Raw genomic sequence first — 72089 nt, 5'->3', positions numbered from 1 at the left:
TATGATTGAATACGAAAACTGCAGCTGTCTTGCCGCTTGCGTCGAATGTAGGCATCGCCTCGGCCCACTTAGTAAAATAATCAACCGCGAGGATGATATACGCATGCCCCCCGGCCGAGTGAGGGTTACAAGTAATAAAGTCAATACCCCATTTGGCGAATGGACCAGCGGCAATTATAGGGTGGAGAGGAGCAGGTGGAGCGCGCATCTTTCGATCAAACACTTGACAGTTGTGGCATTTTCTGACGGCAAGGATACAATCTTTAAACATAGACGGCCAGAAATAGCCAGCGCGCAACACCTTCTGAGCTGTGGCATACCCAGACATATGACCGCCACATGCTCCAGAGTGACAATCATTCAAAACTCTCTCAGCCTCGTCGTGAGTTAAACAACGTCGAAAAACTAAGTCTGCCCCCAGGCGATAAAGTGTATCTCCAATAATTCTGTATTGCTGGGATTGAAACCGAATTTTTCGACGGTCTTCCTTGGAAGCTTCAGGCCGAAAGGTTTGGGTTTGGAGATAGATGATTATATCCCCATACCACGGATCTACAGTGCTAATAAGAAACAAAGATTCGTCCGCAATGGACTCCTCTGCCACAGTCTCTGTGTCAGCACTCGGGAAATCACACATCAATTCCGCAAAGACTAAAGATTTCTTAGACTTGGACTTCTCAAACTCCAAGTCGAACTCTTGCAGGATGACGATCCATTTAGAGTACTTGCCCCCTAGCAGTTGTTTTGTCAAGATATAAATCATAGGGTTGCAATCCGAAATAACCGTAGTTTTGCGGAGAAGAATGTAGTGACGAAAACGCTGGACAGCTTGAACGGCTGCCAGGGCCAATTTCTCCACATGCGAATATTTTAACTCAGTGGGATTTAAGGTTCTGCTAAGATAATATATCACATGCTCTGCCTTGAATTCATCTTCTTGAACTAACACCATTCCAATGGTGGAATGCGAAGCTGCGAGGTATAAGAAGTAGTCCTGGTTGTAGTTGGGAGGATGCAATAACGGTGCATGGGTCAACGCGTGTTTTAATGCATCAAAAGATTGTTGGGCAATCTCGTCCCAAAAGAATTGTACGTTCTGTTTCAACAACCGTGTAAAACCTTTAGTGACCTCGGCGTAGTTTGGGATGAATCGGCGTAAAAAGTTCGCTTTCCCTTGCAAACTTTGGAGTTGGCGCAAACTCGAAGGAGGAGGCAATTGGATGATAGCCTCGACTTTCGAGGGATCGACGCGAATGCCGGCTTTGGAAACAACAAATCCCAGCAATCGACCTGTTTCTATACAGAAAACACACTTGTGGGGATTCAACCGAATTCGATAATGCCTACACCTCATAAAGATTGCTCGTAAATGGACAAGGTGATCAGCTCGGTGTAAAGAATGAGCAGGCAAATCATCGAGATAGGGTTGCACAATGTGCTTGATGTCATGAAATGCATAAGACATGGCCCGTTGAAAAGTAGCGCCGGCATTCTTAAGCCCAAAAGGTAATTTGCAATAAGCAAATGTCCCCCATGGACAAATGAATGCCGTTTTTGGTTGGTCGGCAGGTAGAATATTGATTTGATTATAGCCTGAGAAACCATCCATGAAGGAAAACATCTCACTTCCGGCACAATCATCAATTATTTGATCGATATAAGGCGTAGGATAGTTGTCTTTTGGACAAGCTCGATTGATATCCCTATAGTCGATACAGATTCTTATTGTTCCTTGTTTTTTATTGACGGGAACAATATTCGATACCCAATCCGTTAACGGGATCGGATAAATGAAACCTGCTTTCAACAGCTTTTCGACTTCTGCTTTAATTGCAGCTGCTTTTCGAGGGTGAATCTGACGCAACCGTTGCCGAATGGGTTTAGCATCCGGGTAGGTTTTGATTTCATGAACAACAATGGCAGGATCGATTCCTGGCATTTCCTCGTAAGACCAGGCAAACACGTCGCGGAATTCTTGGAATAGGGCCTTGTAAGTTTGGATTTCTTCTTCAGTACATGCGGCACCTATATGAATGTTCTCCTCAATTCCGGGCTTCACTGATATATCAATGGGAATAGTACGAGAAATATTCCCTAAATTCAACTCTGAATCAGAATGTTTCGTTGGATCCTGAGCGTCTTTGACATATTCAGCGGTAAAGATAGATGAAAAATCATTTTCAAATGCATCGCCCTTAGGTAAAAACGAAGATCTGTGATGGAGATCTTCCCATGGTAGATCATCTACACTTAGGATTTCGCGAAGTTGTTCGTCAGATGACACGTCTTCGGGAAACGTTATCCGTTCTAAAGGTGAGGTGAAAAGTGACTCTTCACTGACCACATTCATTTGGTCGGTTTCGGTTGAATGAAAATCGGTAAAAGACATAAGAGCTTCATAAGCAATTTCATACGGACTCAACGGCATAACATCACCGAGTGAATCTAGCTCAGAGTCAGAGGGAACATACCAAGGATCATCATGAATAATGTTTTCTGACGTGATCATATGAATTGTTGCAAACGAAGGGTCTACATTGAGTGGAGGGAGAGGAAAAGTTCCCAGTAAACCGGAATCCTTAACTAAACCTACACCAATGTCCCTATAAGGGATTGTCGTTTTACCAACATGTTGGATAGTTTCTGAAGAGGATGGGTCGGATGAAAAGTATGTCAGCTGATCAATAGTCACGATCTTACCGTTATGTGGAAACTTAATGACTCTGAAGACCGATGAAACGACCGCTGTCATAGCATATGACCAACTTCGACCCAAAAGAAGGTTGTAGTCTAGAGGGGCATCAACCACTTCCACATCCAGACTAACGGTTTTACCTTCGACCCCTATAGGCAATTCTTGTAGAATACCAAACGGACGGAACCCACGGCCATCAAAGGCCTTAAGGATGGTGGGGGATTGGTTCAACGAAGGAGAACCAAGCGATCTCCAACATTGAATCGACATAATACACGTAGAAGCTCCCTCATCAATCACAGTCCGATGAATAGGCCTGTTTTTGACTATCACTGGATTTGGAAAGCCATTTGATGGGGGAGACGTGGTGTACTATTTTCTAGATCAAAGATCATTAGGTTCGGGTCCTGAACATCGACAGCTCCAATAGCCGACAAAAGCAATTTTCGTTGCGCTGGACATGATTGCAGCACTTCGAGTGCCGACATTGCTGAAGGTGAAACAGCTAAGTCTTCAACAATGTTGTAATTCTGGGCTGCTCTCGCATGTGGATTGAAAGCAGACCTTCGAAGTACACCCTTGGCGGGCGGCTTAATCACTAAGTCTGGGTTAGGTTTTTCGATCTGTAGTGGATCGGAACCAGGAGCTGAGGTTGATGGGTTAGAGTGAGAAGATTCTGCTTCTTTACCATCAACAGGAGCCTTACTACCATAATCTTGCGATCGAGTCGCAATCCTGACATGAGACATCATCAAAATGGGTTCTTCACTGGCATTCGAAGAAGAACCTATCATCTTATTCTCCTGCTCTGGAAATGGATTCTTTAACACAGCAGGAGTGGGAGAACCTTTGACTATTTTCACTACCTCGGCCCGATGAGGGCAGTCTCTCGTAAAATGATCTTCTTCACAAATGAGACAAGGATATCGAGGTTTGCGCTTTTCGTCATTGGTTTCCGATTTTTCTGTTTTCTCCTTTGGAGCCTTGTCTGCTTTGGCCTTCTTCTTTCCTTTCTTCTTTCCACCGTTTTTTGGTTTGGCCGTAGATGACTCTACGGCGTGAATGTCGGCGGTGAGTTCAGGAGAAGACTCTCCTGTCGGAGAATCAGGCAAAGTGATAATTGGAGTAGTTGAAGCCTTGGAAGACTTCTTCTTGCTCTTCGTAGTCACGATACCAATCATACCATCAGCGGCATGAGATCCCGAAGGAGCAGCAGCGATTTGGTTTGACTTGGGAAGATCCGGAATTTTCTCGTGTAACGTACCCGACTGAGTGTAAACTAAGTCAAGGTATTGTGCTTGAGCAATGACTTGCTCCTCAGTAACTACTCCGGCCTTAGCTACATCTTCAGTAATTCTTGGTAATAATGATTTGACAAACCATTCAGCTAAGATTTGGTCCGGGATAAAAACTTTCACTAATCTCCTTCGACGTCTCCACTCATGGATGTGATCAGAAATGTACGTGGATGTCGATTGTTTTAGCGAAGTTAATAATTCTGTACCATTATCGTATCTGACTGGTAACTGAAAATGAGTTAAGAACGAGGTAGCTAACTGGCTAAAGTTGTAAAAAGAGGCCCGTGGCAACTCAATGTACCACTTGGCCGCGAGACCAATGAGTGTACGCTGGAAAAGACGTAAGCGGATGGAATCATCTGAGATGGAATTTGATGCACACCAGAGGTGGTAAGTCATCACGTGATTGGACGGATCCTCTCCAGACTTACCTTCGAACTTGGGTATATCGCTGGGCAACTTATTTGGCATTGGCGGCCAGAACTGAAGATATTGAATTGGATCGTTCGTTAGGCGCGTCAAGTCGGGTAAATCTAAAGTCGCAATAAACGGTAACTGCCGGTTAGGATCTCTAAAATTCTGAGTCACAATACCAGCCCCAGGAGGAGGATATCCAGGATAACTAGGAACAGGAATCGCATTGGGGATATTATATCCTCCTGGAAAACCAGGATTAACCGGACCGTACTGGGGTTGCTGAGGTTGTTGATAAGTGTACCCAGGATACGGTTGATACTGGTAAACCGGTTGTTGGGCAGCTTGCCCAGGTTGATACTGTCCCTGGTACGGAGGTTGAACAAATTGAGGTTGAGTAGTAACAACCGTACTTGTACCAGGTGGGCCTACAGGCATCTGGACTGTGGTTTGGACCGTAGATCCAGACAACGGTACAGATGTCTGAGGAGTGGTTACAGGGACAGTAGAAACCGGAGCTGCCGATACTCCAGAAGTAAGCATGGTAGATGTAGCGGTAGTTGCTGCAGCCGTGTGAGGTGGAGTACTAGGTGCAATTGGCGGCTGAGTAACTACCGAAGTTACAGGGGTCTGAACACTTGACTGGACAGGTTGCGGTTGCTGGGGTGGACCAGGAACTACAGGTTGTCCTGCTTGAGGTACCGACTGTATACTTGGTTGCAACATCTGTTGACCCTGTGACGGATCCCATGTTAACATTCCAGGGTATTGACTCGTAACAGGTTGAGGATACTGAGATCCATAGCCGTATTGAGGATAGGGTTGATAACTGTAAGGTGCAGTCCCATATGATTGCCCTTGAGGTGGTTGATAACTTTGACCAGGGTATTGACCCGTAGGTTGATAACCTTGAGGTAAATACGAGTACTGGGGTTGACCTTGACCTTGAGGTTGGTATCCTTGAGGTTGATACTCTTGGGGTTGATACCCTTGGGGTTGATACCCTTGGGGTTGATACCCTTGAGGTTGCCATCCTTGAGGTTGCCATCCTTGAGGTTGCCATCCTTGAGGTTGATATTGATACTGAGGTTGACTTTGGGGTACATATTGAGGCTGGGGTTGATACCCTTGGGGTTGATACCCTTGAGGTTGCCCCCCAGACACGAATGAAGTACCTTGAGGTTGCCCCCCAGGCATTAACGAAGGTTGCCCCCCAGGCGGTAATTGGCCACCTTGAGGTTGGTTAATGGGAGTTGAACCTGACATCATATAAACATCACCTATACTCAATGGTACATTACCACTGTTTCCAACTAATAACCCATGATCAATGGGTTGAGGAGATGCTCCCGCAAAGGTACCAGAAAGTGATTGATACCCAGTAGGAACAGAAGGACCACCATGTAAAAATGATTCAGGACTTTGCGTAAACACAGATGACTGACCAGACATATTTACAGGAGTATGAATTCCTCCAGGTGGAAAAGGAGTACGAGGTGTAGAAAAACCTACTGAGTTGTCTAAAAAATTGGTTAAAGCAAGGTACCAAGGTTCACTTCTAGGAGGACTGTAAAAGATGGATTCACGCTCCCTTAGATCAAGGGTAATTATATCTTCAGAATCAGAAACGCCTATTTCTTCCTCTGGAACAAGTTCTTCTATAGCAATTAATCCAACAGGAAGATTTTCGGTGATAATTCTTTCTATTCTTGGTGAATCAGGAACACTAGGAGTTGGAGTAACAGGTTCGGAAATTTCAGGTTCTTCGCCTGTTTCACTGGCAGATGAAAAACTACCAGTAAGCTCGGAAACTGTAACAGCTTCGGGATTGTAACCTGTTTCTAAACTTTGGTAATCTGGATGGACTACCAAGGCAGACTCTCCTTCTTCAGGTGAACCTACACTACTGTCCCTAGAAGGAGTTACAAGGACCTTTAAACCTTCTAAAGTACTGGGGTCGTCTCGAGGAGGTGAACCCCTAAGTTCACGGGATCTTCTCAACAATTCGGCCACAGAAACAACTTCAGGAGACTGGCCCGCAATGCGACGGGACCGTCTCGGTAATTCCGCCACAATTAATGATTTTTAACTACAACACACGAAAACAAAGTAAAAAATTTCAAATCAAACCACCTAAGTCTTCTAAAGAACCAAACAAATTTGAAGCACACGCCTAAATAATCTAGAGTGTCAAAGCACACACAAACAGTATCTTCCGGACCAAAAGCGCTAGTTGGTGATTAGGTCCAACCTCGCAGGATTCAGTACAGAAATGGCGGGTGGAACAGTTACGCCGACAACCTGCTTAATGAATAGACTGGACCAAGTTCCTCCACTTTAACCGTCTCGAAGTGAAGCGAACCCCCCAGAAAATCCAAGTGAGTATAGCCGACGTCTGCTCCAGGTACAGTGGGACCTTCCCTCCACCGTCACCTTGGGTAGAATCCTAGATATTATGGCCACTAAGGTTACCAATCACAACAATTACACCTGGGGGAACAGTCTAAACTCCGACAGCACGCAAGGGCAGAGTAACAAGCTCAATCCCCTTACCGGCTCCTTGACAGTAATCCAAGGTTTACCGATAAGTGACCCCTGGCTCCTCGACAATGGTTAATCCGAGGTTTACCGTTTGTAATACGTACTGTCTGGCGTCGTTCCCAACGAGGGAGGAATGATCCCCTCACTGGTTCGGACACGAGCTCGTGCTTCTCCTTTAAGAGGAGCTTTCCCAGAATGTAACTGAAACAATTGGATTTGTTCTACTCAAGATAGACTATCTGTTTGGTTTTGTAGTCTTGGAGAGTTAAGTACTCACCTACTCCAAGACCCTAGCCTAAGCTATGTTGGTGCTTCAGAGCCCTAGAAAATAAAAGTTACTAGTTCAATTTTAATTTAAGCGTTACTTTTAAGGTTGTTTCTTAAGTCAAAAGGTGATGGAAGTGAAACTAGTGGTGTGTTGACTCGACTCAAAACCACTACAAAATGCACCTAGGATGATATATCCACTACTTTTGCTTTTTCGATGAATTGTTTTAACTAAAAAGTTGAGAGAATGCAATCTTTATAAAAGCAACTTCTTAATTGAAGACAATCAAAGAAACAATTCGATTTTCTTTTCCAAGCATAAAAACATAACTTCTCTTTACATGCACGAAAAAACTCTTTTCTTCTTTGAAAAAACAAAAAGCTACTTGAAACAAGACTTTTTAAGAAGATGTTTTTGTATTTTTCTTAAAGCAAATAAAACTAATATAACCAAAAATCAATCTTTAACAACTATTAAAATCTATGAAAACCCACTCATAAGCAAACTAAAAGCAAATTTATTCTAAGCAATTTTAATGAGGCCAAAACTAACAATGATTATTCTAAGGTGTTTTACTTGATCACAATCAAATCAAGGACTAGCTTATTGCAGAACCAAAAACTAGCCAAAACAAAACTCTAATCTTTTTGTTCTTTTTGTAAAATGGAAATCAACACTTTATAAACAAGCAATTCGAAATTTGACCCAAAACAACTTAAATGGCAAGTTGCTCAAACAAGGAGACTTTACGACAGGCCCGACTTCTAAGAAGGTTGACTAACCAGAGAGATCTAAGGCTGGACAACTTTCTACTATCAAAGTCACTACAGAACCTATCCAAAAATCAAACCCTAGGTCTAAACTTCGTTGAAATCCACTAAAACACTCAAAGCTCACAAAACAAGTTCAGGTGAGAATTTCTGACAGGGTACTAAAGGATCTGGGCAGAAAACACTAAGGAAAATCAAAATCTAAAAGCAATTTAAAGCAAAAATGGGATTTTCTTAAAGTTTACAGGAAGACGCAGGCCACCCGTTGTCACAGGTGCGGGCCCGCTCTGTGCAAACGGCAACAGCGCGTCTGAGGACGCACTGTGCAGTACTCAGAGGGTGCGTCCTTCTGGAAAAAGGAAGAAAAACCAAATCTAACTAAATCTAAAGCTAAGCCACCCAAATACTAATTCTCACAGTCAAAAACCAAAAAATAAAAATGATTTTCTCAAAGCAAAGTTCATATCAAGGAAAAGACTCTCTCATTAATGGATTCCCCAGCGGAGTCGCCAATTTGTCGTGGCGGAAAAAGTCATTTGTGCGGACACAACGGACCTCCCTAGGAGTCTAAACTCTCTAGCGACAAACAAGACAAAATTGAGTGATCTTTCTCTAAATATACCTTTTACAACATGAAAACTACAAGTGTTTAGGCTTACCTTATTCCAAAACGCTATTGTTGTAGTCCGTCCTTGCCGATCCGGATGAGCTCCTCCTTCACATCAATTCCTGCAACCACAAACAATCAAACAATTACCAAGCACTTGCATTTCATATAATAAAACATATATTCAACATGCAGACCAAGGAACACATGAAATAACTCATTAACACAAGCTATTGAGAAAAATAAACCAGTTTGTATTAATAACGAAACAAAGAAACTCTTACAACCTGGCCTTGGTGTTGTGCAAGTTCCTCCCAGGGTCCATCAAGTGTTTTCCTCTACTTTGACAAAGCTCACCCTCTTCCAAGTAGAATCAAGCAAAGACAATCTCTCCTCACAAGGTTCTAAATGGGAGACCTAAATCCTGCAGCATTTACCCAAAGAAAATGTATAGCTCCAACCTCTTCTCCTTCTGGCTCAATGTCTTTATTTATAGTGCTGTAAAGAGGTTATTCAGGTCCACTATCAATGGGATCATCCCCCTCTATGGGTGGGATAGCTCCCTTATTGATGGGATAAGTTCCCTCTTAATAGAGATACATGAACCAACTGGAGGCGCATCCATTTCATCAAACCAACCTCTAGAATGTTCTAGAAGTAACCACAAGTAACTTTTTCAAGATAAAACTCGCGCATTTTGCCTTTTACAGAAGGACGCACCTGTCCTTTAACATACAGAGCGTCCATGGACGCAGCTTTTGTGAACATGATCAGCGTCCCCGCAGGTAAGGCTAGAGAGAACCTGCGACCCCAGAGATAAACATAGTTTTTACAAGACTTTCTCTCTTCTTTGAGTTTGAGATGGATAACAGAGGCATAAGACTTGCCTAAGAGGGTAGCATGACTGTTGATTTGAGCCATACTAACTGTAAGTAGTCAAGGTGACATTTTTTAGTGTAACAAGCACAAGTCCGTGTTAGTGCCACCGACTCTCAGGAGGAATCACCCACCTTCGTAGAGATCGACAGTCACTATGTTTAACGACGCCGGAACACGTCTCTACCTAGACCTCTAGATGTTTGCGTTATGTTACAAAGCGTTGTTATGTAAATTGAGTTTATTTTAATGTTGATCTTTCTTAACAGTTTGCCTTTAAGGATCGCCACGAGATGTATATATACAACTTCCTAAATGCAATCTAAGATGAGAAGGAAAACTTTTCAATCTTTCAACTTTGAAAACCTTAATCTACTGAGGGAAAAGAAAGACACAACTTTTCTCACAGATCATAGAACACACACTAAAATGCACATTTTCCTAAATCGTCAAGCACACGGTCAAATGAAAAATGCACAATGCATGTATTTCTTTTCGTTATCCTTAATGTTGATGTAAGACAGAAAGGAAACTGTTGTATAATTTTGAATCTAATTTCAAGCAGAAATAAACAAGCTTGTCCAAAAATCAAAAGACACCTTATGATCGACTTGTTTAGACACTGGAAATGTATAGATTCAAACCATAAAATGAAAAACAAACAAACTCAAACAGCCATGAACAGTAATAAAACTAGCTCTTAAGATCACACAAACACTTTTACAGTTCAGGATCTAAGAGGCCACAGCTATACTGGTTCGCTTTTCACAATGGGAAACTGTAACTGAAACAAGAAATACTGAAAGAACATTCACAGTTTCATCACACAACTGAGGCGGAATAATGTCAAGGAAAGTGGTTTACAGCAAGTACAATGACCAGCAAGCAACAGCAAAAAATCAGTGAAAACAGGGCTAAGACACAATGGGAAACCTCAGCAAGACACTGGCTAACTGGACCAGCGCAGGCTCTGGTCTGTCAGTTTGACTCTCAGCGCAGTTCCCGAAGGGAGAACCTGCGCTGCAATGCAGACTGCCTGTGGACAGCCTGCACTGAGACACGAGAGTTGCGTTTACAAGGAATTCCGGGTCATAAAAAGCTCAAAAATGCACTGTTTTTGCTGAAATAAAAAGCTATAGGTCAAGTACAGGCTAAGGGATGATCAAGAGGATGAAAAGCTATCACAAAGAGTAAAGAGTCTTTTGTAGATCAGCTCTTCAAATCTTGAATCTGCTCAGTAAATGAGCAAGAGTAACAGCCCCTCTACTTCGCTTTTGATATAGTCAAAAGCTTTTCGATTTGGTACTCTTTTCTTCAAGAAATGAATAGAAAAAATACTACAAACACCAACAAGATACTAGGCTCCCCAGCGGAGTCGCCAGTTTGTTGTGGGGAAAAGTATCCGACTCGGATGACCCTATCCCTACTCTAAAGGTGACAGTCTTTAGCAACAACTAAAAGCAAAGCTTTGATATTTTCCTTTATGAAAGTACAGAGAGAAGGAAGAAAAGATTAACCAACCGGTGTCTTTCGCTTTTGTCGATCCTTATCCTCTCTCTTTGTCTCTTGTTCCCAGCTCCTTGCTCCCTTTGCCGATCCAGCTACACACAGATCCTGCACAAAACAAGAGAGGAAACTACAAGAAACATGTACTCATAACTGATGCATGGATTAGAGTGAATCAAATATACAAGTAAATACAATACATCAATGCAATACAAGTATATAGGAGAACATTCAAAGCTTTATTGATAAAAGTAACAGGGTTCTGAGAAGGTTACAACCATCAATGGCTCCAATCCAGCAGCACCTCCCCAGCAGCAAGAAGTCTCCTCTTCACCTCTATATAAGCAATCACCCAATAGCTCTAACTGTAAACCAACAGCACCTCCTTGCTTTACACAAAATTCCAGCCTCCCTAGACCTCATAGAAGAGCTCTATATATAGGATAGAAGAAGAGAGGATGAGTCAGCTTGAGACTGACATAAAGTTGCCTTGTGTCCTCTCCCTCTTCAGTTAAACTTCAGTTCTTGAGTCCACTTGGAGATCCTTGCTTACACATGGAGATCAAGCACCTCTTACTCATCACAGGGCGAATCTCATGAACCAAGTGTCAGTTTGGAAGCTTCCTGGGCAGTTGACACCTTGCAGAATGACTGTGCCACTTGGCCAATCTCGCCCAGCGCAGGTAGCCTTCATTAGATTTGACTCTCAGCACAGGTACAAGGAGGAGCAGTTGCATTCCAGCGCAGATACTCAGTGGAGCAGCTGACATGATCCAAAAATGGCCTGTTTTTGAGTGTTTTCAGGTGGAGAACTGATTGGAAGTGCTGTGGTTTGATGACCTTGTTCTTTTAGGGGTAAGAACAACATGTTTAGGGACTGAGGATCCCTGTAATTATTGACATTTCATGCTCCATGTCGCGAGGCACAAAAATGTCTATAACAATACCCATAGACACCTCCATTCTGTATCAAGCGTCCAAGGGGACAAGAAAAAGTAGGGCCGCGGAAGAAGTCCAAGGCCAGCAAGACGTCCATGGACCTGATCACCCTAACAGAGGGGGATCTGAATGACATTGGGGATACAGTGCGGGATGCCACCGCGGAACTGTTGCAACAATTTGAGCAGCAGTAGAAGTAGGCATTGGGGGCCATTCAGGTGAATTTGCAAGAGCTGCAGATTCGGGCAACACAGACCGGCGCGACATCCACCAGTTTGGCCATTGGTACTTCAGAAGCCGTCGGGATGCTGCGTGCGAAGGACTCCCAAGCCATAGTGCTACTAGATGGAGCACTGACGACAGAGACAAAAGTGGCCATGCCCGTTGTCAGTGCACTCAAGGGAGTAGGGTTGAACTTGGTAGTGCTTCCTAGTGAGGCACTCCACCTGCTACAGGATGGGGTGATCACGGAACTTAGGGCCCGCAAACAGCGTGCTTTGCAAGTGATTAGTGAGCAGATCATTAACAATGCTCAAATGGTCATACAACGAGACTCTCCCATCACCACTCCAAATGACGTGACCGATAAGAACAAGTGAATAGTCTAGGTCATCAAGGAAGCATGCCAAATGGCCTTGGACTTGGCCATTCCTAGGGATGAGCCAGTAGATGTGCGCGTTCACAAACTCGCTATGGGGGTGTGTGACGCCGGCACAGAATTGGAAAAGGTTCAGTTGGAGCTGAACCTCCAAATTGCAGAATTGTAGTTGAGGGCCCAGCCTTCGACCCCACCGAAAGTCAAGGAGCATCACACAACTGCTATAATAGAGGAAATAGTGGCAGTAGAGAGTGCAGTGGTGGACTGCACAATTCTTTTTGAATAGTTTTTCAAAGTACTAACCAACCTACAAGAAGACCCTACTGTGCAGAGGATTGAAATAGAGGCGCAAGAGCTGCAATAGTGCTACGATGAGGTAAAAGGGACAACACGTACTATTGCCCTCACACAAAGACTCGCGAAGCTGCAAGAGGCCAAGGCATTGAAGGAGCAGGTAGATGCATCTTAGCACAAAGAGGCAGTGTTGAAGGTGCGCTTGAAGCTTTAGTTGGACGAGGCCTACTTGATCACGGCCTCCATTGAAAGCAAGCTGGCTAGTCTGCAGGAAACTCAACAGAAGCTTCATGCTGACAGTGCGGGGCTATCAATAGAGCAGTTGGTCGAGGAAATAAAGCAGGCAGCCGCGCAATGCACCGCCGAGGTAGTAGTCGTATAGGTCGAGCTGGGGCATCTTTGCGCCAAGATCTCAGCACCTGCAGAGTGACTCGAGGGCGAGTCACCATGTTTGTGTTGGGAGCCTGTTGGGAACAGGTTCCCCTAGAGCCAGTTTTGGGGCTAAAAGCCCATGTTTTGGGGAAGAGGGCCCAAATTTTGTAATAAAGATGTAAAGTCTCTGCAGTTTTTGGTCGCAGAGCGTAATGAGGTCAAAGGGTTGTCCACCCTTGTTTTGTGAAGTATCATGTCGGCTGTAAAGATCTATGCATGGTCTGTGAACCATGGGATTGTACAAAAAGGAAGTCTTAGAAGAGTCTAAGGGGAGAGTAGTAATGGAAAGAAGGATTTTGGGTAGGAAGTTGTAAGTGTTCTCGAGTCTTAGCATAGGTAGAGGCTCTGCAGCTGAGTGCGCAGAGGCCTAGGGTGGAAGTCCGCAACTGAGTGCGCGGACCCCTGCAGCTATGTGTGCAGGGCAGATAGAGTCTATACTAAACTTGAGATATCAATAAAGAGAATTATTTTGCAATCACTGTGTATTTTATCTTTGTTTAATGCATCTGATTATGTTATGTTACGATCTAGGTTTACACTATAATGCTTATTTGATGTGCAAATGTATTTGATTATATCTGTTAATTGAACACAAGCAAGAGTAAGGGATTACGCGAAGGTAACTGTAAATGCATGGTAGATTAGGTAACACTTAAGATAACTTGGGAACTTATACAGTAACGCAGTCACAGAGGCGCGTAAGTGCCTGGACCTCGGGTTAGGGCTGCGCGAAGATCAGTCAAGTACCTTCACGGAGGTACTGAAGGATGGAAGAGTAGGAACATCATAAGCCCTAAAGGCTTATCGATCTACATGAAGGCAGGATTAGGAAGTATACACCGACATCACAACCATCTCAAGGTGCAGAAACTTGGTTCCTACATCCCCCCATATTACTTCGAGTGAAACTTTGGTCCATGCTTTGCGGGCTGATGCCAAAAGGGCCAGTAGTGTAAGGATTTTCTTGGTTGACTAACGCTCAACCTAGGTCAGGGCCCATCAAGCCAGCGCTATTTGACACAAGATATAACCTAGGAAACCCTTTCGTGAGAAAAACCCAGCTGGAAGATAAGGACACTATGCTATCTTTTTCTAAATAGAAAATGAATACAAGTACAAGGTGAGGTTTGTGGCCCATGGGATATTATAATGCACAAATCATCTATGTGTGCTCTCTCCCTGTCCCTCTCGATTAATATACTCATCTATAGAACAAGATACACTCAAAAAGAATGGCACTACTTTTCCTCGTAGTGGCCTGGTTATAACACAACCCAATAGTGTACTAACTTAGTTAGGTTTAACTTCTTCAACTCTTATCTAGATTTGGGACATGGACTCTTCTAGAGTCTCCTTCATCGTGATCACGTGGCTAGTCCATTTTCCATGAGTAATGGGGCTGATGTTGCATCTTTTCAAATTATGGTGGGCAAAATAGGAAGGTCAACTTATGAGTGGTATAATTTTTGCGTACATATTCCAATTTGGGTGATTCTTGTGTTGTTGGAAAGGTATCTGTGTGAAAAATAGCATAAAAATGTGATATCCTAAAGCAACAAATCCCCCGCCCCCCCAAAAAAAAAATGTCATTTAATGCCTCAAAATGCTTCCAAAAGGTTTCAAACCCCAATTTTCCCAATTGGGTCATGCCAGTAAAAAATGTCCTATGAGTTGATTCCTCCACTTTTTCCACTCTAAAAGCATCAAGATTGATGAAAAACAATATAATGATCCAATCCAGATCACATATTCATCATTTTTCATCACCTCTTCATTTCTTTTAGATTTAATAAGGTCAATGCTTGTGTTAAACTCTTTTAAAATTACAGATATTCACTTTTATGGAAAAAGAGAGGGTGACTTTCCCCTCAAAGTCACATACAATATGTTTCTGAATTGTGTCATGATAGCTTGAGCCTTTGAATTCATAGACAATTTTTTTGCAACATACTCTTTCAAGTCATGAGTCTTGATCTTGTATACGCTCATGTTAAGTCTTGCAACTAGTTAAGGTAAAATATTACATTTAGATTAAAGGAAATGCATCATATCCTATCCTCCTTATCGAAGAAAGTCTTTCCCCTATCAAAGGCATGACTATGGCTAGGTATCTTATGTATAATAAAATGATAAAGAACATGGAATACAAAATGTTTTCTAAAATTAATTTTAACTCCCTCCAAAATCACCACCCTTAGCTCAAGTGGGGATGACATAAGAATACAAAGCCTTCGTGGGACCAATGGGAGATAAAGGAGATCATTTTGCGAAATAAGGATACTATTAAAAATGTGATGACATCAAAATTTAAGGAGAAATTTTGAGGTGATAAAGAGTTAGAGGAAAGAAATAAGTTAAGATATCATAAGGAGGTGATCAACCCAAATATTGAAAGTCTAAATTATCCCTTTGTCTTGGCTAGTGTAAAGAAGAAAATAAACATTCCCAAAATAAAAACAAATTCTGATTAGCTACATAGCCAAACTCGAAGTTGTTCAATTCCCAAAACACCTTGGGTTGAAAGAGTTTGTCACCTACATGACACTAGGTGGGTTGAAGATGAAAATAACTTTCTCTTAGATTGTCCAACTTATACTCACATTAAATCTAAATTTAAAAAAAATTGTCACTCAACCAACCTTCTTAACGTCTTAACTCAAGAAAACTATGGTGATCTTGGAACACTTCATTTAATGCTCTTTGAAAACAAAAATAAAACCCTAAGTATTTTCAAGTTGAAATAATTGGTTACCTTCTAGGTTTGATAGACCATTCGAATCTTAGTGTATATTAATCATCATCATAAATAAATAACTGAAGTGCACATTTTGGAGTTTTTGTCCAGAATTTGGGAGAAATTATTTTTGGTCAAATCTTGATTTGTGTTGTTTAAACTAGGTTTTGACTACATATATGGATTCAACATCTTAAAAAACTCCTTGGGGAGCTTGGATTGTGAAGATTCCACAAATCAAACTTGTGATTCCAACAAATCCATGCTAAATTTTGGGAAATAAGCTTTAAAATCCTCCCAAAAGTCTAACAAATAAACTATGGCTACTCCCATGAAGCCATTGTGGAAAAGTTGTTTAGGAGGATTGAAAAGCCATGCAAAGTTTAAATGTTGTGTTGACTGGGGAATAAAAAAGTGAAGACAGTTGATAAAGGTGAAGAATTTGGCTGGGTGCCACTTTAGTGTAGTGTAGTGCATGCTTGATGTTACATGTAGTCAAGAGCATGCACATGAAGCTTAAACTACCAAATTGACATGGGTGAAAACAAAGTTTGAATTACAAGATTGACTTGGGTGAAAACAATGTTTAAATCCCCATAATCATTGGGGGCATATTGAGGTGAAAATCGCAAAGAGTTAACCAAGTTTTCTAAATTTATTTAGTAAATACAATGTAGGAAAATTTGCATGTGGTAATGTTTAAAATTAATTAATTACCTATTTTGCTTGAGTTTCCAGTACATTGGTACTTCAAATACATGGAAACAAGTATTTGACATAGATGAAAAAAATTATCCAAATTTACAAAAAAATTCAAGTTAAAAACGACAATAATATAATATATTAAAAATAAAACTAAAATATATATTTTTTACATATATTAAAAATAAAACTTATATATATATAAGTTACGTACCAAATTAAAACAAACCATTAACATATGTACTTAATATCTCTAATATTGAATGTTGAAAATGAAGATCATATGACATAAATCCATGAGTCCAGGGAGGGAGGTGTATATTAAATTAAACCTTTTGGCAAAGTTTGAAATGTTTGAATCCCAAGATTTCAATGGAAAGTGTGAGCTCACTTAATATATTATGCAATCTTCCCTAAATTGTGTGATGCATGCTTCTCGGTTCAATTACGCGTTTTAATCTATGGTGTATACATATAAACCTGTGGTGTATACACAGGAATATCAATTTTGCAACATTAAAATAGAAGATGATGATGATTATTGTGGGCATATTCAGTCACCTCGTGAGATCTCTATGACTGTGTATTAATAGTTTTGCTCAACATGTATATTTTATGATTCTTTTAGTTTACTGGAATAATATATTATGTATTTCTTATGTATTTCATTTTTTTTAATCTAGGCTAATTATTTATATTTATGATAAAGATAATTAATATTTTTATATTTTTTTTTTACAAATAAGATTAAATATTTTGTTTTTTTGTTTTTTTTTATCATCCTAATAAGGTTTGGTTTTTTCGTTGAAATCATAATTTTTAATATAAAATAAATTTACGATTTAAATTTTTTTAATTATATATATATATATATAATTTAATTTTTAGGTTATTTTTGAATGACAGTAATTATGATGATTAATATCCACTAGGATTAAATATGTGCTCATAAGGTAAGATATTATTTGGAATTCTTTAAAAACATATCTTTATGTTCAAAAAGTAATGAGAGACATTTTAAAAACATAATAGTTTTGTAAAGTTAAAAGGTCTAAAATGTTAGTAGTGATAAATATTTTGAGTTTTGTAAAGTTAAAAGGTCTAAAATGTTAGTAGTGATAAATATTTTGAAATTTAGATTTACTTTGAGTATAAGTTGGACAATTTAAGAGAAAACACTGTTCACCTTCGACCTTTTTAGTGTCGCATAAGTGACAAACTCTTGACTAGTTTTATAATAAAGCTTAAGAGGAATTTTTGTTATTTTAACAATTTTTCTTCTTTACACTAGTTAAAATAGAAAGATACTTTTATTTTTAAAATATAGAAAGATAGTTTTTTTTTTTTACTACTTTTTATCACCCTACAATTTCTTCTTAAATTTTAATACAATAATATCTTGAATATTATCACAATTTTTCCTTAAATTTTGATATACTTATATTTTTAGTATTATCTTTGGTAATAATCTGTTTTTAATCTTTTAATAAATTAATTAAAACTAACTGTGTGATTAATAAATTAGTTAAAACTAACAACCTTATCATACAATTTCAATCGGGAAAAAATAAATTCATATAATTTATTTATTTTCCATAAATACACCACATTTTGTTTGTCACCATCTAAATAATGTACATGAAATTGTTTAATGCCATTTTGTCACCATCTAAATAATGTAGATGAAATTGTTTAATGCCATTCACTTGAAATTATAAAATGCAATAACAAATTAAGATATAAATCAGATTTAACATGCAAGTATAAAGAATACGTTTTAAATTTTATTTAGGTAATGATATGAAAATAAAATTAGCTATTTAAAAAATGGTAATATATTTTCGTAATAATCATTGCAACAAAATTATTGTCAAAAAAATCTTATTGTTTTCCATGGCATTATGCGGTTTGTTAATCCATCACTCAAACACACCATTTACAATTCTTCAATATATGGGATAATCTCTACTTCATACGTGGAAGAGTAAATTCAAGTATATCAATGATTTTTTTTCACTTTGTTTAATTTGTTATTTCAATAATTGTCATTGCCCATCTTATTAGTTCCTGCCATCTGGCAATGGTTAGGGACTATAGTAATCGGAAACTATGATGTTAACATTAGTTGACTTGTTTGTGACCTACTTCTTAGTGTTGGTTGAGGGAGTCTACCGAAAGTTTTTGGGTACATAATAATTTATTGTGTTATTTGGCCTCTTCCCTAGGCGGAAGGCAAAAACATAGGTTATATAAACTTATTTTTTTCCAATCAGTGTTAGAGTAGTTTAAAACATCCCGTTATTTGGCCTCTTCCCGAGGCGGAAGGCAAAAACATAGGTTATATATAATTATTTTTTTCCAATCAGTGTTAGAGCAGTTTAAAACATCCTTTAATGCTAGCATTAATCCTAGGCGTTTAATGCTTGGGATAATGCTTGGCACATTGTACTTTCAGACGTACAGGTTGCTGCATGAAGATGGGAAGACATGTGCCTGTTGCAATGTGTCTATCGTGTCTACTCTGCATGTTGCTCTGGCACAAGTCCACCTGGTCATTCAGGCTCAAGCTGTCAAGCTGTCATTCACGCTGAAGCTGTCAAGCTGTCATTCACGCTGAAGCTGTCATTCAAGCTGTGTTTTAGGCCTGCTGTCATTCAAGTTGTGTTTCAGGCAGGCCTAATACAAAACCAGAAGAAGCTAAGCTAACGAACATTGGTAAAATCGATACATACCTGAGCAGAGCCATCCCTTCGCAGACCCTTCTTTTTTGTTTCTCTGTGTTAGGGGGAAATCATTCTGTAACGCTGCAATTCTCTGAATCAGCGGTGGGCTGAGATTCATCCATATCTGTAGAATCACCTAGAGCGGAAGCGTGACTGCAATAATCATGGATCCCATCTCCGCGTTGCTTACAAGGGAGTCTCGGGGGCTTACAGCGAGGCAACCGCCACGAAAGCTTACCCTTCCTGCGAGCCCATACCTTGTGACCAGTTCTGGTGGCGTTCGTTCCTGCTGTGTCCTTCCAAGGCCACGATGTTGGTAATCTCTCGGCCGAACCAGACCTGCTCAACGCTCCTCGCTCTTCGGGGGCAGTGTGGCTTCTAGGGAATCGAAGAGGATGAAGTAATGGTTCAGAGCTTCGATGAAACGGTCTGTGAAAGTGGGGTGGTTGTGGTCTGCTTCACGTTCTGCCAGAGCAACGACCTTCGGCTCCAGTGACCGGATTCGGACGAGAAATTTCTTGAGCCTCTCGTTGTGGACTTCGTCGAGGAGTTCATGGAGGTGGAGAACGCAACTGATGGCGAGAGACTCACCCGGGCGGGTGGAGATTGCGAGGGAGCTGATGTCATCCTCGACGATCCAGGGGTTGAATTCGAATCGCAGGCCGAGAGTGTGCGCGAATCGTTCGAGCCGTCGCCCGGTCTTGCACAACGCTTCGGCGTCGGCTCCGGCACCGGTGAGCCGGATGTGACTCGGCGGACCGCTCGGGCGCTCGGCCAGGGCTTGCATGAAGGGAGGCCACTGCACGCCCTGCATTATATTGATGTCGATGACGTGAATCGAAGGCAAGTTGGTGTCCAACGCCTCGAGTATTGCCTGGTTCGCCGTCAGATGCACGAAGTGGATGAAGGGCGTCACCTGGTTCAAACAAAGATACGCCGACTCGAGCTCCCGTCAAGGGCGCCTCTGGTCCTGCTACTGACTGCGGCCAGGTAAAAAGTGCCTCGAGTCCTCATTTTTCCGGAATCTCACGACTCTTTCCTTCCAAATGAAAATGCAGCTCAAAGAACACACAACTGTGCTCGAAGGACACACAAATTTCCCCTCCTCAGGCTGTGCATGCGTTCCCTTGAAGTTCGTCGATACAAAACCCCAAGGCCGGAGCTAAATTCCTCAGAATAAAATGCAAGCGCGGAGAAGACTAAATGTTGAAGCTCGGATGGTCGTTTAACCACCCCTCCCTACCATATGACCGCCAGCTTTAAAATTTCTTTCGTTGTCTCTGCATTTTTTCCACCTCCGAGAATTCTTTGTGCCTGGAGGAAAGCGAATGAGCCCATCCAGGTGTCAGGGCATCCAGCAGGCCGTCTGATTGGACAATCCAATGGTGGCCTTCGGTCGTGGTGCATACAAATAGAGATCACAGCCATCGGTTGCGGATTCTGATATGAAAACTGTATTGAATTGAACGCAGTGAATTTCTTTTACTATTTACCTTCAATGCTATGATGACTAATGCTTTTTTAACTGTGCATTGTTGCCATCTGTTTCATTGTTAGCTTGTTTGCAAACTTCAACCGTCAGATAAATATTCAAAGAATGGTTCAGATCGATCCCCACACTGTTGCATGTTTGGTGCACACAAGACTATGCACTGAATTAATTCATTGCACATTTAATTAAATTTTTTAATTTATTGCCACATTTAATTAATTTTTTTACTTATGCAAAATTAAGCAATCACTTTATTTAAACGTCAACTATTTTTTCAAAACATTATTATGGATAGTTGGGTGTTGGTAATGTGAGCAATCTATTGTTGACTTGAATTTTGTGCTGTCACTCCATTTGGAAATTGTGTGGTGTAATCTCCAGATGTCAAGCAATATTCCACCATCTTGGTGTGATGGTTAAGTAATATTGCATGTACTTGGTGGCCTGATGTGTATAAAAGCGTAAAGGGAAAGTGGCAATTTAGTTTTAAATTTTATAAAAATTTATCTGAATCATTAAAATTGTAAACATCAAATATTAATATTATATATTCCCAATCCAGTTCTTTTGTGTTAAGCAATAAGCAATATTTATATATTTATGTTTTTATACATATAAGGGAATTACCAAATCCATTCTATTATTTTAAACATTCTGAATATCTCTAAAATGCATAAAATACATGAAATAATGCAGAAAATTCACTTCATTCTAGCAATATTGCGGTCAAATTAGTTTATCGAGGTCTAAATTCACTTCATTGTAGCAATATTGCGGTCGAATTAGTAGGGAGGTCAAAATATTAGCGAGATTTGCTTTTGAAATGATAACACTGCGTTTTTTTTACGACAAAGGCTTTCATTTCAACTTTTCAGAGCTTTAAAAGCCGTCGATATGTCAAAATGCAGCAAATCATTTGTGCATCACGTGGTCTGATAACAGAGCATGTTTCCGCAATGAAGTGATCATGGGGAATTGGAGCTGATCGCTTTGTAAATGTTTCAATTGCAGCTTAAAGAACGAATTCCTGTTGTTCGATTAAGCGCAAACGGGTGTGGATATTTGAGGGATGGGTTGCATATCTTCCAAGAGGTTTTTAAGAACAACCAGGATCCAAGAGAATCTGAAGCGGCCATTTCCTTCTGTCACAGCGATACCAATACTAGACGACTTGGTCCTGGCAAACAGCCATGAATTTGTTGCTCTGGTTTGCAAGGCCAATAAGTTTGCCAAGAAACTCCCAACTCCATCAGAGCCAGAAAATGTACTTTGTTTTATCAGCAAAGATTCTGAAGGTGAGTCCTTTTCTTGCTTTGCTTGTTGGAATTCATTTCTCTTTGTTTTTCTTCTAAAGAACATTTATTTGTCTATCGACATCTGATCTTAGATTCTTAGTGATCCAAATACAGTATCAAAACTTTAAAGCATTAAAATTACCTTTCCAATTTTGTTTTTCCTTCTTTGAAAATGCTTTCTGTGAACTCTATATGCATTACACTTGGCCAAATACATTATGCGCCAATAATGAACCCTTTTCACTGGGAAATGGCCTTTTAAAGGTGAACCACTAATTACAGGGATTTTCCTTCTGCAATCCTTACAAAGATTCTTTAACTGTTTGCGATTTAACAAGTCCTTTTCTCTCATGTTTCACCTTTTCAATCTTATTTTTCTTGGATAGATTGGTTTGTTGATCTTAAGAAAATTGTTCTCTTTCCTGCAAAAGACTCTGTGAAAGATAATCATGTCTTTCATTTGCTCTTCAGTGCTGGGCAGCAGCTGAATCTCTGAAATACAACATTGATCTGGAAAAATCTCTTGAACTTGCCAATGTACATCTGAATTTTGAGTGCAAGAGGGTGGAGGTTGATTCAGTGTACTTAAAATTAAGAGAACAGTGCTTGAATTTAAGCAGAGATATTCCACACAGTACAGAACAGTCTGGTAGTGGAATTAACATAATGCCTGGATACTCAGCCAGCCAGCAGCATGATGATGAGATGTTTTTACAAGATGACAGGGTTTCTACATCAAGAAGTAATGACAATATCAAAAGTTCAATGCAAACCACATCAATCCAGGAACCAATCAGCACGCATAATTCATCTCGATTAGATGATGACCAACAAGTGAGATTGGATACTACTCGGAACACAGAAAGGCGAGAGATGGACAGTCAATATCAAGCTGGATTGGTTATGTCTGAACAGGAAAATTCAGAGGCAATTGGAACTGGCAATACACAGGATGTGGAAAAGAATCTGAACCCTCACCCTAAACAATATCTTGTAGATCAGGCTACAAACCAGGCCAATGTAATTCTTCTTGATGAAGTTGGTGTTTCTAATTCACCATCCGGTCCTGGAGTTGACATACTGTCTGAATGTCTGAACCCCAGCCTTGGGCAGACCTACCATGTCTACCCGGGCGCCTATCCCTTGGTTCATCCTCCACCCTCCGCTCAATTTTCATTCAATTCAAAGGTGGCATAGGTCAAACTAGTCGAGCTATGGGGAGCCGTTAGAACCTTGTCAGGTCAGTCAGGTTCCTCGTTCAGCCAGCAAGATGATCAGGGAGCTTAGAAGGGGGAATGTAAGGGATCAGAGTTCCAAATCTCACCGATCGAGTTGTAATAAGCAAAGACTGAGGGACAATGCCACCATCTAAAGAAAAGCAAATAAAACAACAAGTAGATCTGGCATGTCCCGAAGCCGGGAGGTCATCCGATGTCCGGACGGTGACCGGATGGACGCGTACTAGAAAAGAAATAAATCAATACCAAGAAAAGACAAATTATGAATCAGGAAATCAAGAATCAAGAAATTTAACTCACATCAATCAATCATGAAATAAATAACAGTTTCAATCAAGAAAATGTTGGATTTAGAGACGTCTAATTGCAATAATTAAGTTGGACATATAGTGCATCATGATTATAATGTCAATTACTGTCAATAAGATTACATTCATATGCCAAATAATGTGATTAATTAAGTCATGGCATTAAACGTATTTAAAAATAAGGATTTGGATTCAAATACATGTAGATTAATGTTAATCAATTATGATTGTTAATGGACCGATTATAGTTGATTAAAATAAATAGCAATATTAAATTTGAGCTGAATAAGGAAATTAAAATCTGATTGATTGATTTCAATCAATCTGAAATTTCAGACAGACTTGTTTCAGCTAAATTTTAGGCTGCCCTAGGATTGGGGTTTTGCAGTGCTATAAAAGGGCTGAGTCTCCAAGGCTTGCAATCAACTCATAAAGATTGTCTGCTCCATTGAAGACTGGAAGGATTGCAAGCTCTTGGAAGGATTCAAGAGCCAACAACTCAAGGAAAGCCCAGGAGCCCTTTGAAGATGGAAAGTAAGTTCCGCTGTGCATTGATTTTGATTTCTTACAAAGCAGTAGATCTTGGTTAAGGGGTTTAAAGTAATTAGGAAAACCTATAATGTAAATCTATCAGAAAACAATACTAGATTTCTATACCAATATTTCCCCTCACTATGAACGATCTCGATCATTCAACTGGAAGTCCCAAATGATATCAAGGTTCAGGTTATCCTATCCCGCTTCGTGTCTTGCATGGGCGCCTTAGGCGTGATTCAAGTTTTCCCAGGGAGATATTCCAAGCTGTATCCTGAGATAGTCTTTCAGTCAGATCAAGTAAGGCCCTCACCTGATTCTCAACAGCTTCATCCCAACCAAAGACATATCACCCCTTTTGGTAGGAACAGGGGAGCAGTACAACTAGGATTGTGATGATCGGCATGTCATCCAAACTCAAGAACTCAGCGGGATTCAAAGATCCCAACAAGAACATTTAGATAATACATTAGTTTGCAGTCCATCCTCTGTGCCTATGATGCCAATTGAATCATCTCAGCCTCCCAGGGTAGCTCATCAAGGATAGAAGAGCAATTAGTTAAAGTGCCACCCAGCTTTTCCTTCTTTTCTTCCTATCCAACAATTCGACTTACAGCAAACATATTTGCTGAAACATTCACCTGCAGTCAATTTCAATTTTACATGGATCTGTTGAAAACATGTAGGTTAGTTTTCAGGTATTTATCTCAAACACAAGCTTGCTCTCTCACTAGGCATTAAACTGCTTACTCCGAGTCTATAACTACCCCACTCACAGACTTGCTACCTCGCAGCTTCCCTTGTTTCTTTATTAACAATTCTCTATGAAATTTAAAAATCGAAATATCAACTACATCTATTCTAGTCTACTATTTGATGGGGATTTATTGCATTGGGAAGATCAACATCTTCACAAACTCTTTAAAACACTCTTACATATGAGTCTACATTCCATAGTAGAATCACATCCACTAACCCAGGGAGATTAGAAGAAGCATTCTCTATGGCATCTTCATCATTTCCGATTGCCTCTTCATAAGTTTTAGATTTAATAAGGTCAATGCTTTCCTTAAACTCCCATCATTTCCAATTGCCTCCTCATAAGTTTTAGATTTAATAAGGTCAATGCTTTCCTTAAACTCTTTCAAAAGTGCAGACATCCACTTATCTGGAACAATAGAGGATGATCTTTCCCCTCAAAACTTGCATAAAATACATAAAATACATTTCTCAATTGTGTGGCAATAGCTTGAACCTTTTGAATATGCAAAAAAATTTCAAGATACTCTTCCAAGTCACCATTCTTAAACTTGCATATGGTCCGGCCAAGTCCCATAGCTAGTTTAAGTAAATATTTACATGTAGAGAAGTTAGCACAACTAGAAGCTTGTATTCGTGTTTAGGACTCCAGCTAACAACATCCAAATATCTCAACATTGTTGCACGCACACACGAAATTGCAATTCAAAAGCAATTGGGTGAATCACGAGGGTTTCTTTGAGGCTAGAAAAACATAAGCATTCATGTGTTGTACAAGGATATATGAGATGAATACATTTAAAATAGTTATTGCTATAGGTTGATAGTATGGAGTTCGGTTATATTTTTTGGAAAAACGAAGGTGCTTTTTCGTGAAAAAATGATGCTCTATCGAGTCATTTTCTAACCCGATTTAAAGGCTCAATTGAACTATGATTTTCGATCAAGCCTATGGCTCAATCAAAAGTTATTTATTATTAAAAACCATAGCCGTGATTTGCACAAGTCATTTTGCTTAGACCGTGACAGGAAAAGGAGTTCAAGAGAAGATTTCTAAGCTCAAACAAGATAGAGGAACTCAATCCAACTACCCATCAACCTTGCCAACAACCTAGAGGCTCAAGCCAAGGTAGGTTTCTGTCATTTTTGTCTCTTTTACTTATTTATTTTTCTGAAAAATAAAATAACTTAATTTGAAAAAAAAAAACCTACCATACAAAAACTTAAAAAAAAAAAATCACGAAAACCACCATGAAAACCCCAAAAAAAATCAAGAAACCCCTTGAAAACCACAAGAAACAACCTATAAAACCACCAAGAAAACCCTTGAAAAGCGCAAAAAAAACTATAATTTAGGTTTTAATTTTATTTTTAGCTTTATTTTATAAGTTATCTGCAATGGTAGCATGTTTATTATAAATATTTTCTATGGTAAAAACTTGTTTTTTTAATTATTTTATGTTTTAAAGTTTTTCTTAGGAATTTAATGAAACAAAATTTCAAAAAGGAAAAATGACTTTTTTGTTATTAAAAATTCGTTTTAAATTTCAAATAAATTTGACAAATATGCCCCAAAAATTTTAAAAACAAAAAAAATTAAACTATAACCAATATATAAATAAATTAAGAGTTTTAAATTAACATAATCAATATATTTTCTAATGGTAAACCTCTAGCAAATCAACTGAGATTTTTTTTTTCATTATTTATTTTGAATTTTGATAAATTTAAATTTTAAATATTTTTTAATAATAAACATAATAATTTATTTTATAAAATTAATTATACTTAAATAAAATATTAACTAAATTGAAATTCCATATATATAACCTACTTAATATATATATATATATATATATATATATATATATATATATATATATATATATATATATATATATATATATAAAATTAACATTTAACATGTTGATATATAACCAACAAAACATATATATAACCTACCCCACACACACATACATATATATATATATATATATATATATATAACATTTAGAATATTTAACATATATATAGTAAGGTATAATATAATTATTATATATATATATACACCATAATTATATATAATTATATAACATTCAATAACATGTAACATAACTATATGTAACATAGTTATAGCTATAATATCTTTCTCACGCATGTATATATAACATTTAACATGGTTTTATAACTATTTAACATAATGTGTTTTCCATAATAACATAAGATGGGTGATGCTCAAAAACTTTTTAAGGCTTGAGTTGATCTATAAACTGTAAATTTCTTTAAAAAATTCACTACTCCTATGTGAAGAATTATTTAATATAATGATATGACAACTATATATATCTTAGTTCTCACCCTTATTAAATTTATTAGTTGAGTAATGATTTTGTAACTTACACTTCCTATATTTTTATTTAACTATATAACACAACATAACACACACACACACACATACACACACACACACATATATAAGTTCAAGTTTCAACAATGCATCATTGATACATACATTAAATCCATGATGAAAAATGCATTTAAAGTGAATATATAAGCATTTTGACTCTTTTCTAATTTGTACCATATTGTTTCATTATATAGTGTATCGTAACATTGTCTTATGTGCTTGCACCTAGTACATGTCATGTGTCAAAATTAAGAATTTGTCTTATGGAATATTTGGTTGGCATGAAGTTTTATTAGTTTTGCAAATAGGTTTATTTCAATTTTTTACATATATTTACATATTTATGCTCTATGAATAAAATGCATTATTTATAAATGGGAAAAAGTGTAAGTTAGATTTGACCACATGTTTCAATCGTGTTTACATGGAACTCAATACTTTGGTTGATAATTTATCAAAAAATACACTCTATTTAGTTTAGTACTTTAGCCTAGATTATTCTACATGAGTTTATAAATGGTTTTCTTGTCAACATTCTTTCTATGTCAACATTTTTTTCTTGGATTAGTTTATATATATTATATGTAATTTTCAAAGCCATCTCCCATACACCTCGTAACTGCAACCCGATTGAGTGTTGGGGGATTTGTTATACATGGTCAGGCTAGATCACATAGCGATAATAGAGTGTCTATTCCACCCATAGATCCTTGCTCTGACACCATTTGGAGTGTTAGATTCAGTGTTTCTATCTCTGTTGATAATATTGCTATGGATAGTGGACCTTCTTCACCTGTTGTAGGTATACATCTTGCATTTTAAATCCTTTTAAAACTTTATGTGTTTATGTCTTGAAATTGTCTTTAATATTTAAATCGTCTTCAATTGATGTGTTTGAATTTAATGTATATGTTATTATGCTTCTAGATTTTTATATATATTAAATTATGTTTATGATTTGTAGACCCTCAGTAGGGTGACAATAAGGATCAAAGTGCATTGTTGATCCCTTCGTGGAACGATGTTATAGCTAGTATCACAGTTGAGGATGTTAAGGCCCAACAGACATTGATCACATGAGAGATGGACAAAATCTCTACTAGTTCGCCTACTAGGCGTAGTATGTCTATGATGTTGGATAACATCAAAAGGTAGATCAATACATACCAAAATGAAATCCCACAAATCCAACTCCTATATTTCATACATAGGATTAGGAGGCTATAAGTTAGAGGCCCACATACTTGGAAGGCAATGAAAGATGCCACCAAGAACATTGATATTCATGGGGAGTTGTTTGACATCCCTCCAGATTGTCGTGCTAAACATGTTGGCCTGATTCCGCTAAAATATTTTAAGAATGTTGATGCAACCCCTTTTGTTTATGATCGATTCATTGAATATTAGGGCCAGTTACCCCACCATGATCAGGTCCCCATTTACTTTGCAAAGTATATATGTGTGGATTTTTTGCTACATTTGAGGCCAGATTACACCAACACTGGATCTAAGTTTTATGGACGTAGCTTGGGACATAATTATAAACGTGTCGGGGCTTGTAATGACCCTATGCATCTAGCACCACCTCCAATATTGTTTCCATGATCATCTCGAAGCATGTTATTGCTGATGAAGCTAAAGTAGTCATCACAACTTGGCGCAGATACTAGTCATACCACTCTAGATAACATGCAGAGGACATTGGCCATTGCACATGTCGCATTGCATGGAGAGAAGAGCATACCACCTTCATTTCCACATGGCCCACTAGCTGCATTACATGATGATTCATATCTCGAGAGTCTAGGGCATGACCAAATTTTTTTGTATGCACATACATGTCGTGATACCATCCATGACACTTGGAGGGTTCACAACCCACGTGACATAGACCAAGTACATATATATGAATTATTGTTAAATTATACATTATTTGTATTAATAAGTTCGTATAAGATTGCATTTATATTACTAATTTTATGATAACATGCATGCACAACCCAGCTACACAGATGAGCCTATGAGGTCATCTGAAGGGGCAGTTGACCAAAGAGGAGCCTCATCTAGTGCATGTTTCCATGGCTCGATATCCTCAACCTCCACCTCATAACAGTCATGGACTAACAATTGAGGTGAATTTTTTTATTCCTAGTCTTTCAACATTCTCTTTCTTTTTAAGTTACATGTATGCATGCTAATTAATTCATAGACTAATTATAATTTGTCTTTTTCATTGTGTACACAAGCCCATATATAGAGGGGTATCGATGTTGTAGTCATGTGGACACATGAGTGGGATGTTGGATATGGAGGCATGGGCCATAGGCAGGGGAACACCAAAACCATATCGGTCAGACCCCCATCCCACCTGAATTCCATTTGCACTTGACTGAATCATAGGTAGGGGACTATTTAAATGAACAGTTCAAAATAGTTTATTTCCAGATAATCTATTTTGTACAGATAATGTTCGAAGTAATTTGAATTTGAATGTGTTATATTGCAGTATCGGATTATGGACACTCACTCTATGTAGATGAAAACACATAAGAGTTTTAGAAGCAACACTTTCTAGATGGATCATAGATAGCTAGTATATTTTCAGGCCCATTTCAGAGGGCACATTCACATATGATGTATAGAATTTGTATATTTTCATACATGGACAATTTATGGATGTATGAACATTATTTCAGTTTATGGATGTTTATTATTTCAATTTTCGAATGTTCATGTATAATATAATTTGTATATTTTTTCATATGGATAGTTTATTATCATACATAACTAACAAGATAACAATTTTTACTTCTTAGGAAATAAACTATGAAAATAAGTACAATCTTAGACTATGATGCAAGTCACTTTGATACTTAAAATGAACTAAATTATGTGTTCATGGTTCAATTAAAAAACACAAATAGGATTGAAATACATTTTAAATTCAATTTTAAAAGATGTCTTCAACTAATAAGTTTTATTAAATTTTATTTCTTTTGAGGTCATCTACAAGAGCTTAGTCATAACACATGATATAAGTCATATGTATTGGAATTTAATATACCAAAAAACAATTAATGATATGTTTTTAGATAATTTTATATAATTTTATGAACTTTCCTAAATTTAGTTGGCTACCAAATATTTCAATCAATTCCTTAACTTAAGACATTCAATTAAGAACATTCAAGAAGTAAAATTTTACAAAATAACAATTTTGAATTCTAGTTTCATAAACTAAGGAAATAAGTACAATCTTACTATGATGCAAGTCACTTTGATACTTAAAATGAACTAAAATATATCATGTACATCAATTTAATATTGAATTTGTAGAAAGTGTCTTTTAGTGTCATCAGTGTATGTTAATTTAAACAATTAATGATATGTTTCTATAATTTAATGTACTTTCCTACATTTACTTTCCTATCCAAATATTTCAATAAATTCCTTATCTTAAGACCTTCAATTAAGAACATTCAAGAAGTAAAATTTTACAAAATAACAATTTTAGTTGTCATATTGGCTTGTAGAAAGTGTCTTTTAGTGCACAATCAATGTATGTTAAATTACAATGATTTTAATTTAGATGTCAAGATGTAAACTACAAATAAGTTTTATTTTATTTTATTTCTTTTGAGGTTATCTGAAAGAGCTTAACAACCATAACAAGATATATATATATATATATATATATATAGAGAGAGAGAGAGAGAGAGAGAGAGAGAGAGAGAGAATTCGTTGCACTTTTTACATTCCAATATGAAGCATGTGTGTAACTCTTTCCATGTTTTATATCAAACTAACACATGACGTATTTATTAATAGCATACAAATATTTCAATGTTGTTCATAACCTAGATAATTTAATTTCCATTTTAACTAAAATAATATATCAACTTGGTTGTTACATATTGAAATGGATTTTCTAGAAACCAAATGCATGACATGTATATAGATCTATAAAATTTCTTGCATGCTCAACATGAATACTATGCACATGACATTTAAAAAGTTAAAGATCAAAAATTTAATTAAATCTAAATCTAAATCCCTGTTGATTCTAAATTTTAATTAAATTTTAGATCTATGGAATTCACATAAGGATCTTATCCCTAAAAATAAAACCTCCTTGAAATTTGGTGTACTTTAGAAACTTAAGCACCTCAAGGAAACTAAAGCTTATATAACATATATGTACACTTGTTGATGGTGCTCAACCCGCCAACCATCAAGGGGATCTCCCCAGTAAAAAGCCCCAACTAGACCTCACACTGTTTGGAGTAGGAGTCCTAGCAGTGGGCGGTAATGTAGTGCCTTGACCGTGGTAGCACATAGAGATAAGTATAATGACTTTTGTTGGAAGCAAGTGTGTGTCCTTGCATCAAGTTAAGTGAGATGCATGGAGGTTCTAACACATGGAGGGTAAAAGGATGTGTGCCCCTTATAAGTCTGTAATAGTACGCAGGCTGAAAGAAACACATGAGCATAATGACATCACAAGCTGAAATGCGGAATAGTCCACAAAACAAAGTGATGAGTTAATCCAACAACACACCTTCAGCCAGATTCATACAATTTCATACAAAATAGTTCATAAGAAAATGCATAAGTTAAACAATATACATTTCCAAAGCAACCAGAATAGTCCAACTACAATAGCAACATATGCATGAAAACACATTCGCTCGATTATTATTATTATAAGTGAAAGTCCAATCCATACATTGACAACCACTAGCCCTAATAGTGGAACATTATAGTCAAGAACACTTGCTCCTCCAAAGAAGTATACTCGCTCTACGATGTGGAGAAGCCAAGGCTCGTCAAAATACTCCCACGCCTTCCCTAAGCCTAAGCCTAGAAAAAAACTTGGCTCCCAAAAGCCCGTTCTATGATTTATGAGGTTCTATTTATAACAAAGGTTTGGGTGACCCTTGACATTCCCCTTTGTGACTCTTTTACTATACTCATGACTCTTCAACTTCCTTTACAAATAACTCATTACATTACATAGTGATTGTTCACATTCCACTAATGACATTTAGAATTTTACCTACAACATATTTACAAATAATATGCATTTTCCACATGTACCCATGTGAGACAAAATAGGCTAGAGACGGCCTAAAAATACAAAACACTGTGATTCTGAAGTTTGGGGAAATACCAACTAGGCAACCTCCACTTGGTGCTTCTTGTTCATGTCCTCATGCCAAGCTTGGTATTATATGATGATGTCCCCAAACTGATTTATGTTGTCTTCTTCATAGTGGACTCTTTCCTCTGTATCATCTGGGTATATGGTCTTGGAACCTATATCCAACTTGTCTTGAAGCATGTGTAGCATGGTGTTAACCATGATGGGACAACCAATGAACTTCTGCATGTTATGTGCATTGAGCTCCAAGTCATCCCTGGTGGCCTCCCACCTTAGATGCTCCATGTACCTATCAATCTCCAACCGAACTTGGTTCTTTTCTTTAGCCTCGATGAGAATACCAAATGAAGGGATCCTATGCATTCTCACCATGACATCCAAACTCTTGTTCAACCATGCTTATGAGGCATGTATGTTGGTGACGAATGGGGCGAGCTGCTCATAGTTTTGGATCAACATCTAGAACCTTGTTTTCTATAGCTCTGCCTAAGGCTTCGTCATCTTGGGCAAGTGAAGTGGGGCTGCCTTGTACCTCATTGTCCATTATTTCACATGGGCAATGTCCCTGACAATTTGTAAAATCATTCTGCTCCACCACTGGAAACCATATAAATGGACAACTTCCTTACGCACAGTGATAAATCCATTGTAGAGTTTCCACATGGTGGTCTCAAGGGTTGATACTTCAGCAAGTATCAATTTCCTCATCTCTGCCATTGCGTAAACTATGCTCTTCTCTCAAGATTGTTCTGCCTCTTTCTTGGCTTCCTATAAGTTCTTTGTTAGTTCTTCATACTCATCCAATAATTACTTGACATTGGAGCTTGTCACTTCAGCATAAGCCAAGGTGGCTTCGAAAAGGGTGGCTGGATGCTTCCTGGTGTCTAGCACTATCACCCTTTCCTTCATGAATGCAAGTAATTCATGATCATCTGGAAAGTTCTGTTATGAAACCAGCTCACAAAAAGATAGAAAAGAAAGATAAACACCTTAGAATTCAACCTCTTCGAGAGGGCAACCTCCTTTACATTACACAAATGAGCAATTATTTGATGATACAAATGACAAGACCTCCTTTCTATATATAGGAGTCTACGGGGTCATAATATAATCAGAGCTGACATAACAATAATAATGTAAGGGCACAATAATAACAATAGTGGGCTTCTATGGGGCACAATAATAACAATATGGGGACTACATGGGCACAAAAATATAATAAAGGGGTTGTACTAATAACAATAAGGGGTTACACTAGTAGTATAGGGACCTAACATGCCCCTCTCCTTCAAAAATTGTTGTCCTCAACGCTTGAGTAGTTATTGATGCTTCTGTATAAAATTCTTGTCCTCCCATGTGGAATATTCAGCGGGTAAGTTCTTCCACTTGATGAGATACACTGAAATTGATTGATTTCGTAGCTGTTGGGTTCTTGTTTTTGTGACTGCTCCAGGCTCCAATATGATTTTTCCTTCCTCATCAAGTTCTGGCAATATTGTTTGAACTGGGATCTTTTGCAACTTTTAAATGAGTGGCCACACTTCTTTGTCCTTCTTCCATTCATCCCTTGCTTCATTCACCCAATCTATTTGGATAATAGAAATAGCATAAAACAATGCTTCCACATCCTCATCCTTTCTTGAGAGTGCATCTGCAACGAGATTTTGCTTCCCTTTTTCTTAGATGATTTCAAAGTCATAAACCAACATATTTGTGACCTGTTTTTGCAGTTCTTCTAAAGATAATATTTGTTCTAAAAAGCATTTAAGACTATCATGATCCATTTTTACCTTGAAGTGTCTTCCCATTAGGTAAGGTCTCCATTTCTTAAGTGCATGTATTATTGCCAACATTTCCTTCTCATAAATAGCTTGCTTGAGATGTAGCCATAAAAATACCCAATTCCCTACAACAAAACTTCTTTCACTGTGATTTTGATCTTCCTGTTGTTTCATTTGATTCTACACCAAAGTGATGTTATTTTTTAAAAGTTGGAGAATTTTTTGTTGATGCTCGATGTGACCTTTCACTGCTTGAATCTTTTTCTTCTTGATATGTCTTTCTATCTTGAGAGTTTGAGGAGTGGTAATTTCTTCCAATGCATTATAAAATATGGTCAGATTCATTTCTTGATGCTCAATGTGATCTTTCACTTATTGAACATTTTTCTTCTTGATATGTCCTTCTATCTTGATGGTTTGAGGAGTGGTAATTCCAACCAATGCATTACAAGATATGGTCAGATTCATTTCTTCTTTCTTGATGTGATTTTCACTTCTTGAACATTTTTCTTATTGATATGTCATTCTATCTTGAATGTTTGAGGAGTGGTAATTTGATCTGAATTTGAAACTACTTGAAATTTGTTTGCAAGATATTCAATTCAGAATTAAACACGTTTAAAAGATTTCCATGTCTTGCAGAAAGAAAACACATGAAATTTTCAACTGTTCATGACCCATTTAAGCATAGCAGAGTTATTTCCTTTTACTGTTTAACACAATAAAACAATTTTGTTCTGCAAAAGAAATCAACCACAAATCCAAAAGAAGTTGATAAAGCAGTTCACCCCCTCCAGGGCTACGTCTGCTAGGTTCAAAGCTCCCAATCGGGCTTGTCCTTGTTTTTATTAAATGCTCAAATTGAAAATACAGCTGAATAGAAGCATCTACAGGTGAAATAGATGGAAAAAATGGATTTAGAACACTTGAATCCTTTAGTATTGACTATTGGATCACCTCCAATGGATACTTGCAACCCTATACAGTCTTCACAAAACTGGGCCCTAGTGGCTCTTAGAACTTTCACGGCTCCAAAGCCTCTGCAAATGACCTCAGATGGCTGTAAGACCTGAACCAATGGCTTCAGAAGGTCAAAATTACCCAAAATCAAAAAAAACTTCGTCCAAAACCGCCTTTCCTAGCCAAAGTTATGGCCATTTAATGATCCCCTCCAGTTTAGCCTAAAAGAACTCCAGCTAACTTTAGTGAAGGTCCAGTTAGGCCCGCCAAATATGGCGGGCCCGCCAATTTTGGCGCTCCTGCCAGATTTTCCGCCAAAACTGCAGTTACATTAAATTTTTGCCTCGGATTTCGTGCTGACCGTTTGGGCTGGCGGTTAGGGCTTAAGCCCCTGGTTCCCGGGTCATGGTCATATGAGAGGCGGGGCTGGCCCCCTTTGTTTTCCCGCTCAGCACATTTCAAACGTTAATAACATTTCTTCCGCCCCTTTAACCACATGTGACCATGTGGTGTAACGGTAACGCACCTGGCTAATAGACCATAGGTCAGGGGTTCGATTCCCCATCTGACCCAAAAGTTTTAATACCTCCGCCCATGAGCTGCTGACATCATCTGGGGGCCACGTGGCGGCCTCCGGGCCTACCACGTGGCAGCTTCTGATTGGATGCTGCAAAGGGAATATTCCCTGGAATATTTTGCGGAATATTTCTTTTTTAATTTTTTTTGAAAAATTAAATTTTCTAATGTTATGGACAAATTATTCTTTTTGCCATATCTTCCTCATACGGCGACCGTTTTTCGAACCGTTTGTGGCGTCGGAATCGGGAGGACGAGAAATTTCCATTTTTTCAACTTTGAACCAGTTCTGAGCACTTTAAATTTTGCGCATTTTTACGACACTTAGGACATGAGCACCTGATCACGCCTCCCCATTAGGAAGCTTTTGGACCCCAAAAGCCTTCAACTACCTGTTAAAGAGGTGAGGGTACAACTCCCTCACTCTATCCACCTCCATCCACTTTGCCTTGTGTGGTTTTCTGCCTTTGAAACCAACCCGAACATAATCTACACTGCCCCTTCTTGAAGTGCGTGTCCTTCTGTCAAGGATTGTATCTTCTTTCAGCTCATCTAAGAATTATGGCGAGAAATCTTCTATAGATGGCAGCTGAACAAAAATTTCATGATCAGCAATCAAAGGAGGTTCATACAAACGTAAGTTCTCCACATTGACAACAGAATACATTTGCATGTAGGAAGGAAAATCTAATTGAAAAGCATTATTTCCAACCTTCTTGAGGATTTTGAATGGACCATAACGAATAGGCTTCAGCTTTTTACCTTCTCCTTGCATCCTTTCCTTACTAATGTACAGCCATACCTCATCCCCTTCTTGAAACTTGTGATCGACTCTATGCTTGTCGTGTCTTTCCTTGTACTTGCCTTGACTCTTCTCAAGCTATTCTTGAATTTGCTGATGTATTTGCTGAATTCTCTCAATGAATGAACGAGCTTTGTCAATATCACTATGTCCCTCAATGGCAACGTCTTTCTCAAGAATGAAATCAAGAGGTGATTTTGGCAAGTAACCAAAACAAGCTTCAAACGGTGAGGTGTTTGTGGAAGAGTGCTTGGTACGGTTGTAAGCATGTTGTATGTAGTGCAAATGTTCATCGCAAAGCTTGGGATGCTTGCTGCAATAACCTCTCAAGAGGTGCACAATGGTTCTGTTCACAACTTCGGTTTGTCCATCTGTTTGCGGATGGAAAGCAGTACTTTTCTTCAACTTTGTGTCCATCATCTCCCGTAGGTTGGACCAAAAATTCCCCACAAATCTGGAATCCCTGTCACTAATAATGGAAGTAGGAAAACCAAAGTGAATCCATACATGATGAAAAAATAATTCAGCAGTTTGTTAAGCAGTTATAGTTTTCTTACAAGGCATAAGTATACACATTTTGCTGAAACGATCATTTACTACATATAAATAATCATGCTGCTTTCTAGATTTTGGCAAACCTCCTACAAAATCCATAGAGATGCTCTCCCATGGTCTAGAAGGTACCGGCAAAGGAGTATACAAACCAAGCTTCCTATTGCTAGGCTTGCTTGTGGCACATAATGAACATCCTCTTATGAACCTTGAAATAGAATCTACCATGCGAGGCCAATAGCAATACCTCTGTATATGTGCAACTGTTTTGCTCACACCAAAATGGCCAACAATAAGAGAAGAATGAGCTTCTCTTATGACATTTATCCTCTCCCCCTGTGGTATACACAACTTGCCCAAATGAAACAGAAACTTTTTATGCATGTGATAATCATTTTCCTCTACATGATTCCCTTTACTCAAGTTAGCATACACATATTTAAAGTCATCATCAGATGCATATTGTTCTATGTAACTATCATGTACAATGGAAGCATTCTTAAGTAAAGTAACAGCACCAATAATAGGCCTTGAAAGCATATCAGCAACCTTATTCAAAGTACCTTTCTTATACCTTATTACCAAATGGAACTGTTGCAAGAAGCCCATCCATCTAAAGTGTCGTCACTGTTGTAACTTGCTTTGTGATTGCAAGTACTGTAAGGGCTGATGGTCGGTATGTATAACAGTTTCTTTGCCCATCAAGTAGTGTTTCCACTTTTTGACGCTTTGTACCAACGCATACAACTCCTTATCATATGTAGGATAATTTGCACCAGCACCATTAAAAGTTTCAGAATGAAAAGCAATAGGCTTACCATGCTGTAGCATAACTGCACCCATAACATAATCACTAGCATCAGTTTGTATCTCAAATGGCTGTCTCAAATCCGGTAATGCAAGGACTGGAGCTGAACTAATCTTCTCTTTCAAAGATTCGAAAGCTTTTTGCTGCTTGCCTCCCCATTGGAAAGCATGCTTCACACTTGTCACTGCATGCATAGGAGTTGCTATAGAAGAGAAGTTAGAGATAAACTTCCTCCAATATTGAGCTGCACCCAAAAAACTTCTTACCTCTGTTATGGATTTGGGAGTAGGCCACTTCACAATAGCCTCAATCTTAGCAGGATCAATTCTCAAAGCACCTCCTCCTACTATGTGTCCCAAATAAACCGAAGAAGTCTTTCCAAATTCACACTTTGACATTTTAAGAAATAACTGATTCTTCTTCAAAACATCAAGTACTTTCTTAACATGCATGACATGATCTTCTCTAGACTTGCTGAAAATTAAGATGTCATCTAAGTAGACAATAACGAAATCATCAAGAAAAGGACGCAAGACATCATCCATTACCCGCATGAAAGTTGCAGGTGCATTGCACAAACCAAACGGCATCACAAGCCACTCAAAGAGTCCTTGTTTGGTTTTAAAGGTTGTCTTCCAAATGTCACTTTCTTCAATTCTTACTTGACGATATCCACTGCGCAAGTCTAGCTTAGTGAAATGTCGAGCATCTTTCAGCTGGTCTAGCAAATCATCTATCCTTGGGAGTGGGTAACGATTCTTTACCGTTATCTTGTTCAAGGCCCTGAAATCAACACACATACGCCAAGTGCCATCTTTCTTTGGAATCAATACAATCGGTGACCCACATGGCGAAGTACTTGGCCTTATGAAACCCTTGTCCAACAAGTCCTTGATTTTCTTCTTTATTTCAGCATTCTCCATAATAGACATGCGGTACATGCCTATGTTTGGAAGAGGACAATCTGGATGCAAATGGATTTCATGCTAAATCTCCCTCTTAGGAGGAAAACCTGTTGGCTCCTGAAACATCTCATGATATGCATCAACTACATCATATAGATCTGATTTAAGTTTTGGATCAAAATTTTCAAATGACTCATGATTCACATCAACCTTGGGCTTAATCATAAGAAGAAAAAATTCTTACTTGAATTGACCAGCCTTTTTACTTGTCCTGCATTCACCATCGCTATATTTGTCTTCTTGCGATGAGCTCTAACAATGAACTCCTTTCCATCTTTGAAAAGATGATATTTGTTTTCATGGCGATGAAAGATAGATTTCCTGTCAAACAAGTAGGGACTTCCCAAAACAATTCCTGCTATATCAAAAGGTACCACATCAAGTTCAACTGTGTCAATAAAATGTGCAGTAATTGCAAAGCACAATGTGCACTTTCTTGAAACTTGTAAATTTGCATCCTTGCAAATCCATCCAAGTGGATATGGCTTCGGATGTGGAACGGTCTCAAGTTTAAGCTGCTTGACCAAGTCCTCCGATATAAGGTTTGCTCGTGACCCACTATCAAAAAGTGTGTCAATTTTAGTATGTTTTGAAATCACCCTCACATGAAACAGTTCAATTCTTTCTTCCTCATTAGGAGCTTGTACATGGCAGTTTGAGGTACTAGTGCTGGCTTGAGTTTCAACTTCTTTTCCCTTCAAATTTTTCAATCCCATGGCTGTAATTTTGGTTTCATCACCTGAATCTTCCCCTAAATCTTGTGGTGTAGATGTAGTAGCAGCAGTTTTCTGTTTCCCTTTGGATTTGTTAGATTGAGGTCTTTTTTCAGGATGTAATTTCCAACAGTTTTTCTCCTCATGGCCTAGTTTAGAACAGTGTTTACAGATCACTTTCTCACTCTCCTGTTTGACAGATGCATTCTTTTTTCCCTTTCCCTTGGAGGTTTTCTCTTTGTTTTTCCCCTTGGGGGGCTTGTTTCTACCCTCTTCAAATGTGTTTTTTCCCCTTGCCTCTAAATGGGTAGCTTGGACAGAAACCTCGTCCAGGCTAGTAGGGTTAAACATCAAGATGGTGTGTCTAAGGTAGCTATGCAAGCCACCAATGTATTTCAGCAAGGTTTCCTGGGTCTGTAAATCTACCCCTAACAAGAGAGCTCTTCTCTTGAATTCTTGGGTGTAGTCTTGGACAATCTGACCCTTAAGTTTTCTGAAATTTTGCCAATTCATAATGGCTTTCTGCATGTGAGCAAGAGGATAAAACTGTTTTTTAATGGATAACAAAAATTCAGGCCATGTTAAGGTAAACTTACCAAATTTTTTGATCTCCTCTTTAGTCTTGGCCTCCCACCAGACCAATGCTGCTCCATCCATTCTCAAAGAAGCCAACTGAATCTTTGTGGCATCATCATGCATATTCTGGATCCTCAAGTAAACTTCCAACTACCTAATCTAGTTGTCAAGCTTTTCTGCATTCACTTCACCATTAAACATAGGTAATTCGAATTTTACATCAAGCTTCAAAAAAGGACTTTTTCTAGAGGATCTATTCTTATGAACAGAAGAAGACGAAGATGAAGAGGAAGAAGGTGAAGATGGGGCTGGTGGATCACCATTTCCTCCATGTCCTTTCTTGGAATGATCATCATCCTTCTTACCTCCTGAAGAGCCCTCTCCTTCATGTGGATGTTTGGACCCTTCTCCAACCAATTTCTCATTTCTTTCTTGGTACAATATCCTCACCATTTCAGTGAGGTCCAAGAAAGCCTTTCTGAAGACTCTTTCTTCTTCTCTTGGATCTATCTCTATAGGAATTTCTCCTTCATGTTCAGACATCCTTGAAGCTTCTGCTGAGACTCTTGAGGGTGAAATTGAAGGTGGAGGTGATGGCTCTCTGGCCTTCCTTGACTGAGGATTCTCTCGTTCTCTAGTCCACTGTCCTTCCCCTCTTTTAAGTTTCAACCTGGTAAGCATCAATACTTTGCAAGACAGCTAGAAGATCTTTGCACAAAAACCCTAAGCTCTAATACCAACTTGATCTGAATTTGAATCTACTTGAAATTTGTTTGCAAGGTATTCAATTCAGAATTAAACATGTTTAAAAGATTTCCATGTCTTGCAGAAAGAAAACACATGAAATTTTCAGCTGTTCATGACCCATTTAAGCATAGCAAAGTTATTTCCTTTTACTGTTTAACACAATAAAACGAATTTGTTCTGCAAAAGAAATCAACCACAAATGCAAAAGAAGTTGATAAAGTAGTTCACACCCTCCAGGGCTATGTCTGCTGGGTCCAAAGCTCCCAACCGGGCTTGTCCTTGTTTTTATTAAATGTTCAAATTGAAGATACAGCTGAATAGAAGCATCTATGGGTGAAATATATGGCAAAAATGGATTCAGAACACTTGAATCCTTCAGGATTGACTATTGGATCACCTCCAATGGATACCTGCAACCCTATACAGTCTTCACAAAACTGGGCCCTGGTGGCTCTTAGAACTTTCACGGCTCCAAAACCTCTGCAAATGACCTCAGATGGCTATAAGTCCTGCACCAATGGCTTCAGAAGGTCAAAATTACCCAAAATAAAAAAAAAAATCGTCCAAAACCGCCTTTCCTAGCCAAAGTTATGGCCATTTAATAATCCCCTCCAGTTTAGCCTAAAAGAACTCCAAGTAACTTTAGTGAAAGTCCAGTTAGGCCCGCCAAATATGGCGGGCCCACCAATTTTGGTGCTCCTGCCAGATTTTCCGCCAAAACTGCAGTTACATTAAATTTTTGCCTTGAATTTCGTGCTAATCGTTTGGGCTGGCGGTTAGGGCTTAAGCCCCTGGTTCCTGGGTCATGGTCATATGAGAGGCGGGGCTGGCCCCCTTTGTTTACCCGCCCAACTCATTTCAAACATTAATAACATTTCTTCTGCCCCTTTAACCACATGTGACCACGTGGTGTAACGGTAACACACTTGGCTAATAGGCGATAGGTCAGGGTTTTGATTCCCCATCTGACCCAAAAGTTTTAATACCTCCGCCCATGAGCTGCTGACGTCATCTGGGGGCCACGTGGCAGCCTCCGGGCTTGCCACATGGCAGCTTCTGATTGGCTGCTGCAAAGGGAATATTCCCTGGAATATTCCAAGGAATATTCTGCGGAATATTCCTTTTTTAATTTTTTTTGAAAAATTAAATTTTCTAATGTTATGGACAAATTATTCTTTTTGCCATATCTTCCTCATACGGCGACCGTTTTTCGAACCGTTTGCAGTGTTGGAATCGGGAGGATGAGCACTTTCCATTCGTTTAACTTTGAACCAATTTTGAGCACTTTAAATTTTGAGCATTTTTACGACACTTAGGACATGAGCACCTGATCATAATTCTTGCCAATGCTTGAGAAGATATGGTCGGATTCATTTCTTCTTTCTCTAGGGTTGGTTCTTGGTGTATATCCTCTTCTTTTGATGTTTCTTGATCCTTTGCTTCCTCCTCTTCAAAATCAATGTAAAATAATTTCTTCTCAGCACACTTATGACCTTTAATATATTTGTTATCACAATTGTAACAAAGCCATTTTGCTCTTTTTTCTTCCAATTGTTGTGGTGTCAACCTTGTAGGTTGTGGAAGTCTAGGAGAAAAAACACTTCCATATTTATATTTGTGAGGGCTAGACTTCCTTGTTTCCATAATTTTTCTTTCCACTTTTCTTGCCAACCTGAATGCCCTCTCTAATGAATCAGGTTCCCAAAGAAAAACCTCATGTTGAATGTTATCCTTTAAAGTCCCTATGGATACATCAATCCTCTACTTCTCTGGAATATCATTTTCCCCTATATTCAAATTTTGAAAGTCCTCAATGTGCTCTGCCATTGAACACTTTTGTTCGAGATTTATCAATTGGCTAAAGAAGGTGTTTCTCTTTGTATCCTCATAATGTGCTATCATTTCCTCCGTGAAAATTGACCATGTGACAAGTGGTTTACGAGAACAAAGCCCTTTATACCATAAAATTTGATTTGGTTCTAAATAATTAGATGCAATACATATATTTTGTAATAGTGGTACACCATGTAGATCAAAATATTTCTCCATCTGTAGTATCCAATTTATCGAATTCTTGCCATCAAACTTTCTCATCTCGCTTTTTCTTGATTTTAGGAACTCGATCTTGAAACGACTGTAACGCTATAATTTCAGATCTTTAAGTTCTGAAATTTTGGTCTGTAATAGCCCTCTGATTCCTCTTTCTAACTTTGTAATTCTAATCGCAATTGGATTCCCAAAGAAATATTTATTTTCAATCTCACACAACGACCTAATTATAGACTGGTTTAGTAGAGAAAACTTGTATGATGTGCCACGTGTCACTGGATCAACCTTAGGTTCTAACAATTATACCCAACAAAATAAAGTATGTCCTCTTTTTGTGACTTCTTACGAAATTTCAATTTGATTCTTAGAGAGAACGTTATGACAATTTTCCCAAGGTCACTTGTTTAGGATGTAATTCGAGAGTCTTCAAAAACCCTAGCTTACTCAGATTATATATCCGAACATATAGTGAGACAAGACCTAAAATTCGGACCCGAGGTTCAGACCAATTTCTTCTCAAATTCGTTTCTTTTTTAGATTCTGAAACTTTGTAGCAAAAACGTTATAGAGAACATTCCACGATGGCTTGTTTTAGATGAAATTTTGGAGCTTGCAAAAATCCTAACTTCCTCAGATCATATCTCCAAAATTATAGCGAGAAAATATATAAAATTTGGACCCAAGGTTCAACAAGATTTCCTCTAAAATGAGTTTTTTTTAGGTTCTGAAACTTTGTAGTGAAAACTTTATAGGGAAAATTCAACGATGACTTGTTTGGAGTAGCGAAACCCTAGAATCCAAAGCTCTAATACCAAATGTTATGAAACCAAATCACATAAAGATAGATAAACACCTTAGAATTTAGCCTCTTCGAGGGGGCAACCTCCTTTACATTACAAAAATGAGCAATTCTTGGATGATACAATTGACAAGACCTCCTTTCTATATATAGGAGTCTAAGGGGTCATAATATAATCAGAGTTGACATAACAATAATAATGTAAGGGCACAATAATAACAATAGTGGGCTTCTATGGGGCACAATAATAACAATATGGGGACTACATTGGCACAATAATATAATAAGGGGTTACACTAGTAGTATAGGGACCTAACAAGTTCTTCCTTCATGATTGTACAATATTCTTCTACAGCTTCTCAAATGAAAGATTGTACACATCCATGACCACATCATCATAAAGGAGGGAAGCTTCTCCTTGTTCATTGGGGACTGGTTCCGACACTAGAGGTGGCAGAGACTGAGAGGTGGCCTCAGGTACTCTCTACATGAGGTTAGTGTGTTCATTATGTGGCTCCTACTATAACTCCATGTTTGTCTTCTCAATCAAGTGCTTAATTTGTTGAGCCATTTTCTGATCCTGCATATGTTCATTGTCTACCTCAGCTACTAGATGTTCTGAATCCTCAACCTCTATGGCCATTGTTTTCTCTATCATTGCACATTACCTTTCTTATTCCTCATGTTTCTTCTTTTCTTATCTTTTTCTTCTTCTCAACTTTTGTTCCTCCTTCAGCTTCTTCTATGTCTCCTGCAACTTTATTTTTGCTACCTACAAGGTCTTGTTTTTCTCTTCCTGCGCTCTACTATCGGTGTCCTCTACTTCCTTTTGATTTTGCTACCAAAGCTGCCCGCATAAAGATTGAATACACTTTTACTCTGCAGATTTGTTCTCCCTGTATTTAGTTACCGACTTCCTCTTTCCCTAATATTGTACTAGAATGTTGCCTTATGTTACTGCTACTGGACTTGCTGCCATGTTAGTGTTGAGTAATTTTCTATGGATAGTTGAGTGTCTACATATATTGGCAAGTTAACTGGCACTTGCTCAACTGCTTCCCCAATACTGCTTCCAGTGTTCTTTCTTGAAGCAACTCTCTTTGGTGCAATGGTACAATTACTATTGGAGACAAGTACTTCATGAGTGTGGTACTTATGTGATAGAAAGGACAACCATGTCAAGCAAACATTAGTTCTTACAAATCTAAATTCACAACATGAACAAGAAGAAATCAGGGCAGCTAATGAGATGGATTGGGCAATTTTGACCAATAGGGGTGACTAACTGACTATGGGAACTGTACATTGCGCAGTCCCAACATTCAGTGTGAAAGCTTGATGACTAGAACTATGTAATGCGCATTTGATTCTAGGGCAGAGCCTGGGAGAGACTGTCCATTCTGCAGTCTTAGAGACCAATCTAAGAGACTAGCTCCTGGAACTACGTAGTGCGTAATTCGATCTAGGCTAGGATAGCCTCTGTGCAATTCCAGAAGCCAAGGCAGATGCCTTGAACTACTAGATTGCATAGTGCATACAAGTGAATGTGAGATACGGGCAAGGGGAACCCAGATCTTCCCAAGGGGAGTGTGTAATCAAGTAGATCTGAAGGATGGTGAGATGTTGAGTGTAGATTTGACTGAGCGATGATGCATGCATGTGAAACAAGTGCAAGAATCAATCAAGCCGAAGGAAAAGGAAGCATGTGAATATATTCACTGCAATAGTGACCATTAGTGCAAAAATGGGAAAACACATATGACACTTGGGAAAGGAAATATAAAACTTGAAAAAAAACTTCTACAAGTTAAAACGCCAACAGTCATTCAAATAAACAAGTGAAACAACATTGTCACAAGATAAACAACAAAAAGCGGCAAAAGATGAGAAAAGAAAAACTCACACGGAATTTTGGGAGAAGTTGCCATGCATTGCCTAGAGAGATTGCATAGTTCTCAAGGGGACTAGGCAACTCTTTGGATCATGCACTGAGTAACTTCTAGGAAAAGGCTTCTATTCAATTTCTGGGTTGAGTGACTCTAGGCTGCCTCCCATGCTCTGCGCAATTTCCCAGCTCAAAGTTGGTTGTCATCTGATGTTGTGAAATTATTGATCTAAAGGCTCACTATCATCTTGGACTGCACAATTCCCAAGAGAAATTATAGTTTCCCTCAATTATTGTGTAGTTCACTAAGGCAAGCTCGAGACAAGATAAAAACCAAGTCAAGAGATTGGCTTATGGGTTAGACGGTAAATCAAGTAAGAAAATGCAATCCATGATGCAAAAGATAAAGATCAACGAAAGAAAAAGTACATGGGTTAATGTGAGATAAGGTTCTCTAATTTAGGAGGGAGGCTGAAAAAACGAAGCATAGGAAAAAATTGGAGGGCAATTGTAGCCACTACAACATTGGCGACATAGTGGTAGAAATCTAGCTCTCAGTATGGACCTTGTCTCGTGTAAAGCGAGTCTAACTCTTCTAGAAGTATTGTTTGATTCTTTGATCATCATGGCTTCTTCACTAAATTGAGTTAAAGATGTAGTCCCTACCATTCTCTTTGTCGGTAGCACACATACCGAACCAATTCAACTGAGTTGTTTTGATTGGAGATGAGGGGTATATTGATGCACAAGTAATATAGACTATCAGAGTTTTAATTTCATCTCTGGTGTTGCTCTGTTGTCGGTAGGCCTAGACAGTACCCCAGCAGAGTCACTTTGGGAATACAAGCATTGCTCTACTGCTAGTGAGCCTATACATACCCTAGCAGAGTTACTTGCTTCACCTCCCTACGTAGGAAACCTTTCTCTTCTTTCACCTTTATTTTATTATTCATTTCATTTTTTTTTCATTTTTCAAAGAACTATGCATAGGCACTTATTTGTTTCACAAGGTGGAAGAGGGCTCTCGACTTATTAAGAGAAGAAGAGATTGTCCCTTCTGAGAAGGATGTTTATATATACCTATAACATACTTGTTAAGGTTTTCCCCCTTCACCTTACTCTACTTGACTGAGTTGACAAGGGTTAATCGAATATAGAAAACCAATTATAGTAGGTGGTACTAGTTAAAAGTGCAAGCATTGTGATTTCACCAAGACTCACTTTGAAAGAAACATGTTTTCCATCAGGGTATCATCAAATAAAAGAAGCACAAGGTCTTCATAAGGAGAGGGAATAGATAGATAACCAAATGTTGATATTTGTACAAGTCCTCTTGTATTTCACCCTGCTTGTCTCATGAAGCCAAACATAGTTTCATGGGGAAACTAATCCTAAGGGTGCATAAAACAAACAAACAAGGAAAGGAAAGAAGAAAAATAGAGTAATAAAACAAAATAGAAAGACTACTCCTACTCCTAAGCTAAGAAGAGCACAGGCCAACTCACATGAAGTGATATTTCCAATGCAGACATCGACGCATTGATTGACCCATGTAAGTGATGGCATGGATGAAAAGAAAGATATTCTAGAAAACCAATAGATAAGAAAGATAAAGAAATTCAAACCAAAAGTTCGAAGCTTGAGTGCATCTACAGAAAAGAACATTGAAAGCACATGAAAGGAATCCTGCAGAATTATCATGGTGTTGTGCCACATTACACGTAAATGATAAGGATGTACACTCTTTTGAACATGACAAACAAGTAAACATGAAGAAGGAAGAAAATTTTCGTTTCACAATAGTTCTTGCTACGTATTTTCCTCCAATGCATGAGCGATAGGATCGTGTGATTGTGGTGTAGGATGTGAAAATTGTAAAATAGATTGATTTTCAATGTGAACAAGAGAGTTTTGAGGAGCCTGGGGAGATTCAACAGATTTCTTATCAAAAGTGGAATTCATCTCAAGGCTACTAGAACCTGACGTAACCATCATCTCAGGCTGAAGTGCCTCTACAGCTTGAGGGGTTTCAACTTCACATAAGTTCGATCATAAAATGTTGGTCAGGGAAAATTTTAAGGGTAAAAATTTATCTTAAAGTTTAGAAACCTTGACGAATATCACAAGTCCACAATATGTAATCTATAAAATGTTTGGAAATATTTTTGTTAAAATATCTGAATTTATCATAATTTTATATAGTCTCTATATAAAATTTTGGTGATTCTTAAGGAAATAATTTAATACCATAAACTTTGGGTGAATCATTTTTAGCAAAAAAATAGAAATTAGCGAATCTTTTTTGGAAAAGGCATAGAAAATTAGCCCATTTGCGAATATTAGCCCCTAAAATTTTCCTTAAGTCCGATGGCTTAGAATATCGACAATAGGTGAATCGGAATCGTGATCAAATTAATGAGTGAAAAGATCATGAAAGCCACGACCAGAAAATTTGAGATAGCCATAGGCATCCTCAGCATCTGATGAACCATAGAGGGGTTGATGAGAAACAAAAATTTTCACCCTTTGAATTTCTGGAAATTGTTAGAGTCGGTCTTGTCAGTCCTCCATCAGAGATCAAAACTCTTTCTGCATTTCATTTTTAGGAGTTTCTCTCCATTCAATCAGCTGCATTCCGCTAGGGGCATGCCATAATCTGATGGAAAAGGTCCTATTAGTCATTTCCCCTCATGTATGGCACCTGTTGGCTTAGGTCTTTTCATCAATGTTCACTAAAGTCCATGACAGTCAAAGTTTGATCTTTTAATGAACAAGAGTCATTTCCAATCATTAGGTCTAGGGATCATATAAATTTGTCTTCAAACATGTCTAATAAAGCCATGCAGGCTAGAGGGAGGCCCTTACAAAGTTATGATTCAAATATTTTCATCGTCATGTTGACAGATTGCGACTGTTCTTCAAAACTCTGTTTTGAAGAAAAGTCAAACAATGTATCATTTGTGACAAGATTTCAAAAAAGTTTCCAGTTGATCTCTTCAGGTGCAGTCATGGTTTCCTTGGCCAAATGCCACGTCAACAACCCCTACAAAAGTGCCAACAAATTTTCATCATTTTAGCTAAAAATTCAAAGGGAAAATTGAAATTCAGTGTTGCATTAAATCAGTGAAAAGTGTCAAAATGAAACATTATCAAAGTGGGTTTTGAAGAAGCAAAAATTAAACCCATGACTCCAAGGTCTTTATATAAAAGTTTCCAAAAGAAATCAAATCATTGTGCACACCAAGGTCATAAAGAAACATAGCAAAGTGATTGAGAGTGCAAAGCATTCGTTTGGAGTGAGTTTGGAGTCGTTTTCAGGAGCGCGGCGCACACATAGAGGGGCGCAGTGCATATAAAGAGTGTGGTGCACAGAGCGCGACCCTAGAGTTTAAAGTTAACACGGGCGTGACGCATATACCGAGCGCGGCGCACTGGGTTTGCTGCGCGGCGCACACCCACAAAGGCCCGGATTTGTGCCAAACTTGCAACAAATCTCTTTGAAACCCTTCAAATCGACAGATATCACAATAGCACCTAGTTTCACTACCATCATCAAAGCGTAGTCCAAGAACAGTACACATACAACAGTCATGGCATAAGAAATTTGGGACAATTTTGGTCACATGACAAATTTTTGGACACAACACAGGTTTTTTCTCCCTATGCGTCGCGCCACTGGCGCGGCGCTTAGGATTGGGAGCTCCAAATCACAAATGGTTTACATTTTTGGATTCGGCATGAAAAATCATGACTTCTGGTGCATGGACAAGAAATTTGGGCAAGTTTTGAGTCCCCAGGAGGTCAAAAACACTAAAAAAATGACCTCTCTGCCCCTATTTTGACACACAAGAAGTCTTGGGAGAATGAAGTTTTGGAGGAGAAAATGAGCACCAAATTCAAAAATCCCACTTGGGTTGGAAAGTAGACAGGTAGGGCTTCCCAAAAAGCACACTTGGGCAAAATTTGGACTCCATTAGGTACCTCAAAATCGCCTCCAAAGTGGTGCAGCGCATATAGCTTTTGGCGTGACGCACAGGGACCCAAAGGCCAAAATCACTTCCGCCCCACGACATTTCGATTCGCGACTTTATCCAAGTGGGCCCGCTCATTTACACTATATTTTTCTCAGCAACTAAGGCAATGTTTAAAAAAGTATTTTCACTAAAGGTGGGCTCCTATCAAAGTGGCAAAGCAAGGCGAGCAATCACCCAAGCCATTTGTCATTTCTGTAACACTGCACTTATAACTAATGGTTCGCTTTCCATTTCCAGTTTGTAATCATTTGAAAAAATCCCCAACTGTGGGTCGTTCTATTTCCCAATGGCATAGTCTATTTATTGTATGCAACACTATTCGCAAAGGGGTGGGCTTGTAATTTCTGGGAGACTGTGGGAGAGAAACTCAGTTTCTTCATTGTATATTTTGACAGAGGATTAATGAAAGGCAGCGGCTCTGTTTCATGAGATTCATGTGGTTGTGAGTGTAGAAAATGTGTTCTCTTTATGTTGCATATGTATTTCGTTATGTTTCACAGTTCATTCATATTCATTTCCAGTGAAATTTTCTAAGTTAGATAAGGTAGAATTCATGTTTATTGCTCTGCCTGTGGGAAAGTTTCACGTTATGTGTTCTTCTTCTGTTGAAAAGGATTCATGTGTTCATGCCCTTTTCACCCTCCTAAACAATCTTTCCATTCTGCATTACTTCAAACTTAATTGCTAGACTTTCTGCCTGTCTTGCCTCACGAAGTAATCTATGCCTTTGTGTTAAATTCTCTGCTCATTTTTGTTCGTTGGTCCCATACATCCCAGAAACTCAGTCATTTATCAAAATTTTCTTTCTTGTATCCATGTTTATTTACTAGCCTAAAATCAAATATTTCACTGTAAGTCATCTCAGACCATATCGTTTATCTTTTCACTGAGCGTGACTCGGAGAGAGCCCTCTCCTGTTCTGGTAGGGCTAGCTACCAGACTGAGCGTGGTTTGTGGTTACCCTGAAATTTTGCCTTCATTCAGCCTAAGGTAGATTTAGGTGCTAACATAGTGGCGACTCCGCTAGGGATGAAAATGGTTTACTTGTAGATTGTCTTGCCCCAATACATATCTCAAGTTCAGAGCTGATTGTTGATGGTGAACAATGATCAGACATAAGAAGGCTGAAATCATTTACCTAGCGACTCCTTTCACTGAAGAATCCAGCAATTGGTGCTTCATGGTGACTCCACTGGAGGACTAACTTTTTCTCTGTGAAAATGGAAGGATCTTACACAAAGTTCGGGTATCCAAAGTGGAATTGTATTCAGGACCTACTCTGCTTTCTTGTGAATTACTTCTTTGCTGTTCTTGAAGCTGTCATGAAAGTTTTTCAGAACTTGTATGATAAAAGGTGATCAAAATCTTCACTTGATCTATTCAAAAAGTGTAAATAGTGAGTTTCCCTTTGATCCCGGCCTCCTTACTTTCCCTACATCTTATGATGACTCTCTTCAGAGTGATGATCCTAAAGAACACAAACTTGATCCCGTCAATCTTGTATATATTCCTACAGCTATTATAATCCCAGATAAGTATAAACCTCTTGTTTTACCTTCTGTTCTTCATGCTTTCCCCAAAAACTATGATATATACTTGCCAAGATTTGACAGTGAATGTAAGAATGTCAATGCTGAGCAACATGTGTAGAATGTTGAGACTGTTATCGCTCAGGTTGTCCCCGAAGGTTGAAGGAAAGGGATACGGCCGAGGTAACCACAAACCAACTTTGGGCTGCAGGTTCTAGCCCACCTGCAGTCAGAGAGGGCTATCTCTTTCAGATTTAGCTTTGTTGAGAAGGATTTTAGGCTAGTTATTTAGTTCAAGGGGTTTTACTTTGATTTTGGTGGGAAAATTGACACTTTCAGGTAGAGAGGCAGAGCATAGTCTGAAAGTTTCAAAACATTGGGCGTGGAGTCGAGGGGAGGTGCTGCTGGTGTGTTTCCCAGGCTACAGTAATGGAAAATGGAGCCAGATAGCTGCGCTTGAAACAATATTTCAGGTTTGAATGACGGACCGAATGTCAAGTAACTAGAGGCAGTTAACAATCTCTCAGTCAACTTGAACAAGGGAAATAACAGGGCTCTACCTAGGGGCAATGAAGAATCCCTAGATAATTGGCCAACACAGAGGAATCGGGGTAAATATGAGCCAGTAGGAATTCATATTCATAACCAATTCATTTAGAGGAAAACATAAAGAAATAGAAAAAACTGAGCATAGAGTGCATTTGAACAAATTCTAGGCTATTCTTTCTTTCTGCTATTTAGATAGTGGTCACAATAAAACAGAGGTAAGAGGCACTTATTTCTTTAAGCCGAAACATAGGAATTCCATCTTCAGTCTTCAGAACAGATTCACAACACATCAAACAGTCCAATCTCAGAACTTTGAGCAATCATAGATTACAGGAACGCTTTAGGTATACAATGCGAGTCTCTAGTGAAAATTCTCAATTGACCAACCCTTAAAACTATACAGAGGGCAGTATATATAGGGAAAAACTTTCTATCTACTGCTTTTATTACATCTTGACCTACTCAGGTCATAAAAAATGATTTATTGACCTAACTCTTAATAGAAATAAATGCATGAAAATCATTCAAGTTGCGCTGAGGGCGGCCGTATCAAAACTGAATAAATTACTTTGTCCTCTGTTGCTTGGTGCAGGGTCTTCTGAAATAACTGTGTATGGGATTCTGCTTCCTTGCTGTCTTATGGCTTTGAATGCCTTAATTGTGATATGAGAGCAAGGATGGGCTTCTACTTATTGATTTGACTTTACTGGTGGCTCATTAATGTACAGGCGCCTCGAGCCCTTAAAAAATATTGACTGGTACTTTTTGACGTCTTTCTTCTTCTTCTAATACTCTTTGACAAAACCTTGCTGCTGTTGTGACATGTTGTGCATTAAATCACCATTGAATAGCTGCTGTTCGGCTCTCTGTCTTCTTCAAAACTGTCCTCGGGTCCTTTCTGAATGTTCTGTGAAGAAAATGGGTCATTTTTGCATTTTTCGAGCCTGCTGGGTGCTAGGTGCTGATTCCAGGGCTTCGAAATGCGATTTTTTGCGCCTTCGCGCCCAAAAGTGCGGATGACGTCAGCATGACGTGTCCATGGTACGGTGGATGACCTGGCGAGATGACGTCAGCATGCTGACATCATCACGTACGGACGATGACGTGGCATATACAACAGGGGACACGATGGCAGGACACGGTGGCAGGACACGTGTGATGGTGACTGGGCAGGGGGTTGACTTAAGCGGGTGATTTGGCAGGTGATGTGGGGCTTACGTCACAGGGGAAAGGCAGTAAGCGGTTTTGTGGCGCACCGCCTTTGAGGAAGGGTGGTTTCAGAGGGAGGGGCTCCGCCACAGCCCAGAAGGTGACGCGTGGTGGGAGTACGGCGGGAATACCGCCCATCTCCCAGACGCTAACCTTCGGCCAATTCGGGGATGGGAAGGCCCGCCCACTGTTGATCTGCGGGGCGGATGATCTAACGGCTGGCGGCGATGGCGAGGCGGTGGAGGGATATGGGGCAGGAATATTCAGGGCATATTCTGATTTTAATACGGCGCGGTGGTGGGTTTAGACTTAGGGAAAGAGGGTTTATGGTATTTAAAACAGGCGGGTCACGATATTTACAGTTGGGACTTAGGGATAAGGGGTAAAACATGGGTTTTTGCACGTGGATTTAACGATTTATGCCCAAAAACTTAGGATAAGGGGTCAAAAAGTGGGTTTTGAGGGTTTTTGTGGTTAGGGGATAGGTTATTAGTCTGGCCAGGTGTCAAATTAATCCCTGCTTTGACACGGATGGGCTAAAAACAGTCCCAGATAGACTTCCTTTTCCCTGACTTGGAATATTATGGCTATATTGCCAGGGAGGGGGATACTTACATAGGGGGGTTTTATGTACATAGTTTTAGTAGGGGAAGGGGGAAAACTGATAGGGAGTTATATATTAGAGTTAATGGTTAATATGGAGATGATAAGCAAGCGCTAGGGTCAAGGACCTTAGGCTAATTTTGGGAAAAGTGACTCATAGAGTAAGAGTGAAAACTCCTTGAGTGAAGCAGATATTCACTAAGGCAACTGCTATGGAGTATGATGAAACTAAGAGGAATCAAGTAGATCTTGACCTCTTTGGGGAGATTAGTAAATGACTTGGGGAATTAGAAGAAGGGGAAGTTAGTAAAATCCAGCTTTGAGCATCCTCTGAATGCAAACTGCCTGCACTGTAATCTGAAAAGATATAACAATTTGAGACACAAAATTGATCACCAAATATCATTCTGCAACCCCACAGCTACCTACCCAGCCTACTTTCCTAACATTTTTTCTTCTTTTGGTGGGGGCACTTGGACTTGCAGACCCAGATTTACAATTTTTCTTTTGAGTGCTTTCCTATCTAAATCTACACTTATTTCTGTCAGGGCCTAGATTAAGCAGTTGGGTCCCTTTGATTCTCTACCTATACACAGAATCTGCCAAGATTAAACTGTTTGGATAGATGGATTCTCTATATTCTAAAACAGGAAATTGAAACCTAGGGAGACCAAGATTAAACTGTTCGGACCTCCCTTAAATGAAAACTCTTCAAAACTGGAACAACTCATCAAAATTGGAAACAACAGTGGCATTTAGACTAGCACACTTCATAACTTCCTCTTTGGTCTCTATCTAGAAATATGGAACCTTGAAGCATGAAAGATGACATATTTGGCATGTAAAAATGTCAATCATGAAAAATGATACCCTGTTGCAACAAGAAGATAATAGAGACTTTTCTAGACCTTTTTGAAATTGATGAAGAAGATGTCAGTATAAGGATTTTTGCTCTTTCTTTGCGAGGCAAAGTCAAGAGTTGGTTCAAATCCCTGCTTGATGTGAGCATCACAGATTTATAGCAGTTCATCAAAGTTTTTCTTGAGAGGTGGAGGATCAGACAGAACCTTTTCCTTATCGTAGAAGAGTATAATTAGCTGAAAACACTGCAAGGGGAGATAGTACAACAATTTTTAGCCAGATTTAATCAAGTTTATTATTCAATGCTGGTTGATATAAGACCCTCTCCTATATCTGCTCTCTTGCATTACCCGGGTGCCTTTGATCCAGAAATGGAGTTTCAGTTGAGAGAAAAGAATGTCGCAACACTTGAAGAGATGCAGAAAAGTGCAGTAAATGTAGAGGCTTACTTGCTGATCAGAAGGGCAAGGTTGAAAGAAGAAGAGATGAAAAACATGGATCCAGAGAAAACGACCCCTTCAGAGGAAAAGCTTGACATTTTGGTGAGTGCAGTAGAAGAGATAGTGCAGAAACTGACTGCAAAAGATGAAAATGACGTTCATGGACAAGTTGGTGATCCAAAACATTTTGTTTCTTATCTCAGTTGTCATAATGATTGGTTTGTAGATCATCTGGGAGAAGAAAAACATGTTGATATGACATGTATGCTTGATGATGTGTTTTATACTAACGATTTTCCTCAGTTTGATCAGTATGATGATGATGATTATGTTCTCCAAACATAAGCTAATCTTGCAAACAAATCAGCAGCTAGTTGGTGGGATGAGGAAGTTCACTTACAGCAGCTCGAGTACAGTGATCAACCGATGCATATCAGCTCTAACAACGACGAGGAAAGTGCAGCAAATTTTGAAGTAAGTGAAGGATCTTTACCTTTTTGCTTTGATTCATGTCAGTTCATCAGAGATAATTTCCATGCAATCAAACATCAGTTGTCAACAAATTTTGATTTGGATCCTCTTGAGGACGATGAAAACTTTGTTCCAGACTTCTTATATTCAGAGTTCTAGCCCCCAAATGCCATTAACAGTCAAGTTGCACATGAAGACATAGAAGTTGGCATATATGAGAAAATGATACAAGAAGATTCCTTACCTTTCTGTTTTGAATCATTTCAGTTTTTGCGGGGTAAATTGCATAGTAAATCTTCAAATGAGCAGCTTGTAGGAAATCAACAATCTCTCAGTTTTAATGTTGAGGATGAGACAGATGGTGAAATTCTTGAACAAGTTGTTAATAAGAATTCTTCCCCTGAATTGATTGACGAAATCATTTTGGATATAAAACCCTCTCTAGCACCAGATTCGCAGCCACCAACCACAATTGAAGGTTAGATTACAGATGAAGGTGTGGCAACAGAAATACAGGATCTAATGATGCAAGAGGATTCTATACCCTTTTGTTTCGAAGCATTTCAGTTTATAAGGAAGAATCTTCGTAATATCTTTAAAGAAAAAGATGAACATCCAATAGGATGTCATACAGTTTCAATAGATATATCGCAACAGTCCCCTCAAGTTTTTGATAATCCTTTTGCTCATGTGTTAGATTCTGTTTGCTGTAAAAATTCTTCTCCATCAGCCAACCATGTGACAAAAGAGAATGTTGATAATAATATGATTCCAAGGCCACCTTCATTGTCTTGTTTAAAGGATTTTTCATTACAAAGCTCAGATCAAAGTTTGCAGTCATATGAGGAGATCGATAAAGGAGGCTTTGGTTCTATTTGGAATCACCAACAGAGTTTGGTTCTTCACGAAATTCAGGATCCTTTTGACAGCCTACTACTATCACCAAAGAAAGACAGCACAGATGTGAGGAAAATTTTAATATCCATCTATGAAGATTACTTGGACCAAAATAGTAATATGTTAATGGAAATCAATGGCGATGCTTATGAAGATCCTTTTGCAGTATTCTTGAAGTCATCCAGCCAATCTATGCTTTGCAAGTTTATCAGCAGTGAACTTGATTCCAAGTTTCCATGGAAGTTGCCTTTCGATTCTTCCCTTTTCCTGAGCATCATAAAGCATTTGGGAAGAGATCAAATATCAACCATGATGCTCACATGGTTGCATTGGCTGTTCCATTTCACTTGATCGGGTGGTGGAAAGAGTAATTAGGGTAGGTTTGTTGAATAAGTTCAAATATGAGCATCTTTCCAGTTTCTTAGTTAGGATTTAGTCATGTCTGGCTTTATTATGGTTTTCAGTTTAAGTCTTCAGTCAGAGTCCATCTGCATAATGTTAATTTCCATTTTTTGACTCCATAGCCCAATGGACGAAGGCACTGTCTGCTCACACAAAGATCTGTTGTTCTCAGCACCTCCAAGGAGCTACCATCCCCCATTGGAGCCAATGTTAGAGTCAGTCTTGTCAGTCCTCCATCAGAGATCAAAACTCTTTCTGCATTTCATTTTTAGGAGTCTCGCTCCATTCACTCAGTTGCATTCCGCTAGGAGCATGCCATAATCTGACGGAAAAGGTCCTGTTAGTCATTTCCCCTCATGTCTGGCACCTGCTGGCTTAGGTCTTTTCATCAATGTTCACTAAAGTCCATGATAGTCAAAGTTTGATCCTTTAATGAACAAGAGTCATTTCCAGTCATTAGGTCTAGGGACCAGATAAATTTGTCTTCAAACATGTCCAATAAAGCCATGCAGGCTAGAGGGAGGCCTTTACAAAGTTATGATTCAAATATTTTCATCGTCATGTTGACAGATTGCAACTATTCTTCAAAATTCTGTTTTTAAGAAAAGTCAAATAGTGTGTCATTTGTGATAAGATTTCAAAAAAATTTCAAGTTGATCTCTTCAGGTACTGTCATGGTTTCCTTGGCCAAATGCCACGTCAACAACCCCTGTAAAAGTGCCAAATTTTTTTCATCATTTTAGCTAAAATTTCAAAGGGAAAAGTGAAATTCGGTGTTGCATTAAATCAGTGAAAAGTGTCAAAATGAAACATTATCAAAGTGGGTTTTGAAGAAGAAAAAATTAAACCCGTGACTCCAAGGTCTTTATATACAAGTTTCCACAAGAAACCAAATCATTGTGCACACCAAGGTCATAGAGAAACATAGCAAAGTGATTGAGAGTGATAAGCACGCATTTGGAGTGAGTTTGGAGTCGTTTTCAGGAGCGTGGTGCATATAAAGAGCATGGAACATAGAGCGCGACCTTGCAGTGTAAAGTTAACATGAGCGCGACCTTGCAGTGTAAAGTTAACATGAGCGCGATGCATATACCGAGCACGGCGCACTGGGTTTGCTGCACGGTGCACACCCACAAAGGCCTGGATTTGTGCCAAACTTGCAACAAATCTCTTTGAAACCCTTCAAATCGACAGATATCACAACAACACTTAGTTTCACTACCATCATCAAAGGGTAGTCCAAGCACAGTACACATATAGCAGTCATGGCACAAGAAATTTGGGACAATTTTGGTCACATGACAATTTTTTGGGCACAACACAGGTTTTTTCTCCCTGTGGCGCGACGCTTAGGATTGGGAGCTCCAAATCACAAATGGTTTGCATTTTTAGATTCAACATGAAAAATTATGATTGCTGGTGCATGGACAAGAAATTTGGGCAAGTTTTGAGTCCCCAGGAGTTCAAAAACACTTAAAAAATGACCTCTATGCCCCTATTTTGACACACAGGAAGCAGTGTTGGGAGAATGAAGTTTTGGAGGGGAAAATGAGCACCAAATTCCGAAATTCCACTTGGGTTGGAAAGTAGACAGGTAGTTCTTTCCCACAAGCACACTTGGGCATAATTTGGACTCCAGCAGGTACCTCAAAATTGCCTCCAAAGTGGCATGGCGCATATAGCTTTTTGCGCAGCGCACAGGGACCCAAAGGCCAAAATCACTTCCGCTCCGCAACGTTTCGATTTGTGACTTTCTCCAAGTGGGCCCACTCATTTACACTATATTTTTCTCGGCAACTAAGGCAATGTTTAAGAAAGTATTTTCACTAAAGGTGGGCTCCTATCCAAGTGGCAAAGGAAGGCGAGCAGTCACCCAAGCCATTTGTCATTTCTGTAACACTGCACCTATAACTAATGGTTGGCTTTCCATTTCTAGTTTGTAATCATTTGAAAAACTCCCCAACTGTGGGTCATTCTATTTCCCAATGGCATAGTCTATTTATTGTATGCAACACTATTCGCAAAGCCATTTGTCATTTCTGTAACACTGCACCTATAACTAATGGTTGGCTTTCCATTTCTAGTTTGTAATCATTTGAAAAACTCCCCAACTGTGGGTCATTCTATTTCCCAATGGCATAGTCTATTTATTGTATGCAACACTATTCGCAAAGGGGTGGGCTTGTAATTTCTTGGAGATTGTGGGAGAGAAACTCAGTTTCTTCATTGTATATTTTGACAGAGGATTAATGAAAGGCAGCGAATCTGTTTCATGAGATTCATGTGGTTGTGAGTGTAGCAAATGTGTTCTCTTTATGTTTCATATGTATTTTGTTATGTTTCATACTTCATTCATATTCATTTCCAATGAAATTTTCTAAGTTAGAAAAGGTAGAATTCATGTTTATTGCTCTGCCTGTGGGAAAGTTTCACGTTATGTTTTCTTCTTCTGTTGAAAAGGATTCATGTGTTCATGCCCTTTTCACCCTCCTAAACAATCTTTCCATTCCGCATTACTTCAAACTTAATTGCTAGACTTTCCGCCTGTCTTGCCTCACGAAGTAATCTGTGCCTTTGTGTTAAATTCTCTGCTCATTGTTGTTCGTTGGTCCCATACATCCTAGAAACTAAGTCATTTATCAAAATTTTCTTCTTGTATCCATGTTTATTTACTAGCCTAAAATCAAATATTTCACTGTAAGTCATCTCAGACCATATCATTTATATTTTCACTGAGCGTGACTTGGAGAGAGCCCTCTCCTGTTCTGGTAGGGCTAGCTACCAGACTGAGCATGGTTTGTGGTTACCCTGAATTTTTCCTTCCTTCAGACTAAGGCAGATTTAGGTGCTAACAGAAATGAAAGATGATAGATCTGGTAGATTTGGGAAAAAATATTCTTCCTCTCTGCAATCAAATGACAGACTGACATCCTATGTGTTTTTTGTATGATGGGAAGCGGAAACGTCCGAAGATAAATTTTGACAAGAAAAATAAAAAAAATGGGAGAATCACGGAAGATGTCAAGATAAAGCGGACGAGCTGTAGGCAGAAGGAGGTCATTCCTTGCCACAACTTCTTGTTTAGATTCCCACACATACTCATCAAAAAAGATAGTGTAGGTTGGTTTCCCAATACTGACTCCGTCCATAACTTGATCCTCGTGAACATCACATGTGGAATCTGAAACGGATGAACACAACACACCAAAGTCTAGAGGACTAAAGGAACCAATGGATGGAGGTCGAGGAGATGATACCACATGAAAACCATCAAGCGTGCAGTCCAAACCTACGTAGAAATCAAGAGCAGGTGGTGTGGAGGAGGTGACAATTCAACAAGTAGGTTCACAACTTCTCCCACCTCATCCTGTAGAGCTAGAGTTGTTTGGTGAGAAGAGGACAGAGGGTCACTTGGGACAGTAACCTTGTCTGTCTCAGATTTAGAAGCTCTAACACCAAGATATGTTGGGAGGGGTTTGAAATATTCTAAATCTTATGGATTTTTCAAGATGTGAACAAGATACTGAAATCTATCAGTCAGAAATTTCCAATTAACTTCATCTTCTGGAAATTCAAAACAGTAATGATGGAAGCATTCATAAAAGTGCACAATCAATTTTTCAGGTGCTTTCTGTAATTTTTAATTTTTTTGATTAAGTGTTTTATGGTCATATAATAAGAAAGCACGACCTAACTCTCTGAACATGTGGTTGAAAGAGTGCATAGAGGTTGTGGGAAATGTGAGACACCATTGCTTAACGCACCCTTCGAATGTGTAAGCAAACAACCCACAGGAAATGTCATCCGAGGAGACTTCATTCCTGTCATGGAAGCCCAAAAAGGAAATTTTGTGACTTAACATGGAGGTTCTATTTTCACCATAATATTTAAATCGTGACAAGTCATTTATAACATCCACTGACACATCGAAATCATGAGCGTGAGAAAAACATGTCGGGGTTGATAATGTGATGTAAGTCATGAATGATGTGCAAAGATTCAAAATTGAATTTGAGGGCTCAGCTTGTCATCTAGCCCTCTTCTAGTGCTAGAAATGTTGGCGGGGTTGGCCCCGCCAACATTCAAGGGGATCTCAGTGGTAAGAAGTCCCAACTAGACCTCACACCATTTGGAGTAGGAGCCCCAGCTGTGGGTGGTAATGTAGTGCCTTAACCACAGTAGCGCATAGAGATAAGTATGATGACTTTGGTTGGAAGAAAGTGTGTGACCTTGCAGCGAGTCAAGTGAGATGCATGGGGGTTCTAACACACAGAGGGGAAAAGGAAGTGTGCCTCTTAGAATCTTGTAATAGTACACAGCCTGAAAGGAACACACGAGTAGAATGATATCACAAGATGAAATGCAGAATAGTCCACAAAACAAAGTGACAAGTTAATCCAATAACACGCCTTCAACTAGATTCATACAATTGCATACAAAATAGTCCATATGCATAAGTTAAACAAAATACATTGCTAAAGCAACCAGAATAGTCCAACTACAATAACAACATATGCATTGAAACATGTTGGCTTATTTATTATTATTATAAGTAAAAGTTCAATCCAAACATACACCATTGACAACCATTAGCCACACTAGTGGAACATTACAATCAAGAACACCTTCTCCTCCAAAGAATTATACTTGCTCTACGTTGTGGAGAAGCCAAGTCTTGTCACAATACTCCCAAGTCTTCTCTAAAACTAACCCTAGCCAAAAGATTGGCTCCCAAAAGCTTGTTCTATGTGTTATGAGGCTCTATTTATAACAAAAGGTGGGGTGACCCTTAACATTCCCATTTTGTGACTCTTTGACTACCCTCATGACTCTTCAACTTCCTTTACAAATAACTCATTACATTATATAGTGATTGTTCACATTCCACTAATGACACTTGGAATTTAGTTTCAACATATTTACAAATAATATACATTTTCCACATGTACCCATGTGAGACAAAATAGGCTAGAGACAGCTTAAAAATACAAAACACTATGATTCTAAAGTTTTGGGAAATACCAACTCAGAAACCTCCACTCGGTGCTTCTTGATCATGCGCTCATGTCAAGCTTGGTACTATGTGATGATGTCTGCAAACTGCTTGATGGTGTCTTCTTGATAGTGGACTCTTGCCTCCATAGCATCTGGGTATATGGTCTTGGAACCTATATCATCTTGAAGGATGTGTAGCATGGTTTTAGCAATGATGGGACCACCAATGAAATTCTGGATGTTATGTGCACTAAGCTCCAAGACATCCCTGGTGGCCTCTCGCCTTAGATGCTCCATGTACGTGTCGATCTCTAGCCATACTTGGTTCTTGTGTTTAGCCTCGATGATGATGGAAATAATACTGAGAGAGGGGGTGAATCAGTATTAGCAAGTCAATAATATTTCATTTCCATAATCAGATGCATATACGCTACTTCAATTAATGAAACTTGTGTGTATACGCAACTGTATGTAAGGAAACTAGCGTATACCCTGTAAACTTATAATTTAGTTAATTCTTCATATGTTGATCTTTAATCTGTGCGTCAAAACCATATAAACAGTAACTAGGAGTAGTAAAAACATAACGGAAAATCACACACATGAACACAAGATATAAGGTGGAAACCCAATGTGGGTGAGAACCACCTACTGCAATCGTCTTTATCTTCCTTTTAATAAGAAACTTCTTTTTACAATTTTTGTACTAGTGCAGTCTTATACCAATACGCAGGCTTCTACCTGCAGAAGGCTACAACCTTCTATAATTCTCCAGCTTCTCCTGGAAGGGAGATACAACCCCCTAGCTCTTGTACTAGCTGATGTGTTTACTACTGTGTAGGTGCTTTCCTACAAAAGGCTACAACCTTCTATTTTCTTCCAGGGACTAAGTTTCATAAATTTTCAGACTGGATCCATCAATAACATCAATCAAACATTAAATATATCGACATCAACCAATCTCCTTTGCACCAACCAAAACTGAATCAATCAATCACTTTTCAGAATGTTGTAATCAGAATATAGTAACAGTAACCAGAACCCAAGCCAGAACCTAGAACACCGCAACAACAAACAGAAGTAGCTAAAGTATATTTTATGAGGTATAAGCAACTTCAATGTGTCGAACCTACGTACATACACCGTTTTCTCAAGGCAAACCTACTTACAAATCTGCAAATCAAATTTAAGATGTATACGCTGTTTTGATATACAAAACCAGCATGTATACGCGCCTTTGCTAAAGTGAACCTGCGTACAAATCTGTAAATGATGAGTTAAACTTTACAGCAATTCCAGACATCAGTTATACCCAGATCATCATATTTATAGACTACAACATGCACCAGTTAATCAAATAAAAGATCAAAACCACACAAAGATACTTCTCTTCAAGCCTTAAGATCTTATCCTTCATCAAGCGCTAAGGTTCATCCTTGATTCAGATCCAGCTATGCACCATAACCCAATAACTTGTATTTTCAGATCTTGTTCTTCATAAGATATTCAATTCTTGAGTGCCTTTGCCTAATGATCTTCTCCTCCTTTTATATTATTAGGCCTTACATAATACCATGGACCAAAACCACTTAGAACCAATACCTTGGACCCAATACTTGGGTCAACACTTCGGACAGGATACCTTGGACCAATACCATGGGTCAAAATACCATGGACCAAATACCACAAACAAAAACTAAGTTTTCCAATATGTACGTTCCTTTCCTTCTGTGAAAGTTCATGTGTACACTATACGCACCTTTTGGTCTGCGAACCCACATGTTCACGCGGCTTGGTCAATGGATAACCTGTATATGCCTATTTTTCTTCATTCTGTGAGTCTGAACTGTGATCTGTCATCTGAGTGAGTTGCCATCAAGGACAACACCTGTGTCATCTGTGTCATAATACCAACAATATCCCCCTTTGGACTTGATGGCAACCCCAAGTCACTCTCCCCCTTTGTCATCAAGGGAAAAGGGTTATGCTCCCCCTGAGTACATGCTGAATTCTCTGATATGTTGAAGTGTGCTGATTGACCTCCATGCTCAAGTCCATGCTTCCCCTGAATATAAGCAAGGTGTGCAAAAATATGACTCTATGCATACATCATAAAATACCTTCCTGTCACCAATGACTCATACCTACATCCATCTCCCAACCAAGTGGGGATATACCAAGTGTTTATACATGTCAAAATAAGAGCATTACATCATCCATCCAATACATAGTGGGGAAACAAAATAGATCGTTTCATGACCTTGAAATTAAAAGATATACATGACATAGAGACCAATATATATAAAACAAGACTATGATAGTTATCAGGGACTATCATCAGCAACATCTGTCAATCACCATGCAGACCAAAAACCAAGATCTCCCCCTGAACTTGTTCCACCTGAATCAAAAACAACTGTGAATTTGTAGCAAGATCTTCTAAGATAATGTCAACAATGCATTATTAGAAGTATATGCTCCCCTGTGCTAGAGATTACTATCAGACCCATATGAGACTCCTTTCATCCCGAGTCTAGCCCACTATTTTTCTTCAAACCAACATATACGCGACTATATCCATAGAAACCTACGTATTCACGTGGATACGCTTCATTAAACTCGTGTATAACCACTTTTCTCTGAAACAAATAAGTTTCAACAGCAAGATTATTCATCAACTACTCCCAGCTTCTATCTGAGATATTCAAATGTCTCTCTAGGTAGTGGTTTGGTAAATATATCAGAAACCTATTCTTTGGAGGGAACATACTCCAATTTGACCTTTTTTTCAAGCACTTGTTCACGTAGAAAATGATATTTGATGGGCATGTTCTTGGTCCTGGAATGCATGACTGGATTCTTTGAAATACTGATTGTACTTGTATTATCACATAGAATGGAGATGGGTGGAGTACATGTGATTTGAATTTCTTGCAATGTTTACATCATCCAAAGGAGTCGTGTGTAGCAAGATGTAGCAACCACGTATTCTGCTTCCGCTATAGATAATGCAATTGAACTTTGTTTCTTCCTTAACCAAGACACTAATCTGGAACCCATATAGAATGCACCACCACTAGTGTTTTTTCTGTCATCAATGCTTCCTACCCAATCTGCATCTGTATATGCATGAAGTGTAAGATCTGTATCTCTAGGATACCATAAACCAAAGTTCTGTGTTCCTTGAAGATATTTGAAAATCCTTTTGACTACCTAAAGGTGTGTTTCCTTTGGATTTTCTTGGAATCTTCCAAGTATTCCCGCTACATGCATGATGTCTGGTCGGGTACCTGTTAGATAAAGCAGACTACCAATCATGGATCTGTAGGTTGGTTGATGTACTGCTGTTGATTCATCATTTGAGTTGAGATTGCATCCTGTTACCATAGGGGTACATACTAGTTTAGAATCTTCCATGCCATATTTTTTCAAGATCTTCTTGAGATATTTGGTTTGTGATAGAAAAATACCATATTTATTTTGTTGAACTTGTAAACCAAGAAAATATGCGAGCTCACCAAGTAGAGACATTTCAAATTCTTGTTGCATTACCAGAGAAAAGTTTTGACTCATGGCTTCTTCATTGCTTCCAAAAATGATTTCATCAACATGCACAACAAGTATTAGCAATTTATCATTGTCAAACTTTGTATATATAGATTGCTATCAGCTAATCCTTTTGAAAAGCCTTGTTGATGGAGCTATTTCTCAAGACAGTAATACTAGGCCCTTGGAGCTTGTTTTAGACCATAGAGAGCCTTTCTAAGTCTGCATGCAAGTTTTGGATCATTTCCAAGGATGAATCCGTCTAGTTGCTCAATATATACTTCTTCTTCTAAGTCTCCATTAAGAAAGGCAGATTTTACATCCATTTGGTATACTTTGAATTTCTAAAAACTAGAAATTGCAAGGAACATTCTTATGGCTTCAAGTCTAGCAACAAGTGCAAAAGTTTCTTCAAAATCTATACCTTCTTGTTGAGCATATCCTTTACAAATAAGTCTGGCCTTGTTTCTAATAACTTCATCATTTTTGTTCAGCTTGTTTTTGAATATCCATTTAGTTCCTATGATATTCTTATCATGAGGTCTAGGAACTAATTCCCAAGTATTATTCTTTTCAATTTGCTCAAGTTCCTCATTCATGGCCCTGACCCAACATTCATCTTTGTATGATTCATTTATATTTTAAGGTTCGATGGAGGAAAGCAATGCTAGATAGCTTGAAGCTTCTGTAATAGTTCTTCTTGTCTGCACACTTGCCTCTTTCTGTCCCAAAATTTAAGTCTCTAGATGATTTTTCTAAACATACCTGGATGGAGTCTTTTTTTCTATCGTTATATGTTCTTCTTGTGCTTCATTTGTTTCTTCTTCGTAATTAGTCTAATTTGATGTGGAAGGATAATCCTCATCTTCTCCACAATCTTCAATTTTTACCTGCTTTGGATTTTTTCCTACTTCATCAACCACAACATCATTACTTTCAATAATTTTCCCAAGTCTTTTATTATAACACTTGTATCCTTTACTTCGGGAAGAGTAACCAAGGAGAATGCCTGCATCTTCTCCAAGTTCAAACTTGCCAGGTTTTTCATCAGTCCTTTTGATGTAACATTTGCTTCCAAAAACTTTGAAGTATTTTACAGTAGGAGTCTTACCATACTATAGTTCATGTGGAGTTTGAGTGTTGTTTACCTAAACGTTTGCTTTGTTGAGAATAGTGATGACAGTAAATGCAGCTTCACCCTAGAAGGTTACAGGAGTTCCAAACTCATCTAGCATGGCATGAGCCATTTGTTTAACAATTATGTTCATCCTTTCTACCACTCTATTTTGCTGAGGAGTCCTTGCAGTTGAGAATTCCCTTTTTATTCCATGTTCTTCACAAAATTCAAAGAATTCATCTGAGGTAAATTCCCCTCCTTGATCAGATCTGAGGCATTTAATTTTGCGATCTGGTTCATTTTCAACCAAATCTTTTAAGGCTTTGAACTTTTCAAATGCTTCATCTTTATGCTTTAGAAGTCCTATCCAACACGTTCTAGAAAAGTCATCAATGAACAATATAAAGTATTCTTCTCTACGAGGTGACTTTTTCCTTGATCGACCACATAAATCAGTATGAACAAGTTCAAGAGGCTTACTAGTTGATCCTTCCTTCTCATGGAAATGTGCTCTAGTTTTCTTACCAAATTGACATGAATTGCATATTGTATTTTCTAGAATGCTGATATTAGGAAGATCACGAACATCCTGGAATCTGCATGCTTTTCTTATTTGAGAGAAGCTTAGATGCCCCAATCCTCTGTGCCATATCCAGTGTTTATCATTTTTTCTTAGGTAGCACTATTGTTGTCCTCCCGTGAGTATGTATAGGTTGTTTGGAGTTCTTATACCTTTGATCATTGTTTCTCCTGTATCAAGCTCACGAACAACACATCCATTTGATCAATATACTACTGCATTTCCTTGATCACACATTTGAATAACACTCGATAGATTATGCTTTAGACCATCAACATACATAACATTCCCAGCTTTAACCTTTTGTTTTAAGAGAACAGGACCTTTACCTTTTATGACAGCAGGAGTTTCATTTCCAAATGAGAACTTCTTTTCCTTTTCTAAGGCATTATATGACTGAAGTTTCTCTTTATCAACTGTCATGTGTTTCGAGCATCCACTATCAATGTACCACTGATTTTCTTGTCCTTCTGCATACAAGGCTATACCACATCTTTCTGTTTGCGGTTCTTTCTTTCTCCATATTTTGGGACTCAATGAAGTTTTCTCCTTCTCAGATGTTTGCTAAAATTTACTCCTACATTTAGAATCTTCATGACCAAAATTGTTACAGATAGAGCATTCTATTTCATTTTCAAGAAAAGAAAATTTATTGTAGGTCCTTTTCATGATCCCAGTCACATTCCTTTGATTTCATGCTTCTCTAGTCATGATGGTCTTGTGAGCAACACATTGAGCAACTTTGTGTCCAAAGTTATGACATGAAAAACATTGGCCATTAAAGAAGTTCCTGCGATTATCGAATCTACTGACTTGGTGATTCCTTCTTGAAGTAGAATGAGTATGATTTACCTGAGGTTGGTTGTAGCTTCTATTCATCCTTGAAGTAGATTGAACCTGATTTACCTAGTGATCTTCTTTATGCCTTTGGTGATGATTGTCAAACTGTTCACTTCTCTTTGCTGCATCAAGATAGCTTTTAGTGGAGGTTGACGGTTTCTGTGCTTGAGATTCTTATTCAGTGTATCCAAGACCTATTTTAATCAGAGGAGAATGATGCACTTTGATAATTTAATCTAAAGTTTCTGATCCTTTAGCAAATCTAAGATTGAGAGCTTTTGTTTTCTCAATATCTTTTCTTAGACCCACAATTTCACATTCTAGTTTTTCATTGTGTTTTTCTCTTTCAACAAATTGGAATGTCAGAGTATCTATAATCATATTCTTTTCTTCTAAACAGATTTTGAGTTTAGATATTTTTTCATAAAGGTCATCTTCATCTAAAGCATCCAAGAAATCATCATCCTCAAAAGCCATCAGAAGTCTATAGTCATTACTATGTTCATCTTCAACACTATTTGATAAACCATCGCTATCTTCATGCGTATAGTAGCTATTCTTACTTACATTCTGTTTTCTATTCCATTTTGCTAATTCCTTACATTTATTAAGCTTATCCTTATGAGGACATTTGGCCACATAATGACCGACTCTTCCACAAGCAAAACATTTGAAACGTAGTTTACCTTTGAATCTTCCAAAACCCCGTTGAAGGTGCTTGACAAAGTTTCCTTCATCCTATCCTTCTGACATATGTCCTAATTCATTGAGATCTTCTCTTCCTAAAGCTTTAAATGAGGCTTCTCTCATATCTAATGGACCTCCTTTTCTCATTTCGAAAGCAGTTAAGATTTCGTGCAGCTGTGTCATAGTAATACTTTGAAGATCCTGCTTTTCTTCTATGGCAGAAACTTTTGATTCAAACTTAGTAGACAAGGATCTTAAAACCTTTTCAACTAAAGTAACTTCTTTTATCTCTTCACCGAAGCTATTCATGCAATTAACAATCTCATCTATACGTAAGAAGTAATTAGCTATAATTTCATCATTGTGTATTTTGAGAGTTTCATATTGAATTCCGAGAGATTGTAGTTTTGCACATTTTACCTGATTGTCTCCTCCATAGCTTAGAATGATCTTGTCCCATATTTCTTTGGCAGTTTTGAGCTGCATAACCTTGACAAATTCTGGTTGTGACAGACTCCCCAATAATGTATTGACAGCCTTGGCATTGGTTTCATATTGCTTTTTACCTGTCATATCTATAGGAATTGCTAATGGAAATGTACATCCTCCTTCCACGATTTCCCAAACATCTGTTCCAAGAGATTGAAGATAGGTTGTGGTTCTTACCTTCCAATAAATGAATTTTCTCCCATCAAAGATTGGTGGTCTAATGGATCCCTCTCTTTCATAGTTACTCATGACGATAAATCTTCCTTCAAGCGATCAAGCTTCTTCTGAAGGACCTGCTTTGATACCAATTGATGGAAATAATACTGAGAGGGGGGGGGGGGGGGTGGGGGGCAGGGCATTAAATCAGTATTAGCAAGTTAATAATATTTCATTTCCATAATCAAATGCATATACGCTACTTCAGTTAATGAAACTTGTGTGTATACGCAACTGTATGTAAGGCAATTAGCGTATACCCTGTAAACTTATAATTTAGTTAATTCTTCATATGTTGATCTTTAATAAGTGCATCATAACCATATAAACAGTAACCAGGAGTAGTAAAAGCAAAAAAGACAATCACACACATGAACACAAGATATAACGTAGAAACCCAATGTGGCTGAAAACCCCCTGCTGCAATCGTCTTTATCTTCCTTTTAATAAGAAACTTCTTTTTACAATTTTTGTACTGGTGAAGTCTTATACCAGTATGCAGGCTTCTACCTACAAAAGGCTACAACCTTCTCTCATTCTCCAGGTTCTCCTGGAAGGGAGATACAACCCCCTAGATCTTGTACTAGCTTATGTTTTTACTAGTACGTAGGTGCTGGCCTACGGAAGGCTACAACCTTCTCTTTTCTTCCAGGGACCATGTTTTAGAAATTTTCAGACTGGATCCATCAATAACATCAATCAAACATTAAATATATCTACATCAACCAATCTCCTTTGCACCAACCAAAACTGAATCAATCAATCACTTCTTAGAATGCTGTAACTAGAATATAATAATAGTAACCAGAACCCAAGCCAGAACCCAGAACACTGCAACAGCAAACGGAAGTAGCTAAAGCATATTTTAGGAGGTATACGCTACTTCCATGTGTCGAACCTACGTCTATACGCCATTTTATCAAGGTGAACCTGTGTATAGATCTGTAAATGATGATTTAAACTTTACAACAATTCTAGACATCAGTTATACCTAGATCATCATATTTACAGAAAACAACACGCACCAGTTAATCAGATAAAAGATCAAAACCACACAAAGATACTTCTCTTCAAGCCTTAAGATCTTGACTCATCATTAGATATTATCCTTCATCAAGCACTAAGCTTCATCCTTGATTCACATCCAGCTATGCACCATAACCCAATAACCTTTATTCTGGATCTTGCTCTTCATAAGATATTCAATTCTTGAGTGCCTTTGCCTAACGATCTTATCCTCCTTTTATAGTCTTAGGCCCTACACAATACCATGGACCAAAACCACTTAGAACCAATACCTTGGACCAAATACCTGGGGTCAACACTTCAGACAGGATACCTTGGACGAATACCATGGGTCAAAATACCATGGACCAAATACCATGGACCAAAACTAAGTTTTCCAACATGTACGCGCCTTTCCTTCCATGAAAGTGTGTGTGTACGCTATATGCGCCTTTTGGTCTACGAACCCACGTGTACATGCGGCTTGGTCAATGGATAACCTACATATACCTATTTTTCTTCATTCTGTGAGTCTGAACTGTGATCTATCATCTGAGTGAGTTGCCATCAAGGACAACACTTGTGTCATCTGTGTCATAATGCCAATAGGTGAGGGGACCAATTGAAGGGAAATTGTGCATTCTCACCATGACATCCAAACTCTTGTACAACCATGCATATGAGGCCTATATGTTGGTGATGAATGGGGCGATCTACTCATAGTTTTGGATTAGCATCCAAAGCCTTGTTTTCTCTAGCTCCACCTAAGGCTTCATCATCTTTGGCAAGTAAAGTGAGGCTCCCTTGTTCCTCATTGTCAATTCTTGCACATGAGCGATAATAGCATGTATGTCCCTGAGAGTTTGGATAGTATTTGTGCTCCATCACTGGAAACCATATAGATGGACAAGTTCCTTATTCACGGTGACAAATCTGTCATATAATTTCCGCTTGGTGGCCTTAAGAGTTAATACTTTAGCAAGTATCACTTTCCTGATCCCTACCGTTGTGAAAACTGCACTCTGCTCTCAAGATTGTTTTGCCTCTTTCCTTCCCGCCTGTAAGTTCTTTGTCAGTTGTTTATTCTTAGCGAACAAGTACTTGAAATTGGAGCTTGTTTCTCTGGAAATGACGAAGGTGGTTTCGACAAGGCTAGTTGGATGCTTCCTAGTGTCTGTCACTATCACCCTTTCCTTCATGAATGTAGGTGATGTGTGATCATCGGGAAATTGCTTCCTTCGCGCATGTACAATATTTTTCTACAACTCATCAAATGACATATTGTACACATCCATGACCTCATCATCATCAAGGAGGACAACATCTCCTTGTTCACTCGACACTGGTTCTGACACTAGAGGTGGTGGAGACTAAGTGGTGGCCTCGATTGGTCTCGGAATGAGGTAAGTGTGTCCATTATGTAGCTCCTTCTCCAGCTCCATGTCTTTCTTCTCAATCAACTGCTCAATCTACTGAGCCATTTCCTGATCTTGCATTTGTTCACTATCTACCTCAGTTGTTGGTTGCTCAGACTCCTCAACCTGTATGGGTTTTGTTTGCTCTGTCATTACACCTTTCCTTTCTTCTTCCTCATGTTTCTACCTTTATTCTCTTTCTCTTCTTCTCAGCTCTTATTCCTCCTTCAAATTCTTCTCCATCTCCTAAAACTTCAGTTATTCTACCTTCAAGCTCTTCTTTTTCTCTTCCTTTGCTCTGTTGTTGGTGTCCCCTACTTCCTTTTTCTTCTACTGCCAAAGTTTCCTGCATAAATATTGAATACACTTTTACTTTGTAACTTTTTTATCCCCGTATTAT

General features: G+C 38.6%; 1 pseudogene; it reads right to left on the bottom strand.

Moving 5' to 3' along the window:
- Positions 1-19465: 19465 nt before the first annotated feature.
- LOC149195901 (scarecrow-like protein 18 pseudogene) lies at positions 19466-20825 on the bottom strand (annotated as a pseudogene).
- Positions 20826-72089: the final 51264 nt, after the last annotated feature.

The sequence above is a fragment of the Pinus tabuliformis genome, chromosome 2_2 (genome assembly GCF_031772625.1).
Source record: "Pinus tabuliformis cultivar Carrire ecotype Pingquan chromosome 2_2, CPIR1, whole genome shotgun sequence".
In the NCBI taxonomy this organism is placed as follows: domain Eukaryota; kingdom Viridiplantae; phylum Streptophyta; class Pinopsida; order Pinales; family Pinaceae; genus Pinus; species Pinus tabuliformis.
Note: the sequence above shows the minus strand (reverse complement) of the source record. Positions and strands in the feature narration are given on the sequence as shown.